General features: G+C 40.9%; 3 protein-coding genes across 8 annotated transcripts; 1 reads left to right on the top strand and 2 right to left on the bottom strand.

The window, feature by feature from the left end:
- Positions 1–7,228: 7,228 nt before the first annotated feature.
- On the bottom strand, positions 7,229–27,403 carry ccnj (cyclin J). Of its 3 annotated transcripts, none has more exons than XM_083774807.1 (6): positions 27,377–27,403; positions 21,023–21,102; positions 19,082–19,292; positions 18,419–18,718; positions 17,762–17,921; positions 7,229–10,074 (listed from the first exon to the last, which is right to left on the bottom strand). In XM_083774807.1, exons 2-6 carry the CDS (start codon positions 21,089–21,091, stop codon positions 9,711–9,713), a joined length of 1,104 nt encoding a protein of 367 aa, XP_083630933.1. In that variant the 5' UTR covers positions 21,092–21,102; positions 27,377–27,403; the 3' UTR covers positions 7,229–9,710. The 3 variants fall into 3 exon arrangements, with proteins under 3 accessions (XP_083630933.1, XP_083630932.1, XP_083630931.1); XM_083774806.1 differs by lacking the exon at positions 27,377–27,403 and adding an exon at positions 21,316–21,335; XM_083774805.1 differs by lacking the exon at positions 27,377–27,403 and having other exon boundaries at positions 21,023–21,140.
- Positions 27,404–28,982: 1,579 nt separating this feature from the next.
- Positions 28,983–36,721, top strand: znf518a (zinc finger protein 518A). Its single transcript, XM_083774866.1, has 3 exons — positions 28,983–29,038; positions 31,180–33,529; positions 34,127–36,721. Exons 2-3 carry the CDS (start codon positions 31,204–31,206, stop codon positions 34,846–34,848), a joined length of 3,048 nt encoding a protein of 1,015 aa, XP_083630992.1. The 5' UTR covers positions 28,983–29,038; positions 31,180–31,203; the 3' UTR covers positions 34,849–36,721.
- A 496-nt stretch (positions 36,722–37,217) lies between these two features.
- Positions 37,218–51,570, bottom strand: blnk (B cell linker). Of its 4 annotated transcripts, none has more exons than XM_083774862.1 (22): positions 51,449–51,570; positions 50,661–50,726; positions 49,535–49,584; positions 48,788–48,840; positions 48,553–48,661; positions 47,815–47,915; positions 46,872–46,938; positions 46,653–46,730; positions 45,722–45,747; positions 45,564–45,586; positions 45,409–45,471; positions 45,202–45,229; positions 45,054–45,102; positions 43,614–43,671; positions 43,099–43,126; positions 42,884–42,911; positions 42,682–42,757; positions 41,357–41,388; positions 40,476–40,528; positions 40,114–40,194; positions 39,546–39,701; positions 37,218–37,983 (listed from the first exon to the last, which is right to left on the bottom strand). In XM_083774862.1, the coding sequence occupies exons 1-22, from the start codon at positions 51,499–51,501 to the stop codon at positions 37,867–37,869; spliced, it is 1,395 nt and encodes a 464-aa protein (XP_083630988.1). In that variant the 5' UTR covers positions 51,502–51,570; the 3' UTR covers positions 37,218–37,866. The 4 variants fall into 4 exon arrangements, with proteins under 4 accessions (XP_083630988.1, XP_083630989.1, XP_083630990.1 ...); XM_083774863.1 differs by having other exon boundaries at positions 49,535–49,581; XM_083774864.1 differs by lacking the exon at positions 45,409–45,471.
- Between the last annotated feature and the right edge of the window lie 5,653 nt (positions 51,571–57,223).

The following is a 57,223-nucleotide window of genomic DNA, read 5'->3' as shown; positions in this document are numbered from 1 at the left end:
GCGTACTTAGAACTTGTTGTTGTCACATGCACTTACAATACTATGACCACAACATTGTAGACAGAGCCGATCCTCAATAGTGGAAAATCAAAGTAGTCATATGCAAAAAAGTACTGTGTGTGAATACACAGACCTGTGTGCGTGCAGTGTGTGACAGATGCTTGTCAAGGATAAATGTTGAGAGTGTGTGTGTGTGTGTGTGTGTGTGTGTGTACACATATATATATACACATATATATATACTGTAGAGAGAGAGAGAGAAAGAGAGAGAGACAGAGAGAGAGAGAGACAGAGACAGAGAGAGACAGAGACAGAGACAGAGACAGAGACAGAGACAGAGACAGAGACAGAGACAGAGACAGAGACAGAGACAGAGACAGAGACAGAGACAGAGACAGAGACAGAGACAGAGACAGAGAGAGAGAGAGAGAGACAGAGAGAGAGAGAGAGAGAGAGAGAGAGAGAGAGAGAGAGAGAGAGAGAGAGAGAGAGTCAGTCGGGGGGGTGGAAATCTAACTCCAAAATGTAACATTTTCAAGAAATTAAGAAAACCTTAGATCTTTTTAACACAATGCAGTTTGAGACCGTGTCCAATGGAGTTAAGAGGTTTTGTCCAGGGGAGATATTAGGATTTTGATCATCATTTACTTGATTTGGCCAAGCAATAATATGTGTTGCCTGAGGTGATAACAATTTTTTTTCCCTTTTTACCTTATTAGTCCCATGGGGACAATTTGTTTTCAGCTTTACCTACCTGATATAGATACTACTCCGGGGGAGTAATTAGGGAATATAGGGATTAGATTAGGGTCACTTCGACACATAGACCGGGGCCGGGAGGCGAACCAGACACCTTCTGATTACCAGATGGCCTCTAGCCACTAAGCTATGGCTGCCCTAGATAATTAATTCATACTCATTCTTGATTTATCATACATAGATTCATTCATATATTCACTGTCAATATATTTACAGTATAGCGATTTATGTATATGAATTCAATTCATATATTTAGTTATTTACCGTACATACATCCCTGCACTGTTCTAATAGTTTATATGTATATATAGTGTATACTTATTTTTATTTATTGATAATCAGACTCACTCTCGGAGATCTGGTCCATACATCTACGTAGGTCTAACAGCTTAGTATTTCACTTTTATTTGTATTCTTTATGTATCTTGGCTTGGTTTCTTCCATTACCAGTGCCTCTCCTGTTTCATTCTCACTGCTGTTGCTGCTGCTATAATCTGAGAACCCATTGTCAAAAAATAAAGGAAAGACAGCGCCCTAATGTCCTTTGAATATATATAATATTAATATTGATGCGAGTCAACAGTCTTTCTCGGGAGACAACAGCTGCTATGACACATTCATTTTCCACTGGGGGATCAAGGTTTTTCTAATTGTCAAGTCACAAAGAGGTTGCAGTCACTATAGTCAGTAGTGGTTGTAAAGTGATCACTTCAGTGCAGTATGATACTAAACGTTTAGAAATACTGTGCATGCATTGCATACTGCAATACTGTGGCATACATATGTGGTGTGCCAGTCAGTGCAATGGTGTCTGGAAATTACTGGCCATATAGTAGTCGTCACTGTCGTGGATAGAAACTGTGCCTGATCCTGCTGCATTGGCCCCTGATGATCATTCATACATCCCGAGACGTTCCAAGGCCAGTGAGTCGATGTGTTTCCTCCAACTGCGGCTTGGTCTGCCCCGGGGTCTCCTCCCAGTGGGACGTGCCTCGAGGACCTCCCTATAGGGAGATGCCCGAGAGGCATCCTAACCAGATGCCCGAAACACCTAAGCTGGCTCCTTTCCAGGCGAAGAAGCAGCGAGTCTACTCAGAGTCTCTCCCGCGTGACTGAACTTCTTCTCCTCCTGATGATCATGTCAGATTGTAACAGAGTGAAACAGTCCATAGCTAGGATGGAGCATCGTCTGTACCAGTCTGTGATACATAATGCAGCCAGTCAGGACTCTCTATGGTGCACCTATAGAAGTTGCACTGTATATCCTGGGGTCTATGCTGAACCAAATTCGGTCTGTGGTGGAAGAGATTGGCTGTAATCTGTAAATCGCTCTGGATTAAGAGCGTCTGCTAAATGCCTAAATTGTAAATTGTTGTCTCACTCTCGTCGCCTCGACGACATTGCCCACGTGGGTGTGACCAGTTCTGGCTGATGTGTGAGGATCTTGAAGCCACTCACTCTACTCCACTGCAAGCCCTGTTGTTGTGAACTTGTGAAGCCCTGGATTTAGTCTGGAGTCTGGACTAGAATGGGATGTGAAGCCCTAGACTTAGTCTGGACTAGAATGGGATGTGAAGCCCTAGACTTAGTCTGGAGTCTGGACTAGAATGGGATGTGAAGCCCTAGACTTAGTCTGGACTAGAATGGGATGTGAAGCCCTAGACTTAGTCTGGAGTCTGGACTAGAATGGGATGTGAAGCCCTAGACTTAGTCTGGAGTCTGGACTAGAATGGGATGTGAAGCCCTAGACTTAGTCTGGAGTCTGGACTAGAATGGGATGTGAAGCCCTAGACTTAGTCTGGAGTCTGGACTAGAATGGGATGTGAAGCCCTAGACTTAGTCTGGAGTCTGGACTAGAATCTTCTCTGGGTTCATTCAAACGGTTTCATATCCCATTTGACACGTTAATACATGATCGTTAATACATGATCACTGAATGAAATAATGTATTATATTTGTGTTCGCCTTTCTTTCTCACACACACTCATATATATATATATACTGTATATATTTGGGCCAAATACAACGAGACTGGGCGTTGGGGGTGCGTCAGCTAGGTCAGGAGGGGTGCAGCAGGCAGTGCACGGCAAAAACGTTTGGGAGCCGCTGAACTAGAGAATTGTGAGCAGTGCAACAGAGAAGCTGCTTACAGTCTTTCACCTTCATACCCTGGTGGAGTTTGAACTGAACAGCTTGGAGTTCCTGAGAATCTGAGACCACTGTGTTGAACAATTTGGTAAAGATTTTATCTGGCTCAGGCTGCAGTGAAAGGTTTCCATATAGTTGTTTAGGCTAACTCCAGTTTCAAGTCTTCATATTGAATAAAGGCCACATTTGCATGTTATGCAAGGACTGGTTATTCAATAGTGCTGTTTTTCACCGTCTTTGTCCATCATCTCCATCCGTTGCATGTGAATACCAGAGCATTAGGTCAGCTCTGGTAGACCAGACGGCAGACAGTGCATGGTTGGGCTCAGTCACCTCAATTAACTGTCAACTCTCAATTAACCGTCAACAACAGTGATGTGCATCACTTTATGTCCACAACTTCAGTTATGATATTTAGCGTGATGCACATCAGACCAGAGAGGAACAGGCACTGTCAGATCAGTTACGCATGGCGCTTTAATCACAGAAGAGCTCAACTTGGGTGTTTCCAATAAATGGACATCAATGCTTTGATTGTTCTGGGCACAGGTCTCCACCAGGAGGATAGGAGTGTGTGATGTTTGGCAAAATGTTTAGGAGTAATTTAAACATGTTTGTTTGGGTTTGGGTTTGTGTGTGTGTGTGTGTGTGTGTGTGTGTGTGTGTGTGTGTGTGTGACACTCCTAAACATTTTGCCAAACATCACACACTCCTATCCTCCTGGTGGAGACCTGTGCCCAGAAGGGCACTTTTTCTAGTTAATTTCTGCATCTCTTAGGGCCCATCTAACCAATGCATTTGGATGGCAAAATTTTTCCAGCATAGGACCGTTGCACAGTGAAGTATAAACAAGGCTTTAGGATTTATAAGTCGTTTTTAGAATCCTCCTCCTCAGGAGCATAGGCCTATCCACGGATATCCCAAGCCGTGCATATCGAGTCTCAGTAAGTCTGATAAATTCACATATTTAAAGTCATTCTTAAGTGGCACAGCGGCTATGTAGTCGCGGGATTGGCTTTATCAGACCAGAATTATGACAATGCCATTAAAATGCTTACCAGTCGTTTTGGGCGCAAATATCTAATAATTAATGCCCACATGAACAAACTGTTCAATCTGACTCCATGCAGTTAAAAGGGCCACAAGATGTGATTGCATTGCGCAAACTGTATGATGACATTTAGATACAAGTAAGAAGCCTAGATTCAATGGGAGTTGTATCCGACATACGTATGGAAACGTATTGTGCCCAATTCTCATGAAAATGATACCTGAGGAAATCACATTAGGGTTCACTCGTCAAACTGGCGGTGATGAGGATGGTGATGGAAAGAACAATACGTTCAGAGTAAAAAACCTAATGTAATTTGTACAAAAAAAAGTGGAGAGCCGTGAGAGAACGGCCAATCTTACGCAAGGAACGCATGACCCCCCCCAAAGAGAGAATCAAGAGAGCGCTCAGAGCGCAACTGGGAGAAAATAACGAAAAAAATGGAAAAATATCGGCACGCGGCCCTTGGGGGACATTTTGGGGGCCTTTACAGTAATTTCACATGAGAAATGTACCATCTGATGTTATTTATATTATTAACTTCTTCCCTCCATTAACACAAGACACACAACATAGTTGTGCTGCAGCAACACTGCCTGAATTGAATTGAAATTGACTGTGGCTGGCCTGGCCTGAGCTTAGGAGAGATTTCTTTTTTGCTGGCCTGACCTGATGCAAAAAAAAATATATATATATATATTTTTTTTTGGACAGCCAGGCCACTAGGAGGCAGGCCACCGGGAATCGTCCCGGTGCTCCCGATGGCCACACCGGGCCTGGCCTACAGTAGCCTATTACTGCAGACAGCTACCATTTGGATAGATGCACCAACGCAAAGCCAAGTAGCCAGGTGCCTATTAGATGGGGGTAGCACCCGCAGTTTCATTAAAGAGGATATTTCCAGAGCACTTAACCTGCCAGTTATAGGTAAAGAAACGTTGAATATGTATGTGTTTGGTTCCAAAACACCCCAGAGAATTACCTGCAGGAAAGTGAAGGCTCGTTTGAGAAATATTATAAGAACAATCAAAGCATTGATGTCCATAAGTCCATTTATTGGAAAGTTGAGCTCCAAACGGAAAGATAAGGAGGGACTTGGAACTTGGAAGCAAAAGGAATGCCCATAGCAGATGTACCCATCATAGGGATGGATGCAGTGGAATTAGGAGTCCTAATTGGCGGAGACCAATATTGGAAAATGGTCACAGGAAAAATGGAGAGACTGAATGAAGGACTAGTTGCACTGGAAAGTGTATTTGGATGGCTGGTGCAAGGAGAAATCACCACGCTAAATATCATAACTGAAGTTTTGGACATTGAATGTGGACCATGAATTTGAGTGGCAGTGTCGAGTGGTTGGAAGGAGGAAGAAGCAGCCATGTCATAATCACAGCTGTCTACACTGAAGGGCCACAGTCAGCACATGCCACCAGCTTACTTCAGACCACTTCTTCCTCCACAGGAAGTTCTGACTGCAGGACATAGGCTACTCCCAAGAAGAGTATGGATCGACCACATTGTTATATCAAGCAATCAGATGTGCACGTCAGGTTTCCTGGCCAGTATTGTTTCAGTAGATTGAAGGTTTCGTCAGCGACCGACCACATTGTTATATGAAAGAGGTCGACCTTAATCAGTATACATTTAACGCTGCTTGAGGTTTCCTGACCTGAACACATTGCCAGTTTTTCATTCATCAGTGCTTAAAAACAGAAAAGGAAAAACCTGATGCACTTGTGAATGACTATGACTAAAAATTAAACCCTAGAGGTGGGAAGCACCATCAAGAGTGGCATGTACTGCCCTCTACAGACTATTTGCTGCTTTGTCTGTTCCCCAAAGAGTCCTTCACACATTATATTGTATTACAGATATGAGTTGTATTCATAAAAAGAAAAACTAATGTATTTTTTAAATTATGAACCAGACCTGAGGACGATTCTACAAATGTCTTGTCCTGACAGTTTTCTGAAAAACCCATGTTTCTATATCTATGTCAGTTGTTCTCAAACATCTGAAAATAGGTTGTTCCAGGGACACCCCAGAAGCAATGATTTTAGTTAAAAACTTTGGCTCTGAAAGAATATATATTCACGATTATTATTTTTTTAGCAGATCTACAAACTCATAGCGCGGTTTGTAGATCTGCTATTTTTCAACCGCTAAACGTATAACATAATGCTTAAAACACGAAAAGGGGTTCCCGCCCAAAATGGGTTAAAAGACACCAAGGTATGGGTATTTCCCAGTCAATTGACTACTAGATTGTCAGATAGGCCTACGCCCTACGGGATCCTTAAAGTTCTTATTCCACACAGGTACTTTAGTCTGACTCATCTGTTTCTGCAGTGGTAGCAAACATACTCAGAATCCTAATTTAATGATCCTATCGTCAACTTGCATGGAGCTCTTAAATCAACTTCAAATGAGGCATATTTCCAATATATCAAATGGGACATGATTAATGTCTCTTCCTCAGAACTGGGTTCAAACTCATGATGCCTAGCCGAATGAATCAAGCCTCTCCACTTGCTTCTACCATATTTGTAGCCTTATTCTGCATACATACACAGGCATGCAAGCCACGCATACACTTACAGTATGCACACTCATGCACCCACAGTGTATTTGTCGTTTGTCATACGTTATTTTGTCTAACTTACTATTCATTTATTTTAGGTGAGAAGCATATATATATTTTCTCACCCGCACTTTTAATCCTGTGTCTGTTAATAATGTTACCTTTTTGTACCGTTTTTATTGTGCAAATAAATAAAGAATAAAAAAGGTTCTGAAGGAGACGGAGGAAGTTTTAGTTTGTCATCCGGATTGTCCGTCTGTTATCAACCTCAAAAGGAACAGCTGCATAGGAAGACCTCTAGAATGTTTTTTTGGTGAATAATTGGGACACACTAGATTGTTTTAAATTAGTGTTTGAGGACAAGGTCATCTGTCAGAAGAAGTACATTTTCCACATAGACCCATATCTTGCCCTGAAACTTACTTGCCATTTTTTACTATTTTAAAACATTTCAAAATAGTTCAAATAGCTGATCTACAAGCTCACGTGTCGATGTAGATTGGCTAGTTGAACTATTTTAAAATGTTTTAAAATAGTAAAATGGCAAACTACTTGAAACAAGTTAACCCTAATGCAACATTCTTTCATAAATAGAGTTCTTTCATAAATAGACAATAGATTCATTTTGCGGAAATTTTGAAAAACGTTTTAATGTTGACACTTGAGAGAATTTTCACAACATGCCTTAAAGTCGTTAAAAGAGGGATTTAGTGTCATACTCTTTCCTATTCATGACTTACCAGGGAAAATATCCATGAGATCACCAGAACAGTGCGTCAGTCTACAATCATCTCTAGCCTGATATGAGAGAGAGCATGGTCATTCATGGTCGAGCGACCATGTTTATGAGAAAGCAACCGTGAGTTGGACTAGTAGTAGCACAGACCGATGCATCGTATAAAAGAAAGAATTAAACATTTAAAAACACACTGCATCACCTCGCATGAATTACCTTAAACCCCTATCAGATTCATATTTAGATCTTAGTTGGAAAACTGCCATATAATCAGAGTTCAAACACTTGAGAGTTGGAACACTTCTCCATGTTAATGAAAACGGTGCACACGGCACCAAAATCAAATACAGTATGCAGACACATTGCCTGCAAATCTTGTATGTATCTGAACTGGGCTTTAGATGTCACTGTTGTACGGATTATGGCTAATCACCTCTTCCCCCATACAGCCACATCCTGTCCATGTGGCTCTTCCATTGTGGCCAAACATCAGCATGGGCTCTGTGTTATGTTCTAGCTGCACTGGAGAACAAAAACACTGCTATTTATACTCTAGTCTACACTGTAGAGCACAACCGTTTCACTCAACAAAAAACAGATTCACAAGATACTTACCTTGTTCTTTTTTTTGGAGCTAGCTAAAATACTAGTTTTAGCTACCTGAGACTGGGAGGTCGGGGTTAGATCCTCAGCCGGGTCATACCAAAGACCCTGAATATTGGGGACCCAGTGCCTCCCTGCTTGGCACTCAGCATCAAGGGTTGGATTGGGGGCACGTCCCTGCGACATACTAGAGTCATGTCCAGGGGGTGTACTTGTACATCAAGCTGCCTCACGCTACACAAACAGGAGATAGGCTCCTGCCCTCATGAAAATTAACTGAGCAACACAAAGCTTTAAAAAAAAAAGCTAGCTACAAAATAGTACAAACTGCTTAGTAAAAGTAACTAGTAAGGTGCCTTGCACCTAATTCAACTGAAATGCAAGCTACAAATTCACAAACCTCATCTGTGGTGCTATATTATGTTGATGTGCCACTGAAAATGTTAGCCTTGTAGCTTTTGCTACAAATAGCTCTACTTAGAAAGTAGATTGTAATTCAGTTCTCAACGGCAAGCGATACTGTAGAAAACACGCCTAATTTCAGGCTGGTCATTGCTGCACATCTGTTTGTCTCCCACAGCAGAGAAAGAATGTTGAGTCAAATGGAATGTTGACTTCGACACCCAGATGTTTAGCACGGCTACAACAACAATGATACACTAGACAAAGGTTTGTGTACAACAGCATTGTGAGGTACATTTAATCTCACAACTGGGGTCTTGAAAGCAATAAACTTTGGACTGTTTATCTTGGTACAATCAACATGTAGGATTTTACTTAAAAAGTACCATCATATAAGTGCACAGCACTCATTGCTAAAGGTGTAACCATTTTCTCTGCCAAATAAACTGTGAAACCTACAACACTAATAATAAAGTACAAATAATAGTCCTAAAAAAAGCAAAGTGTTCGAGGTACACCTAACAACCGTGCTCACTTATCTTAAGTGTCCACCACATCTTCATATAAATCCTTTCATTTTACTAATGCTACATGTTTCACCTTCATCCATAAACTGGTTACAGGAAACAAGGAAATATACATTCAATAAGTCTGAGGTAGTTCGTCATAAACAAATGCAGGACTACCTTTGGCCTGTAGCACAGGTAAATTATCAAGTAACATTAGTGGTTATAGTGGTACAAAAACCTACCATCCACCCACTTTACAATACTCACATCTGGTAAATAACTCAATCATTCAATCAGCTTTTGAAAGAAAGAAAAAAAGAAAGAAAGAAAAAGAAACCTTTGCAGGTTGTCAACAGAATTACGCAACAGAGTGGTCGTATTGCACATTGTGTAAACATTTGGGTCAAAGTGCTGTGCTAATCTCGGCTAGTCCCTTGGAAATTAAAAGCGTGGGTTTTCATTCAATCTAATCCTGCACAGTCCTGCCTTCTCTGTCTGAGAGAGAGAAAAACAGATGACACTGAGCATTCCTCCCAATTTCTCCTTACAACACTGAAACCTCCACTAATTGTGGAAATTTGCGTCAAGATTCCTCCACAATGCCTCCAGCTTTGGCTGGGAGCTCCAACGAAAGCCAGCCGGGGATCGAGGCTATCTGTCACTGCACTAGCGACTCTACCGGGAGTGGAGCAGGGAGGGATACAGTGTACCTCTGTGTGCATTACACCCTCCCGGTGAAACTCCTCACTGTCAGGTGACTCCATATGTATTGGAGGAAACGTGGTCATCTACCCTACGGCCTACACCACCCCACAAGACCAATAGTGGTTGGCAGTGACTATATACATGGGGGTGAATTTGGCAACAACTGAATTAGGGAGTCAAAAAATGAAAAAGAAAATAAACTCTACTGAGAACACTTCAACGGTCAAAGCAGGGTGCAGCGCATGTGTAGTGCATGCTAACTTGGTAGGCCCTGTTTTGAACATTAGCCTTTGGGTCTAGCGTGGCTGAGATGGTCTGAGTATGGCTATGCTGGGGACCACTAGGAGCCTGCAGACTGGCAGCAGAGTGGTTGAGGTAGGTGGTAGATCTGTGGGCTGGGCCTATGATGGACTGCAGAGTCTGCTGGGGATATGGCTGCATGCTTGGTCGGTGTATGTATTGGGCCACAGCAGTCGTCTGGCCTGAGCTGTGGTATAGCGTCTGGCCCGGCTGCTGCTGCTGTTGGCTAGTCTTCTGGCACTTCTGCTTATTGGCCTCCTTGACATCACCGTCATGTGCACTGAGGAAAAAGAAGAAGAAGAAAAGAGAAAAGGCTGCACTGTTAATCATTTAAAAGACTGCTGTAAGAATATAGCCAGTATCTTTATTCTTTAGCCCCCCCCCCCCCACACACACACACACACACACACACACACACACACACACACAATAAAAATAAATAATTCATTGCACAACTGCAATACTTCATATTGTTTTAATATTGATGATTATGGCGTACAGCTCATGGAAATCAAAAGATCCTGTCCCAGTGAATTAGAATATTTTACGAGACCACTAAAATCACATCAATGGAGGTGATCAGCCTGTGGCACTGTTGAGGTGTTATGGAAGCCCACGTTTGCTTTGATAACAGCCGTAAATTAATTTGTATTGTTCATTGTCTTATGTCTCACACCTTCCTCTTGACAATAGAGAGCATGCACATGCATGATTTTCCCATCAGGACACGCCCCCTGGGGGAGATTATTAGATTATTTAAATGTTTATGTTGTATGTAATATTAACAGGCCTCACTAAAAGCTAAAATCAAATCATGGAATCAGTAAATATTTATTAAAGTAGAAAAAATAAAGTACACAGAGGCATCTTTCTCCCACGCGTGCATGCTCGTGCATGCACTCTCTCTCCCCCCCCCCCCCTCTCTCTCTCTCTCTCCCCCTCTCTCTCTCTCTCTCTCCCCCCCTCTCTTTCCCCCCCCCCCTTCTCTCTCTCTCTCTCTCTCTCTCACTCACTCTCTCTCTCTCTCTCGTCCCCCTAAGCAGGTTAAACTGACCTCTGGACTATACAAATAAAGGGCAGGGGAGGCACACATGTGGGTGCAGGGTACACACACACACACACACACACACACACACTAGTCTTATTAAAATACACACATACGGTAAAATATAATGACTGGCACGTTTAATTGAACACATCATATTAGGGGGGCAGAGTCCGGAAGAAAAACACCAACGCGACACTTCAAAGAGGAGGACCCCTGAAGAAAATAAACTCTCTATTCTGATTGGTTACTATTCACAAACTTGGGAATGTTAAATATCTCTGTCGGCCCATGGACTCGTTACTCTCTCACTTTCGGGCCGTTGGAGGGAGTCCAGAAGTCTTCGGACTTCTGTGTGGTAAACGGTATCATTGATTGTATCTCCATATTTGATTCATTATGATTGTAATAGGCTCAAAATTATACTGTTGTAGCTATAGGACCAAACATAACTGTATATTAGTTAATAGGGCTTTGATTATTAAAACTTATAGATAATTATTATAACTCCTTTGTTGTCTGCATTCATTCCAGAGGTGTTGGTACAAGTTGTGTATATACATAATCATGAAAAAGAACACGCGCATTGATCTCTGGTTTTTCTGTCTGTATACCTCCTTGGAGGTTAAACGGTGAAGGGCCAGAGGTTAAGATCTTCCCTAGTTGGTGACCTTGCTGACGTGATTATGGCGTGATTTGGACCGGAACCTCTGGAAGGCAGCAACAGACCAAAGAGGGTGGAGTGGACGTCTGGGAAACTCCGCCAGGTCGACGGTGTTCTTTTTTCCTGCAGACTAACTCAGAGCCTGGGGCCCGGGCATACATAAGGTAAGCAGATATGCTATTTTTCTATCTGCTTATCATAATTGGATTTTTTGCTAAATTAATCTGAGTGAATCTGAGGGAAAACACACTACCGTTTTTCCAAAAGCATAGATGGCTAAAATAAGTACCATGCATACAAAAAGTCTGCAATTGGATATACTAAATTCTATCTGAGTTGCAATCAATCAACTCCGGTTTACCAAAAGATTACCGTTTAAATTCTAAAAGAACAAATATGGATGACTAATATTCTGGTTAGATCAAAAGTAGTCATTAGCCAGATTAATTTCACAAAGAGTAACAGAGAGTAACAAAGGGTAACAGAAACACCATGGGGGTGTCAAAAATCAAGAGTAACAAAGGGTAACAGAAACACCATGGGGGTGTCAAAAATCAAGAGTAAAAAAGGTCAAAGCCATACGGGGGGGATGGTGATTATATTAGAAACATGGTTTTACAGGTTATCTAGTATATGGTTTAAAAATATCCTACACTTGGGGAGTGTGGGTGCTCATGTTAATAAAATCGGCTGAAGGCAGCCCAAAAATAAAAAACGTGAGTGGGTATATGAGATCTATTCAGCCTAGCTAAACTGTCTAAGGCTCTCGTGATGAGCCCAAAAGTTGACTGATACTCACTTGGAAAGAGCCAAGAATTAGAAAAGATAAAAGTAAAGGTATATTTAAGAAATGTAATATTGGCTTTGTTGTCATTACATGGAGAAACACTAAAAACTCTGGTGTGGCGGAAAATTGCCGTCATCTATGTTGGTAACAGCGTATGTGACTATAGTGGACTGACTATCATTTAAAACTGTAAGTCATTTACCACTATAGTTCAGAGGACAAGAATGGACCACTAAACTCTGGTGTGGCGGAAAATTGCCGTCATCAATGTTGGTAACAGCATATGTGACTATGTAAATAGGATATTTATCCTCTATGTAGTTCAGAGGTCAAGAATGGAACCCCAAAACTCTGGTGTGGCGGAAAATTGCCGTCATCTATGTTGGTAACAGCATATGTGACTATGTAAATAGGATATTTATCCTCTATGTAGTTCAGAGGTCAAGAATGGACCATTAAACTCTGGTGTGGCGGAAAATTGCCGTCATCAATGTTGGTAACAGCATATGTGACTATGTAAATAGGATATTTATCCTCTATGTAGTTCAGAGGTCAAGAATGGAACCCCAACTCTGGTGTGACGGATAGATTGCCGTCATCTATGTGGATCGCCAGCCTGGGCCACCCTTGGAGGACTGTCTAAGTCTGATAGTTTGGCGTAGGTTTGGTGTACCTCGTAAGTGGCTATATATATATGTAGGGTTTGACTATATGTTAAAACTGTCAAATATAGTTCAGAGATAAGAATTGTAAAAGCGGTCTCTAGTGTGACGTTGAATTAGTAACGTCATTATGTTCTAAACAAGCCACCGGTGGTTGTGCCCGTGGTGAACGTAGTGGTTATTTTGAGTGGTGCATTTCTTTCTGGACATGTAGTGTCGGCCTGGAGCGTTGAGCCACGGTGCAGGGAATAAAATAGTACAGTTTTATTATGTGCTGGGTTTCCCTTGTTACAATCATTGCTCCGACCGGACACTGGGTTCAGAAATTGTTGACACGGCTTAGATAATTTAGAGAATAGTGAGGCGAAATTACAGATATTTCTGGTGTGACGGTTTGATTCGCCGTCATCTATGCTGTACGCTGTTAAGGCGTGCCCCATAAGTGGCTTTGTGTAAGGGTATTTTTTCACCACACTTAGTTCAGAGATACACCCATAAAATACCATAACCATCTCTGGTGTGACGGTTTGATTCGCCGTCATCTATGCTGTACGCTGTTAAGGCGTGCCCCATAAGTGGCTTTGTGTAAGGGTATTTTTTCACCACACTTAGTTCAGAGATACACCCATAAAATACCATATTCATCTCTGGTGTGAACTGTGTCCGGAGAAAAATTGAGAAACAAAGTATCATTGTTAATTAAATAATTAAAACTAAAGTAGGAGTAAAAGTGTGATTGTGGAGTGTTTATCTAGCTGCTGTACTCAAAAGTAAAGTAGGAGTAAAAGTATGATTGAGGATTTAGAGAACAGTGTAGTTTAGCTGGCTTTTTATTGGACAGCATACAGTGAGGAGCAAAAAATAAAAAATCAGGATGTAGGATTTAGGTTTCAGGATTAAAAATACAAATAAAATGCAACTCTCTCTCTCTCTCTCTCTCTCTCAGTGTCTGGTGCAGGACCAGTGGGAGAGGGGGCCAGAGCGACAGGTAGCGGGAAGAAGGAATATTTGTTTAAAAAAAAATATCAATAGTACTTTGAAATACTTATAGGTTAATACGGCACCACGGATACTTTTACTCAAGTATTTTTGGAAAGAATTGGTTTTAAGAGAAAAAAAAAAAGGTATTTACCGGCTCAAAATAGTAAAGTTAGGGTTTAGATATTAACTATTGGACAAATTTAAAGTTGATGGACTAAAATAAATCAGATTCTCTATAGATAATTATTATGAAATAAATGTATAAATGTATTTAAACTAAGGTCTAACTCTAGAATAAATTGTGTGACAATATCTAATTATCCCTACTACCATTACTAATATAAGGCATTGTGCCCTCTACCATTTACAAAAATACAGTATATCTATATAGTCTGTGTCAAAAGCACAATAAATGTCTCATATACAAATTGACTAATAAAAATAACAGGATCTTTCATTTAACCCATTGGATGCTTTACTATAACGGTTTTAAGAAATAAAAATACTAACCTAGGTACCCTTATTCAAAAAGTAGGTCTCCCCAGGTAAAGTGAATTGTTACACGTGCTTAATTATATATTAAAATAAGTGTAAAGAAAAATAGCCAATCTACAATCACTCATGTGTATAATGTTTATATATAGGCTAAGTAACCAGGTCCAGGCACTAGGGTTGCCTCCAGACAGTAAAAGACAAAAGTGTATACATAAAACTGTGTGTCCATATTGTAAATCTGTGATTATCATCTGTAAACTGCACCAACAATTCCTTTAAAAGTGTCCACAGGCCTGATTATAAAGGTATGTGCACTGTTTCAGATAACCAATTTGACATCTGACAGGTCAGATTAGCCTTGAGCCACAATGATTTCAACAATCTAAAACAGATAGACCCGCAAGAGGGTACACATGAAAAGTTCAAAAGTAAATATTTAGGAAAAACTGCCACTACTAAAGTACAAAGTATAGTAATATCTCTCGCTCACATGATATTACATCCAAAAAGGCTGAATCTTTAACAACTCAGTTTTCAGTTGGCCTATAAAAGTCAACTTGCAAAACGGCACAATGGAAAGTGAAAGGACTATGGTGGAGCAAACACATGAACTCTGGTGACATGAACTTTGTGGGGACAAACTTTGGGGGGCATGTGTCAACAACAAAGATGAACATTGTACTTTTTCATCCTTCTCAGCAACCAAGGAGTATCTTTCATCAAGTGACTTCAAGGCGTATCGGACCAGCCAACCACGGCCCAGTATACGCGGATGTTGAGATGTGAACGTCAAATATTGCTGTTATCTGACCCTTTTTTAGGAAAAAATTGGAAATCTGGCAGTTTTACACATCAGCCCCATACACATTAAATGTGCGCACGAGTGTGTGCACTCAGTAAACAGTAGATTAGCCATTTCTAGCTCAGTGACACTTAGAAGCTAGTAGTAAGTAAGGAAAGAGAAATTCATTTTTAGCGTGGTTTGTTGGTGCAATTTTGTGATGCTTTTTAACCAGGTGTGAACCAACCAACCGGGAACTCCAAAACTCAACAAAATATATCTCTTGGTATAAGCAAGAGACTAATATTAACAATAAAAATAATTCTATTGTGTGTGTGTGATCAATTTAAAGTAAGGCTGTGTATAATCCACAGACAGGAACAATTTTACAGTATCTCTCCCTCATCCCTGGCCATTAGATAAGTAGGTAAACAGAATGATGTTACATTTGCATGTTAAAAAATAAATATGTGTTGCTATTTGAAAGTTAAGGTAGAACAGACTTTTTACGTAGTGTCATTACTCACATGAGCTATTATGCTAACATGCCAAGGGCAAAGGTCAATGCTGCTTTGATAGAATAAATAACAAGTGATAAGGACTTTTAAAAAAAAATTCTCCCGGTAGCCCTATTCAGGTAATGCCATTATTCAGGTCAGGGGAAGAACCCCGTGTAATCTAATATACAATATATTATATATATATACAATAATATACAATTTAAGACAGTCTGGGACTAAAAACTCTAACAAATTAATAAAATAGAACAAATGCTACAGAAAAAATAAAAACTGGAAAGTTCACCTATAAGAGTGTGCACATAAAATGCCTTAGACGATCAATATAGTCCAACTATTTAACTATTTAATAAAAGTAAATTTTAAAAAATCTTGGGAGGGACTGGAGGCTTTTTATGCTTTTTATGAGATTATTAAAAAGTTTATGTTTATTTAATATTAACAGGCATCACTAAAAGCTAAAATTCAAATTAGTAAATATTAGAAAATAAAGTACACAGAGGCATCTTTCTCCCACGCGTGCATGCTCGTGCATGCACTCTCTCTTTCTCCCTCTCTCTCCCCCCCCCCTCTCTCTGTCTGTCTGTCTGTCTGTCTGTCTGTCTGTCTGTCTGTCTGTCTGTCTGTCTGTCTGTCTGTCTGTCTGTCTGTCTGTCTGTCTGTCTGTCTGTCTGTCTGTCTGTCTGTGTCTGTGTCTGTGTCTGTGTCTCTGTCTCTGTCTCTGTCTCTGTCTCTGTCTCTGTCTCTGTCTCTGTCTCTCTCTCTCTCTCTCTCTCCCACCCTCTCGGGTCGCCAACGCAGGTCAACGCAACTCGACTGTGTAAACAAGGGGCAGTGGCAAGGGGAGGCACACATACAGGGTACACACACACACACACTAGTAAGAGTACATACTGACCGGCTTATTTAATGCACACACATACGGTAAAGATGATCTCATAATGACTGGCACATTTAATTGAAAACATCGACACATACACCCACACACACCCAGGGGGCAGAGTCCGGAAGAAGGGACCAACGCGACACTCCAAATGAGGGGATGGCCAAGCGCGCCCCTGAAGAAATGAACTCTGATTGGCTATATTGACAACTTGTAAATATTATATATATCTCTGTCGGCCCATGAAATGGTCACTCTTCTCACCAACCTTGCCGTAGCAGAGGGTCCAGGGGTCTCCTGGTGTCTAATCGGGAGACTTCTGTCGGTAAACGGTATCATTGATTGTTTACATCCATATTTGATTCATTATGATTGTATTAGGCTCAAATTATACTGTTGTAGCTATAGGACCAAACATAATTGTACATTAGTTTATAGGGCTTTGATTATTAAAACTTATAGATATTTATTATAACTCATTGGTTCTGTGTGTGTATTCATTCCAGAGGTGTTTTGGTACGAATCTTGTCATAATCATGAAAATGAACGCGTATTAATCTCTGGTTTTTCTGTCTGTACCTCCTGGAGGTTGAAGGTGAAGGGCCAGAGTTTAAAATCTTCCCTACCCCCTCATCTAGAGTGGCAAAACATTGAGCAGCATGGAGTGTTGGAGTTTGGAAGCACTCGTTGGAAATAGTAGCCCAGACCAAGTAGTAACTGCATACATTAATATACTTTTCAGATGGTCTCCATTTCTCGTTTAAAAAAAAAAAAGAAATTTAGTGGTCTCGTAAAATATTCTAATTCACTGGGATAGGATTATTTTATTTTCATGAGCTGTACGCCATAATCCTCAATATTAAAACAATAAAAGGCTTGAATTGTTTCAGTTGTGTAATGAATCTAATATATATGAAAGTTTATTTATTTTTATTAAATTATGGCAAATAATGAACTTTTTCAGATTCTAATTAGTTGGGATGGACCTGTAGTATATTCCATGAGTCTCCTTACATGCACAGTCTCATTAATAATACATTGCCAATGTGATCCTGCATCATTGTCATCAAGACAAATTCCTCTCCGTGTTTATGGACTAATTAAACTCACACACACATTAAAAACGATAGTGTGTCTTGACAGGCACTCACATGAGTAGCTTCTCAGCGCAGGGGACCAGGTTGTCCCAGGAGTAGCCAGACAGGCACTGTAGACGGGAGGGCCATGCAGGAGACAGGTGTAGGACGAGGCGGGAGGCGGCCACACAAGCAGCAGCCACCAGCGATGGAGCAAAACACAGGAACACATGATCTAAGAAAACAACAAGAGCCTGTCACCACCTGCAGGAGCAATTATCCTCTTTAATTAACACGTACTATAAATGCCGTCTGGTTTACAAATTGGATGGGGAGCCATAAGTGTGGATGTGGGTCAGAAAAAATATTTAATAGAGAAATATCACAGTTTAATACAAGGTTTTTCAACCCTTTTAACTTTTAAGGCCCATTTGCTTTCGGCAAACATTGATCAAAGTAACAATTCTTCTACATTCTCTAATTGTGTAGACTTCTTGTAAATTAAGCAATGCAGATAATAATGTAACTCTTGAGTGTAAAATGAAACCAAATGGACCCACATGGGTTTCTACGCTCTCAAGAGTTAAAGATCTATAATGGTCCATTTGGTTACCAACTCTCCATCATTTAGCTGGGGACCACCTGGAACGGCCTCAAGGACCACTGGTTGAATGAAAACAACAACATTACATCACAGATCATACTCAATAAAAATAAAAAAACGCCGCTTGCCTTGCAAGGAAACCTCCAGGAAGTAGTCGGCGTACTTGGTCATATACAGCTTGGTCTTCTCCAGACAGGTCATGGGCAGGCCGTCGTGGAGGTCAGCGTCGTGGACGGCGATGGACAGGTAGTACTCGATGAAGTGGGCCGCCGTGGGAAGGCAGATGTTCCAATGGAAGGTCTCTAGCAGCAGCAGCTCGGTGTGTAACAAGCCCTGCTTGGTCAGCACCAGGTTCATGGAGCTCATGCAGCCCAGGCTGTTCAACGTCTCCAGCTTGGGCACCCGGTCTTCCCTCTCCTCAAATTTACCTACGTAGGAAGAGGAGTGACAATTACATTGTTGTGCCATTAGTCTCGCGTTACCAGACGGTTGACTCTTGCAATTTCCAAATGCTTCATCATACAGTCTGGACCAATGGAAGAGCAATCATGAAAAATCATGAAAACGTACGCAAATCTTTTAATATATATTATTTCACAGCGAACGCTTTTAACTCATATCTTTGCTTCTGGGGAGGTCCCTGGAACGACACATTTTCAGATGTGGGGGTCAGCGGCCAATTACATTAAATAGTTTGAGAACCACTGACATAGAAACACGATTTAGATTAAGACATTTGTCAAACTGGGTCTCAGGTCTCAATATTAAAACACAGTCAGTTGTACACTTACTGGCCAAGAGAAGACAGGAGAGCGAGACCATGTGAAGTTGTTGTACAGTGATGTCGTAGCGGTCCATGAACAGGTCGAGCAGGTAGACGGCGAGGTGTCTGGCTGAAGGGCACAGCTGGAAGCGGTTGCTGACGATGGCGATCAGGTCCGCAAAGTACCTCCTGAAGTTGAGCTGAGGGGATTGTCCTTTGTAGGAAGGCAACTTCAGCTCCTGGTAATGATTGATTGAATACTTTAGTCAACAAAATGTAAACAGCACACGGTACAGTCAGACATTAAGGCCAAAGGGGGACTCCTTTCCATTGTGTTGTGTATTCAATTCATCAACATAGCAAAGAAATAACACAATAATACAAGAAAAGGGAAAACTAAAAACTAATTTGCATTTATCTCCTCTGGTGGGAAAATCATCCATGCCTAGATAGTTTTTCAGAACCAGTGATTTATGCCCTGGTGTCAGGGAGGGCATTCCACATTTTGGATGGTCAAAATCTCTCACTCATTTTACATCTCATGATCTTCATATCAATTGGTCTGCACTAAATACTCATTAAGATGGCACCATATCAGTCTTCTCTCTCTGCATCTCAGAGTAGCCACAATTTTCAACACTAGATTTTGTTTTTAATATAATGGATTGATTCTAGAGTTGCAACACCAGCCACTGACAGCCCATACAACACCAGCCACTGACAGCCCGTACAACACCAGCCACTGACAGCCCATACAACACCAGCCACTGACAGCCCGTACAACACCAGCCACTGACAGCCCATACAACACCAGCCACTGACAGCCCGTACAACACCAGCCACTGACAGCCCATACAACACCAGCCACTGACAGCCCATACAACACCAGCCACTGACAGGCAGCCCATACAAGACCAGCCACTGACAGCACATACAACACCTGCCACTGACAGCACATACAACACCAGCCACTGACAGCCCATACAACACCAGCCACTGACAGCCCATACAACACCAGCCACTGACAGGCAGCCCATACAAGACCAGCCACTGACAGCACATACAACACCTGCCACTGACAGCCCATACAACACCAGTCACTGACAGCACATACATCCAAACAGAAAAGTTCTATAAACTTACCAACTTTGCAGATGTACGAAAAGCTTGAATTATCCTCTATATCTGCGAAGTGTTATATGTTATGAACTGCTTTCTGTGACAATAAATTCCCTGCTGGTGATTATTTTTTTGATTAGTGCTGGAGTTTGGAAGCACTTGTTTTCAATAAAGCAACATCCTGCTGCCTCCTGCATTATGTGCAATTAAAAATGTAAAAAAGGAAAACAGATGGTCCACAGGACCGTACAGCTGCAATTTTGGTGAGTTTAACGTTGTTTAATACAATACTGAATACAATGTATGAGCCGTCAATGGCGTGTTGCAACTCTAGATTCAACAGATTAGGGGGGAAAAAAGCTAGTGTTGCAATTTGCAGCTAATCTCATTAGTGGAATGTGGACAGTTTAGAAACCTAACTACCGATCATCATGGGGGTTCCAAACTCAGCCTCTCACTTCCTGGAAAGTTAACTTAAATATACTCTTACAATTGTAATTGTAAAAATAAAGCTTCTTATTCTGTAATGTCCACAGTCCACCTCTGACATGCAGAAATGGTGCCATCTTATAATGAGCAAATTGAGCTGCTTGTGAAGATGAGGTTGAAAATGGGTGTAGTACTCCTTTTAAGTTCATCAGTCACACAGCCAAATGATAGCTTATATCCTTGATTGATTGGATTGATTGATTGATTTATTGATTGAAGTATGTATTAACAGTTTGCAGAATTACAGTACATTTCCAGCACAACTCAATACAAAAACTTGTGGACGACACCATAAAAAGCATTACACTTGTTTACAATAGGGTCCACCATTTTCAATTCATTCCTATTATCCTATACTTACTTTGTAGCGCAGGGCTTGGTATATATCTGCAGCAAGCTGTCCCTTCCACCACTGGTCCTCAAGCTCCATGCTATGGAATCCTTTGGAACAATCAGTCATGTTTTCGCATTAATACAGATGACCGCAGGGCGCAGCAGCACACTCTTGACAACTTCACAAAATCGGCAAACTTCTTTGCTAGTAAACAGCACGCACCCGGTGTAGTTTTGCCATATGTTCAATCAATGACATCGCCATCACATGAATCTGACTGTCAACTATTGAGACAAACGCTCAAACAAACTTGGACTCACCTCCTGTTCGCACATGTAGCGTAACGATGGTCTCGCAGACAGACAGCAGGCTGTCTCACCGAAGTAAACCTATTTGAATTAAATGTGTGCTGCTACTGCTAGGAAAACATTGTTTCATTCATTGTTGTGTAGCTAGCGAAGGCTACTAGAGTTAGCACGAGTTCAGACAGCACACACAACCATCACTGTCTGACTGGCTGGCTGCACTCACTGAAAGAATAGAAGAGCACACCACACAGACAGGACTGTCTGCTGCCAATTAAAAGTGAGCTTACAAACCCAGAGCCACCCAATCACCGGAGGGGATTCATCCTTTAGAGCAGTTTATGCTGTCATGTTTTGAGAAGATATTCATCAACATCACATCACTACTTGACACTACTCACATGAGCAGAACAAACTAATAAAGTTAATTTCTCCTTATTGCGGACCACCTGTTAATTTCTGACCGATAAGCTACTTCCCTGTATAAAAATGTGCCCAAATAATAGTCCATATAACTCAATAACTCAATAATGTATTTATTAAAGATATTAAATAAATGTAATACAAAAATAATAAATAAATAAAGTGCTCTAATTAAATGTATTGGCTTTTAATTAGTCATATATATTATGTACACCTTTTGAAGAAGCATGAATAAGTGTAGAATTGTGTTTCCCAACGTGGGCTCCGGGCCCCAATGTTCAGATGAAGCCTTCCCCTGTATGTCTGTCTGTATATTTAATTCTTGATGTGATATCAGTTCAAAAACATGTCATATAGAAAAATGTGTTGTTGTTGTTTTCTTTATAAATAGCTAAAATAGCATGTCGACTACTATGTTGTGAGCTTAACGATTGTATTTTATCGTACAGTAAGTACAGTATAGGGTCTCTTAAGTGGTCAACATGCCTAAAACAAGGACAAGAACACCTTCCTGTCTTTTTCTTCACCCATCTGTCATAATAATATGCATAATTTTCTTTGAAGCAGGACTCAATCAGCTAGCAGCAGACGGCAGTGCAGTCAGATCATTTCTGCATGTCCTTGAAAATGGAACAGGGACACAACTGGGATATACAGTACATAGGTCATTCAATCATTCAATAAGTAGGCTGGTCTCTAAATTGTTTCAGGAAAACAGAGAATGAAGCTACATATACTGTAGGCCTACACCTAACAGTCCCGATAATAATAAGTATTGTTCGATCTATTTGTCATAATAGATACTGTATAGCTAAACAGCAGGAGTCTCAAGTGAATTTGATGTAAAATCCCACGGATGACCCCAGCATTCCATCGAAAAAAGTCAACTCCAAATAATGATACCCCATGGAATATTATGGGACTACCTAGCCTTCAGAACTCATATTGTATACTCCGTTTGTGGACTACTGTACTGAAATGCAGTTAAGAGGCATGCACATGTGTCAATATCCTTGCCTGTAAGCATGCATGGGTGCCTTTGTTGATATTTATTTGTAGCTTTTTATTTAAAATTTGGAATGCAGAACCCTGCCAGGCCGGGTTGCCTATACTCAGGGCTGTGTCAGTCAGCCGTGAGATGCAGCCATCAGGAGATGAGGAAGCTGTGGGGGGCAGTCAGTTTGTTGCGACTGTAGGTCGCAGTTTACTATGAAAACCTGCATTTCATGTCAGTAAAGGTTCATACATAGTCTGGATTTTCGGTGGTTAGGTGACCACCGAACTACAACATGACGTCACGTGAAGAGCAAACCACCGCCACCATACCAGCCCTTCTCTCTGTTTCTACTCACCACCGCGCAACGTTATTTCCGCTCCGGTGGTCAGCTCACCACCGGAGAGGTGGTCACCTCACCACCGAAAATCCAGACTATGAATGAGCCTTCAGTCTGTCTGTCACGCCTTGTGACATGCTCCATATGTGGCCATCTCCATATATGAAGATCACGACACTGACCTCATCAAACCCTGGAAAGCCATACACGGAGAAGACTGGATCATCACCTGATCTGAATATGGAGTCGGCCAGCAACTCAACATCTGGCCTCATGGACACCATGTTGATCTGACCTCATCAAACCCTAAGATCTCCATATATGGACCTGTTCTCTCATTGTCTCCACCAGGCCGAAGGCATGGGGAGAGAATATGTTTTGCACTCCGTTCGTCAGTGCGTCAGTGCGTCCGTCAATCTGTCCGTGCGTCCGTGCGTCCTTCCGTCCGTCCGTCCGTCCATCTGTCCGTCCGTCTGTGTACAGCTAATCTCCGGCACCGTTCGTTAACCCGGTCGATGCCAAACTTTGCACACACACTCCCTGGATGCCAACAATGAACCTCTGCCCCAAATTCTAGCCTGTTATAGCGCCACCAGGAGGCCGACTTTTGTAAAACATATATTTTTATATTACTCCTCAAGATTTTGTCCAAAGATCCCGCAAATCGTTGCACAGTATCTCTATAATCGTGCTCAAGACGGATCTGTCCGATATTTCATATTCCATCCTAATTGGCTAACATTGGTTTTCAAAGTTTGCAGGATTGGCCTGTTTTGAACAAAAAGCCTCAAATCATGAACGCAGCGTGCAATTTATGTGAAATCTTTCACGCATTTTCCTACTAGGCTGAGGAATATATCCCACCATTTTCACATTGGCCTGTTATAGCGCCACCAAAAGGTGGATTTTTGCAAAACACATTTTGAAACAACAAATCATGCAATTGCCATCAAAGGCGTAAGAACAAATGGCACTCTTTTCACATTAGCCTATTATAGTGCGATATATGTTGATCCTCCCCACCCTTCGATGTCTCCTTTTTGACTGATACCTGTCCATTCAAACTCTGCTCCAAAGTCATAAGTGCAGCCATGGCCGGCAGCCGGCATCAAAAACTAGAGTTCTCAACAGGCCCAAAAATTTAGGTCCGGCCCTACTTGGAAGTGCGGTCAACAGAAGCCCCTCATGTGATTCCAATTTGGGGTTTATTGGATGTCGCAATGAATATATAATGACATTTTTGTAAGAAATTTGATTTACAATTTTGTGAATCTAATTACAGTATGACCTACGGTTCAAGGGTTATAGGCCAAAATGTAGAGGCCGAAACTTTTGTTTTTATTGCTCTGTTATTAAATTATTTTGGGAGCATTAAGACGGTGTGCAGACCTTCTCTATTTATTTACAGTATTATCTTTTTTGATCCAGCACTGTTTGGATGTGCGTGCACCTCTTGACTTGCAAAGTTTCATGCCAATCGAACGCTTAGTTCATGATTTGTTGTGGCATTTCTTGCGAAACAGACCCTCCAGCAAGCTTTGAGTCAATTTAGTCAATTGGAAAGGAATCTGACATAGATCTCAAACACATACCTAGTACCTACAGAGATAAATATGTAGCCTACAGTTTGGGACAAAACATGTGTGAAAAAGTGTGTATTGAAGAAAACGCGAATTGGCTGAAAATCTTGTCAGGCGGAAATGGGAAAGGCTGTGTGAGGAAATGCATCATGAGCCAATGAATCTGGGGTATTTCTTTATTTTCTTTTTTCTTTTTTTTAAAGATGTAAAAAGTACAAATATGATGTAAATACTGTAAATACAACCAGCAGGTGGAAAATGGTGCAGGAATAACTTGCTCCATTTTTCCAGGAAGTTGGGGACTTGAAGGAATTGGGTGAATAATTTTATTGCAGATTTTTTGCAGCTAATGTAAATGTAAAACTCCTGAGCATCCATTTCAAGAAGACTTTTTGCTATTTCCGCCTATAATGAGGCCTATAATATAAAAGAGTGCTGATTCACGGTAGAAGCAAATATTGGCATCCTGGCCGCTTAGGGCTGAGCCCGATTGGCAGGGCTGTTACGGGCTGGGTCTTGGCTGGGGGCTACACAAGTATGATGTAACAAGAAATTATTATATAGTAATATTTGTCAGGTCAAAGAAGCGCTGTTTCCGTTGTGTTCTTGTCTCCGTTGTGTCCCCCGTCCCCCCCTACCCATATTAGTATTGTTATTATTTTAGTAATGTTGTATGTTTTTGTGTCACAACCTCACGGCCGTTGTTTGCATTCAATCAGGCTATATAGGCTGTCAGTATGACTAGGGTGTCGATCTTGTCGTCTACATTTCATGATTGTGCTTTGATTAGTCAGGTTTCACCTGACAATAAACAACTAACAGGTAACACATTACAAAGGATTCACTTTGAACTTTCTCAGTGTAGCTTTTTTTCTTGTGTGGTACATGAAGGGGAAATTTTAAACATATGACACAAAAAACAAATTTTGTTCTACCCCGGGTAGGAGTACACCCTAATTCTGGGGGTTTGATTCCTGCAACTGTGCAACAATAGATGTGGTGGTAGGTGGGTTTGGTCCATAAAGTGCAGAAACATTAATTATATTGGCAGCAACCCACTGTATCTGCACTCAGTGTGCTACATTGACATGACCAATTGGCAGACATGGATACAGCTCTTTGATAACACCAAGGAGCTGATCGTGGACTTTAGAATGCCAATCTCATGAATGGTTTTGCAGTGGAGAAGGCCGGTGATTTCATGTTCCTTGGAATACACATTTCGAGGGGCCTAGTGGGCCACACATACCATGAAGAAGTTCAGACTTCAGAGTGAGCCCTCGCATCCTAAGAGCGCTCTACAGTAGCAGCATCGAGAGTGTCCTGACCGCCTGGTTTGGCAAATGTACCACCCCTGAACGCAAAGCACAATAGAGTGGTGAAAACAGCACATCGTGAGCTTCCCCCTCTCCAGATCTGACTATAGTTATGATATGAGTTAAGTTGATCTGGCCTCTCTGATTCATCCAGGGACGTCCGTCTTAGTGGGCAAAATTGTTGGTTGAAATCAAGTGATATTCCGGACCAGATCTGATTAGTCTTGGTTTGACTTGATTTGGCCCCAATAGAGACGTCACTAATTTCGTACAAAGGTGCTTGCTGAGGTGGTTATGGCCGAAAGTATATCATCAGGGACATTTATTTACCACGTCCCAGCCATGGTCTGTTCAAACCACTGTGGCACCACGGCCAGACAAACAATACAGGAGCATCACGAACAATACCACAAGACTACTGGACAGTTTATAAGAGCTAAGCCTGTGGCCACTGCACACCGAACTGAAATGTGTTTTAAATTGACTCTCCTTTACATCCATCCATGACTCTTAAATTAGTATGCACATTAGCCACTTTATTCTACTTCTATGCACTCTTCCTTGGTCTATTCTTTAACAGCATTGATGGGCCTGCACAGTTGAGAATGTCATTCATGTTACTTGTAATGTGATGTGACAATAAAGTTTGATTCTGATTCTGATTCTGTATCTTACAATATCAATTTTAAGCTGTTTATGAGCATTTTGCCAGCTACCAGCTGCACTTTCAAGTCTCAAGTGTAATGAGAGTTTCATGTAGCTCCGAAGTCCGAAGAGTGTGACCAATGGATGAGTCCCCCGGCTCCTCTGAATTTAATTTACTAACTATATGCACTATAGCTGGTTAAAGACTAGATTGTAAATATTAAAGTAAATTCTATTTAATAAGGGACATTCAAGCTCATATAGGCCTACTCGTGAAAGTTAGAACTAGTCTACGTGAAACATTAGATTGAATAAACAAACTTATAGTAGGCTAATAAGAATAGAATAAATAAATAATGAACATATAGATAATAAATGTAGAACCCTGTAGTTGTAGTAGTAGTAGTATACACCGGTTAAAAATAATAGATAATATTATTATATAATAGATAATACTATAAACCCTATAGCCTGAGCTAACGTGTTAGGTTTCTGGTCTAGAGGGGCGGGTCGCGGCTGAGATTTATGCACGCCCTGATTGGATTTCACCGATCTGTCCGTCAGCCCCCTGGCCCCTCCAATTTTTGCGCAGACGAAAATGAAAGCTTGGGTACCAAGGCTACCCAAACCTGGCTTAATGGACCTCTGAAATTGGTTCTGATCCGAGTGGAGCCGACATAAAAAAAAATAAAAAGAAAGAGGCACCAGCAGCATAATAAGCAGCACAATAAATCGCATGTTTTCACCTCGATGAATAAAGTAATTCATGATCATTCACACCATTGAGTCCATGGAGGTTTGATGCATTTTGTGCGTGTGTGTTCTCTCGGCTTTCACTTGAACTGACGGGAAAATACGTTTGTTCCCCCATATATTTCGCTGCAGAAATCTGATCTGATGCCTACAATTTACAATTTAGGCATTTAGCAGACGCTCTTAATCCAGAGCGATTTACATTAAGCAAGAACAAAAAGCATGGCAATACATCACATACATATAAAGTAGTTATCATGAAAAATGTGTACGCTAAGAACGTAACAGTGGAATATCTATATAATGAAACTATACTACCGGTAGCCTATACATAAAGTGTTGTGACTACATACAATGCAATTCTAGTGCTGTTAAACATGCTGAAGCTATAAGTCTGTATCAAATGCTATATCTAAGTCTACAAAGGTGCTATCTAAGGGGGTAGGGAAGTGCTACGGGCCATGATGGAGTGTGAAAAGGTGGGTTGTCTACAGCGGAAGATTGGGAGTGAGGCTGCAGTTCTGATTGTAATGGGTAGGGACGGTAGTGCATTGATTCCATATAGTTTTGGAGACAGAAGGGAGAAGAGTTTGAGACGTGCCTGGTCACAGACAGTGGTCAGCCAGTCACAGTATAGCACTTTCTATAGCAGCCCGAGCCCCTGCTGTTTTCACACCTAGGCTACTACTAGCCAACACACAAAGAACGTGTGTATTAGCTTGTCTGACACCAGAAACTGCAGAATGGTTGTTGCAGCGAGAGGCAAGCATGCATCCGATACAACGACAATTGCGCAACAAAATGGGAATGGTGTTGACAAAAAAAATACAGATACAAAATAACTAACTTATAGTTATCAGGGACATACATCCCCCTCCCCCCCCCCCCCCCCCCCCCGGCACTTTCTGATGTTTAATTTCCAATTTTATACCGTAGATAGTTCTTTTGACATTAGAATCGTCAAATGAGACAAATATAGGCTATGTGTTAAGACCTTAGAATATATACTCTAAGGCAAGAAAGCTCTAAGGTTAAGACATATCCTAAAGGCAGCCATCTTTAAAATTGGCGGCCATTTTGAAATTCACGTGGCTAATGGGATTTTTCTAAAGAATGACAGGTTACACATACACAAATGTTGGTGTTTCTTTCCAGAACTGAAGTAGGCCTATTGTTCTGCTAAACTGACAGACAGACAGACAGACAGACAGACAGACAGACAGACAGACAGACAGGGACGTAAACATAATCTCTGGCATTCTGCCCTGGCCTGGGAGATAGAAGTTTAAGGCCTATATTTGACAGACAGACAGACAGACAGACAGACAGACAGACACGTGTTATTCCTTTTGTTTTAATACCTGGCTGCAAAATAAAGACTTGGACCGTGCTGTGCTTTGCTTTTCCTCTGGGGTGGTGGTGGAAAGCCTGGTGAGGCGAGGATAGTGCTTTGCAAACCGACCGACTAGGACTAGGCCCACATAACGTAAAATCAAACTGCGAGGACTATAGTCTGGTCTGCGTGTGTGTACGTGTGTGCGCGCGTGCGTGCGTTGAGTATGCGCGCGTGCACCCCAACGGAGCAACTACATTAAAAGAGCTCCCATAGCCTGGCGTAATCCCCGGATGATGAAAAAACCATCATGGCTGCCACTCGCTGAGCTGTCAAGCTCTCTACAAAAGAAAGGTAAAAACCGAGAGAAGTCATTAAATAACACAATTCTGCCGTCGATCTAGTCGGAAATCCGCCGTTTTCCTGCAGTAAGCGACGTAATGCAAGCGAAACGAACCCGATGGAAACCTTCGAGCCACGCTTTCTATTTAAGTTATTTCGTCTACTATATAAGCTCTTGCGTGTAAACGATAATTCAAATCACTCGTCCAAGTAACGTTGATCGGTTAGATAGTTACACTTCCACTAATAACAACGGTGTTAGTTTTTGCAGCGAATTGACGTCGGTGTGTTTACATTATAGCAACACGCGGTACATTAAACTTTTCGAATTAATTCGAAGGCATTTGTTGAGCCCAGGCAGTCTCATCACTTTGTTGTGGTCAAGCCAAATTGCACAATGGCCGCACATGATGCGCTGATCAGTGTGCTCCTGGCTGCAAAACTTTAATTAAAGATACTCAAGTTGCGCGTTTTTGTTATTTTGGTTTTGTAACTGCTTTGTAACTGAGTTCGTAGCTTATTACTTAGTTTTTTAAATCGATTAAGTGAATGCTTTACTAACAAACAGGTGTGTTTTGTGTTCAAACAACATTTCCTCATGCCTAACACCACCGTTGTTTATTTAGCGTCTTCAGAATCGTAAAAACAAAACAAAGAATCTTTCTCAGCAACAGGTGGACTGGATGCGAATTGGCATTTCAATATTTAATGTGTATTAATGCAGGAAGAAACTAATGTTCTTGCAACCAGACTGTGTAAATATTCATGTTGTTAATGTGATCATATAGATTTGTCTCATTAGGAAAGGAGACATACTTTTGGTTTGAATATATAACTAATACTATTGTATCTAATAGTGTCACATAGTAACAACTAGGCTATTACACATGCATGCCAAATGCTAAATTGAATATATCTGTCACAGCCATCGAAAAGCCAGGACAACTAAGTCTTGTCTTGGTCTCCATCTATTTTTCCATTACGCCAAATCTCTGCTGAAAATTGCCGATATACAAGCTCACGCATATGTTGTGAGCTCAATGTAGAAGTGCCTAGTAGGACTGCGCAATTATGAGATCTAATTTCTAAATTTGAGCAAGAATCGTGCAGTACTAGTTGGCTATCCAATTATTTTTGCTACAAGAGAGAGAGACTTCAAGAGAGGTTTAAGTCAAGCTTTGATGTTGTCTGTTTAAAGCCACAGTTAGTTGGCCACATTTTGAATGTAGTAATGTTCAGCAACTACAGAGTCAGACTAAATGGGGGAAAAAAATAATCATGATCTCAATTCTTGTAGAGGAAAATCGAGATCCAAATGTGATCAAGAATCGTGCAGCACTACTGCCTAGTACGAATGACAATTGATGGGGATTCCAACTTCCAAGATATTAGAAACGACAGCCTTTCTCTCCCTGGAAAGTTGGCACGTTGAAATTGAAAGCCATTGATTTTGCATTAAGAACATGCTTTTCCTCCCCCTGGCCAGCCGGGGCGCTTGATGGAGGGGAAAGGAACTGGTTGGAATAACGTGTTCCTTTTATTTAGACTTTTATGTCTGGTTTGAAATGACCAAACTACCAGGTTTCTGTCCACAGCTGTCTTCTGAGACACAGATTGAGTAGACCAAAATGTCACATCTTATAATAATGAACCAGTGAGGACCAATTATTATGAAGATGGGCTGAAAATGGGTGAAGTGGTCCTCCAATCCATTTTTGGCGGGAACCCCTTTTGGTGTTTTACGCATTGTTATACTTTAGCTATTGAAAAATAGCAGATCCACAAGCTCGTAGCGCGGCACCGAGTGCCGTGCTATGAGCTTGTAGGCACCGAGTGCCGTGCTATGAGCTTGTAGGTCTGCTATTTTTAAAAAATCGTGAATGTGGCGCACATCTTTGAATATATATTCTTTCAGAGCGAAAATTTTAACTCAAATATTTGCTTCTGGGGGGTCCCTGGAACTACATATTTTCAGATGGGGGTCCACGGCCAAATACAGATCATTCTGGGGGTCCTTGACATGAAATATTGAGAACCACTGATATAGAAACATAGGTATTTCCGAAAATTGTCAGGATTTAGAAGACATTTTTCTTGTTCACTGTATGTTTTCCAGTTTCCTGAACCCTTTTTTCCCCCTTCACTTTTCACAGAGAAACTGTCCTGCCTGAATAGACATGGATACTGTCGACGTTGGTGCAGCGGAGGTCTCTAGTGGAGAAAGTCGACAGGTTGTCAATAAGAAGAATCAAGACTGGCACAAACGTCTCCGCCTCAGGAAGGCTGCCGTTCAGCCACCAGCTATGCAAAGTCAAGATAAGCACGGACCAAAGAAGATAACGGAGGAGTGCGAGCAAAATGCAGAGTGCCCTTCATCAGAGCAGAAGCCCCCCCATAAAGCTCAGCCGAGTCAACGCGGGACAAATGACAGTGGAAATATACTCAGGTTCAGATGCTCTCAATGCAAGGACAATTTGGAATTTGTTCCCGGCGAGCTAGTGAGACACTTTAAGGAAACTCACAAAGCCCATTTGCCGGTTTTTCCTTGTCACGTGTGCAACTTCTCCGCACACGAATTCTCCTACCTTCAGGTTCATCTGTTAAGCCACAAGGACACTTTCTCAGGCTGCAGCATTTGTAATGACAATGTCCAGCGCACACTTGCGGAATTTAGCACACACCTAACCATGCATCACAGCCAAAATGGCAAATACTCATGCAAAACGTGTCAGAAATTCTCCACGGGGGATGTAAGCGTGTTTTTAGAGCACAGCTGTTTGCATAGCTTGACCCTCGAACAAGGTGGTGAGGTTGATCACGCCGGTCGTAAGTTCCGTTGTCAGCACTGTGGCTACGAAGACCGTCAAAAAAAGCTGATTACAAAGCACATCAACACCGTCCATGCTGACCAGAGTGGCGAAAAGAGAACAAAGGAGGTTCACTCTTTGACGGTCAGACCCAACGACAATGTCTCAAAAAGGAACCACAGGTTGACGAGGAATACTGCCAGGTGGCTCTCACAAGACTGTCTCTCACTGCCAGGGAGAGAGTTCCTGGACAAGTACTGCAGTCTGTCCGATCCAGCAAAGACTTTGGAGGAGACGCAGCAGTTTCTGGTGACGTCCACGGTCGGGGAAACGGGAGGTCAGAAATGGACCAAAGCTCTGCAGACCGTAGTGTCAAACGTGCCCCAAGACGCGAGTCCTCACCTTAGTCACCTAAACTCCGAAAACTGTATAACTAATTCTGGATTTCCAAACAGCAGCCAAGACTTTACTGTCCTCACAGTCAAGAACAAGATAACGGTACCTCAGAATGGTGCTTATGCAAAAGGGTTCAGAATGATGCCGGCGTCGGACAAGCAAGAGGCCGTTCACTCTGAAAGTGCCGATATTGATAGCCAACGCACCCCTGACACAAATGGTTGCCAGTCAAACTTAAACGACCAGCCCCACTGTGCAGGGATTCAAATTGCTCTGAATGACGATGCTTCAGTCACAGTCCAAAATGAGCCGTCGCAGTGCAGTCAACTCCACGAGAACAGAGAGAATCGGGTCATGGCGGTCGACCAGGCCACCGAAGAGCACAGGAAAAAACGTGAAGAGCCCCAGAATGTAAATCCATGTGAAGATCAAATAAATGTTTCTAGCGAGCCGAAACCGATGAACGAGAGAGGAGATAAGAAATCTGTTTCTAAAGCTCGTCCTAAAAATAAGGGCAGAAAACGGATTAACCCATTTAAAAGAAAAAGCAGACCTAGGAAGGATAAGCGATCGCCAGGACTAGGCCTGAAAATACTCTTGAAGAAGAACCCAGTTAAGGAAACGCAATGGGTGTCTCAAAGCCCCCTGTCTCTCTTAGGTAGTGACTTGCTGGATAATGCCTACAGACTACCGCACCCTCACACGACTTTGGAGGAGACGCAGCAGTTTCTCCAGAGTCTGTCTGCAGAAAATGGCCTGAAACAGTGGATCAAAACTCCCACAGCTCAGCAGCTCCCCTCTGAACCTGCAGCACCTACGTCGCACGTCAAATCAGAAGACCCCCTCGTGGAACCACGCGAGAACTTTGGCACAAGCCAACGTTTGGCCAAAAACAAAGTTTCAGTTCCCCCCGGTTGCACTACACAGCCCATTGGGTTCAAGATGGTGGATGGAAAGAAGCTGCTAGTACTTAAAATGATACCATCGGCAAAGCCGGGGATGAGTGGTGAAACGATGCAGCCGTCACGATTCATTGAAATAGAAATGGACAACAGCAGCTCAGCTGGTGGGACATGCCTGTCTGCTTCAGAGCATTCGTCGATCATGGCACCAAATGCATGCCCTGAAGATGTGCCCCCTCAAAACTCGGGTGTCAGTCAAGGACCCTCGGGAGGAAGCCAGGGTGGCATGGTATGCCAGGTGTCAGGCAGAGAAGAAAGTTCAGTTGTCGATGAGACGCTTGGTGGGAATTATGAAGCCAAGTCTTCCTCTGTTCTCGAACCTCCGATTCCACCACAGGGTAAGAACTAAGAAGCAAAACTAACTCATGATAACTCATGGTTTCTCAAGGCTGACGTGTACTGTCTGCGAGATTTAAAAATATTGACGAATGGCAATTAATACAAAGAAGCATTCTGTAGCACATTGGGGGTGAGAAATGTGGGTAACACTTTACAATAACGACCTGTTATAAAGCATTTATAAACATGTATAGATGTTTGTAGATGAGTAATAATCATGAACAATCATTGTTGACATCCGTAAATGTTTACCTAAACATTTATAACTATGTTTAAACATCATTTATACGTTATTAGTAAGGTATTAGTAAGTAGTAAACTATTCACATAGTTATAAATGTTTAGGTAAACATTTACGGATGTCAACAAACAGTCTGTTCATGATTATTACTCATCTACAAACTGCTTATTAATGTTTATAAATGCTTTATAACAGGTCGTTATTGTAAAGTGTTACCGAAATGGGTTACAAATCAAATATTATAACAGTAATAATTTATAAATATGATTTATTTTAATTATATGTAGATGTGATGATGTACATCCCATCATAATGTGACAATTAAAAATTATTTTTGTTTCCACATAATTTTCAGTGACTCCCTCCGAAGATCCAGACCTCACACTTCCTTCCTCAGAGCAGAGTGACCCGAATGGCCAAGGGAAGAGAAAGAGGGAGCCGTCTGCAGACTACTGTCCTGATCCCCTCAGGAAAGCCAACCGAGCCTCTAGCCAAACCAACCAAGAAGAGGAGCCCTCATCAGCCAGTGTGGATGACTGGCAGCCAGCCTCAAAAGGTGTGGAGAGGACCCTGACACTATTGCCCCTAAATCCAGCTCAGCTGATAAAGCGTCCGGTGGAAGAGCAGCCTGTGGTCGTGCTAAATCATCCAGACGCCGACCTGCCCGAGGTGACCAACATCATGGACGTCATCCACAGATACAAAGGAGAGATCCGGAAGGTTGTGCTGTCGCGTAAAACACTGAAAGCTCTCTCTGCGGCCACGGATGGTGAGACTACTGACCCGACGAATGCGGAAAACCCGTCCGCTGGACATGTGTGTGTGGAAAGCTCTGTGGAAAGCTCTGTGCAAGAGAGGTTCGTCTTGAAATTGAGACTTCGAAGAGTGAGTCTGAGAAAGTACCAAGTGGTCAGCACGGCATCTCACAGCAGCGATGTTCCAGTGAGATTTCGCTGTTGGTTCTGTGGCAGGGTGTTTGCGAGTCAGGAGGTATGGATGCGCCATCGGCAACGGCATTTGATAGAGAGTGAAAGTCCAAACTGTGAAAAAATCTTAAACGTCGCCCACACTGGATAATAAAATGACAACAAAAAAGTTATTTTTGCAATATGACGAAAGAATAATGGAAAAAGTAATGGTCACAGTCTCCTTATGTTTTAATGTCTTAAGAATGGTTAATTATGAGATGAATACAGAGAAAACCATTGTTAGGATTCCTGGAGAGTTCAAATACTCAGGGTAATTTCAAACATTTTTCTTCTGTTCATCTTCCAGTCCCACTAGCTTCACACAAACTTTCTTGAGTAGTTAAGATTTAAAATGTCTGTGATGTGGGATTGTCGTCTTCATTCTTTGTATTCTTTTATATATGTTGTCTAAGGAATAGCTTTGTTATTTAAGTTGAATTGAGTACACTGTCATACAGAATCTTTAATTGAACACTGTAATATGTATATTTGCCATACCATCTTGGGTTTTTATGAAACCGTTTATATACGGGTAGGCTATACAGTGTGGTAGCTAGATATTTATGTTTTTGGAATGGGACACCAAGGCCCCCCACGTTACTCGGATATACCAAAATTGTGTGTTAAGGACACCTATAAGCTGTTTTGAGGTTTATTTATGATTTTTCAGGTCTAGCATTTGCATTCTTTCTCCATGATTGGCCATTAGAAGAGTCATAAGTGTTTGTCAAATTTTGTATGAACCCCAAAATATATAGTATTAATTTTTTATGGCATATTTTCCAGACATGAGTTTGGTGGAAATAGATAGTCCAAAAGGATAGAGTTTATTTTTAAGCTAATCTGTGGTATGTGATGTCGTTGAATGACGAGTATAAAATGTGTACATTTTGTAAATCAGTTTTTTTGTTTTTTAAACACAAATAGGCTTAGATGATTTGAGCGCAGTCTTCTCAACGATCCTCCTCTCGTTTGACTTGAAATGCTAATCCTGTTTTTTTTTTTAATTTTGCACTATGAAAGGAGGATTTCTATTTCCCATTACCTCACCTTATCAGGCCTAAAGCCTTCTGACAATCTCAGCCTGTGTCCTACACTGCTGCTACACATCTCCTTAAGCCTGAGTTATACTTGGTTGTTGTGCACACGTGTAACTGTAACATATTGTAAAGCAGTGGTTCTCAAACGTTTTCCATGTCAAGGATCCCCAAATTGACACTTATTACCACCATTTGAAAAGATATGCCAGGGACCCCCATGAGAGAAGATTTTCCCACGGCTCTAGCAGTGATTCTCAACTGTTTTAATTTCAGGCACACCCCAGTGTGACCTCCATTAGTCTACGGACCTCCCATTTAATGGCAATTCTATCTCTGGGACCCCAATTTATATTGTAAAATCAATGTCAATTTAACTCTGAGAGTGTATGGTTCCATTTGTACACTCACACTGAGTTACAGACCTATAAGGATCCATTTGATTCCTAACTATCATTTAGCTGGGGACCCCCTGGAACTCCCCGGACCCCATTTTGAGAACTACTGCTGTAAAGAACCGATCTGGACCCAGCATCCATGACGCAGAACTGTTGTTTTTTTGGGCACGTGACATTGGTGCGCAACCAGGTATAACTTAAGCATCACGTAGCCATGACCCATACTGTAGGTATCCAGACAGGGCAAGGGAATTCTGGCCTGTGTATGTCAGTCTAGGACCATTGGACAAACAACCAAATCATGCGGATGTAACCCAATTTTCTGAGTGCACACGTCGGCATAGACAAATAACTGTGTATATATTTTTCAGTTAAGATAAATATATATAGTATATTGTATTGTACAGTCTTTAACTAGAGGTACTGTAAAATATCCTGAGAATTCTTTTTGTCCACCAAGTGCCTAGTCATTTTTTTGTTATGCAACGACTGCATGATTATGATAGCATTACCTGTTGAAAAAGATAATAAATGTATTTAGTTTGTCCATTTTGTGTTGTGAATTGTCTGATCATTGAACAAGGGTGATATAGCGCCATTCAAGTGATTCAACACAAAGACAACCTTTATTAACAGAATAAAACATGTTTTGTTCAGGTTAAATAGTTCTATGGAAACTACAATCTACTGTACAGGCTTCCTGCGCTTTGCTGCAGCATTGTTATTTCTTGGATTTGGTTTAATACAGTTTTCTCCTGAGGTGGGGCATTTTTTTCAAAATGTCAACGGTGAACGAGTTGAGTTTAGAGCAGTGGTTGTTTGTTGTTTGAGCCACAGAACACCATTTGACAAGATTTAGCCTCAGACCCAAAACTAAAGAATATTTTGTTGTCGTTGGACAAGATTTTGTCCACAATTCCATGCTGTATTGATGTTTGTACCATAGGAAAGATAACAGGCAAACATTGAATTGTGTAGACTTCTTGTAAAATAAGTAATGCAGATGTTAAACAATAATTTAACTCTTGAGAGCGTCCTTAAAGAGCTACAGTGTAAGGTTCCATTTGGTTGGTTACCAACTCCATCATTTAGCTGGGGACCACCTGTAACCCCCTCAAGGACCACTGGTGGTCCCCGGACCACTGGTTCTTGTAGCTTGTTCACCATACACAGTACTGTGTACAGTAATACAAAAATGGACTTTTTAACTTTAAGTGCCCGGATCGTCTCTCTTTTTTCTTAATACAAAAATGGTCTTGGGGAAATAGCGGGGAATAGTGGTCTGGCACTAGCCTAGCTAGGTTGCATCTTGGACCATGTTGATTTTGTTCGACTAATACTATGACGAAAATTGTTCGTCGACTGACAAACTACACGGAAACAAACTAAAACTAAGACTAAATATATTGACAACTACACTAAACTAGTGGACAAGAGATCCAGTATAAATAAAAGTAATTTTACACTTGGTTGCATGCTGAAAATAGCAGATCTATACAAGCTCACAACACGTCGCGCTGCGTCGCGTTGTGAGCTAGACTTAACATAAAACATTCCAGGTGACTGAAATGTGACCGAAACTAATTGAAAACTATTCAAGAGAACTATGACTAAAACAAAAATCAACATTTGCTGTCAAAATCAACACTGGTTGCTTCTGGGACGGGCATCTGCTTCGTCTTGGCTCCCTCATTATGGCCTCACAGCATACAACAGTTTGGTGGAGTCCTTGTTGTGACTCTGGGTGTCAATCAGTACTAGAGGATTCCTCTGATGGCTCTCAATCATGTGGGAAACACTGCTGAAAAGCTGAGAAGAGGAGGGGGACACATAGTTCAGATCATTTTCGATCATCATTCAGTTCCATTCAGGACGGGAACCCCTTTTGGTGTTTTAAGCATTATATTATACTTTAGCTATTTTTGAAAAATCATGAAAATGTGGCGCAAATCTTTGAATATAGATTCTTTCAGAGAGGGGGGGGGGGGATTAGCAGATCTACAAGCTCACAACTCAGTGTGACGCGCTGTGAGCTTGTAGATCGGCTATTTTCAGCATGCCACCAATGTAAACTTCACTTACACTGGATCTCTTGTCCACTAGTCCCTTCTTAACATTTTAGTAGTAGTTTGTATTTGATGACGAAATTGTCAATATATTTAGTCTTAGTTTTAGTCATCATAGTTTAGTTTGAAAAAAAGAAGTGAAAAAAGATAGTCGTAGTATTAGTCGACGGACATGTTTTGTCATAGTATTAGTCGACGGAATCAACACTGATGTGTAGTAGGAGGTTGCAAAGCCGCACTGGAATGAGACCCGGACAGATGTTGGAGCCTAAACCTAAATATACCCCAGGCATAAAATTACAGAGAAAAACTCTGCTAGATCACAACTCCCACCCTCGAGTGACAAAAATATACGGCCCCTTTAAAATAGGAGGCTTTTTTGGACATGAGCCAAAACCCAGATAGCACCCCCATGCACGTACATGCTTCCTCTTGCTGTCAGGAGAATGAAGTCAAGCTATTACAAGCTATATTCTCCCCACTCAGCGTGTATGGTGTTGCTAGTTTGCTACAGAACTGGTTCCAAAAACAGTGGGGTCCCGGACACAATTTCATGGGACCCTTTATTTGTTGTTTACTACATTTAGACATTCAAGACATTGCTATAAATGAAATGAAAAAACATAATTCAAAGATTTTTTTAGTTTTCAGTAATTTCATGAAGAAATTAAAGAAAAGTCCATGTCATGAAATGTGAAAATAGCTGATCTATAAGCTTGTAGATCTGTTTTTGTTTTCTCTCACTAGTTTGGGTCCCGGGGAGACATCAAATGTCTCTTTTGGGTCACGGGCTAAAGAGTTTTGGAACCACTGGTGTAAGGCAGTGGTTCTCACCTTTTCATGTCAAGGACCCCCAGATTGACACTAATTAGCCTGCGGACCCCCATTTGAAAAAGATATAAGAGAAGATTTTTTACGGCTCTAACATTGATTCTGAACCATTTTCATTTCAAAGACCCCCAGTTTGATATATGCAATAGGCTACGGACCCCCATTTAATGGCAATTCTCTCTCTGGGACCACAATTTATATGGTAAAATGTGTGTGTGTGTGTGTGTGTGTGTGTGTGTGTGTGTGTGTGTGTGTGTGTGTGTGTGTGTGTGTGTGTGTGTGTGTGTGTGTGTGCGTGCGTGCGCGCATGTACAAATGGAACCAATGTAGCTCTATTTGGCTCCAAACTATCATTTAGGTGGAGCCCCCGGCCCCCTGTAACTAACTTGTTGTCCCCGGACCCCACTTTGAGAACGACTGGTGTACAGTACAGTACAGTACTGTAATTCTAGTTCAAAACACCAAGACCCATACCTCTTCTCCTTTCTTCTCCCTTCCGAGCGCATACTGCAGAGTGGCTGGAATGAAGCGCACCGGTATGTTGTACACCCGGTCATTGTATAACACCACCAGGGTGTAGGGCTGCTGGATGTCTTGACCAGAACTCTGCCTGACCAGAAACGAGCCATCCTGATATACAGTACAAGAACAAAAAGCTCAAATAAACAACATCAGATAGACTTGGTCACATACATACAAACATACTATTACATACCATATCTGCTTTTATAAAATGGGAAACGACAAACCATGCAGTATAATAATACACTGTCACACAATTTACAATTACAATTTTAGGCATTTAGCAGACGCTCTTAATCCAGAGCGATTTACAGTAAGCAACACACGCACACACACACACACACACACACACACACACACACACACACACACACACACACACACACACACACACACACACACACACACACACACACACACACACACACACACACACACACAGATTACCTGTACACCTGCCACGAACCAAGATATGAATTGCATAATGCCCATGGTTTTTAATTTAATTTAAATATTTTACCTTATTTGACCAAATCAACGCATCCTCTGCAGTCTTGCGGTCGCAGTCGCCAGCATACCAGGGTTTCCTGTACAAATCCTCCTGAAAACAAAATTATTATTATTATTATTATAAGACTTTACATTCTAAAACAATGCCTCTGCTCATGCTGTGTGTACAGTAGTGTATACACATTACACAGCGTATAGACACTGATAAATGCTGTGGTGGAAAATGTGCTCACATGTTTTACGTAAGTGAAAACTATCAATACAGAACTATACTCCGTTACAAGTAAAAGTGTACTGTGTAAGATGTACTGTGACCTATCAATAAAAGGCAAAAAATCCCCAAAAATATTGTAAAACATTAACTGGACATACCTTTTCTGTGTCTATGGACTCATTGGACACGCTGCTTACTTTGTCAGGTGGTCCTGGAACGACATGGAGAATAAAGTCACTTGATGTAAACTAAAGAATATTTTGTTGTCATTGGATATGGTTTTTGCCACCACATGCTGTAATGGTCTCTCTAGGTCGTCCTCAGACGAGCCCTCCATCGTTGCTTCCAGTCATCTCGGTTCTCCATACATCTGGCCAGCTCGTTGGTGCTCGTGTGTTGGTTCCCACAGCACTAGTTTGCTGGCTGGCAGTTCTTGGTGTCTTTGGCAGTGTCCTGCTATAGTCTCATTCTCCTGGCTGCTATTTTCTGGCTCACCTTGGCATTCCAACCATACAGATTTGTGTTGGTAACATGTGTGCTCTTACTGATGTTGAGTAATGATGTTGGTACCATATGAGAGACAACAGGCAAACGATCAAAATAACAAGAATTTACATTTACATTGTTTAATTGTGTACGCTTCTTGAAAATGAAGTAAAACAAATAAAATGTAACTCTTGAGAGCGTAAAATGAAATTTGGCTTAATTTGACCCTCTCAAGAGTTAAATATCTAATAAGGGTCCATTTGGTTACCAACTCTCCATCATTTAGCTGCATGGGGACCACCCCTGGAACTCCCTCAAGGACCACTGGTTGTAAATGTGGAATAATTCAGGATGATGAAGCCTATAATAGTAGGCTATCATCATGTCTGTTTACACTGCATTCAATATTAATGCATGGCATAAGTAATTCATGAAAGAATTCCATGTCTATGATTTGTCACGGATATATTACAATGTAAAAAACCTTAATGCCTATAGGTTATCCACCTGCCGCTGTAGCTAAGTCAGCATGAGACACAATATTGATACTTACTGTTTGGGGACCGAAAATGTGGTATGGGAATCCTGCAAGGGGAGATTATAAACAAATCAAACACAGTACACACAGTATCCTCAGTGTGAATTTAGGTCTGAGAGTGTACACATAGATAACATATAGATAAATGAACACCGGCCGGGGGTTTTGACTGTGCAGCCTACTGTTGATGTGCTGGGAAATGCAAATATCTGTGTTCAAGGTTCAAGGGTTTAAGCCAGGAGTTCTATTGTCATTCCATACAAGTACTCCCCCCTGATATTAGAAACATGGACTCAATCACCATTATTCCAAACCCACCTCAAAACCTATACCTGTTTAAGCAGGCATAATGCTGACCTTTGTGTCTATCTGCTGCAAGCTGTAGGCCTACTATACTTTTTTAGCTTTTGCTTTTAACTGTGTTTTGTACTATTAACTGTTTTTAACTTGTTGTACGGCGACCTTGAGTGCCCCGAAAGGCACCTTATAAATAAAATGTATGATTATTATTACTATTATTATATTACAACAAAATGTTAAAAGTTCATAACAATTCATAAAATATAAAACCTAAAAGTGTTATATTACCCACGTTGCCAATAAAAAAGCAGCAGCACTAAAACAGCATTAAAAAAAGAAAATGTTCATGTGTCACATGCAGCTCAAGTTCATAATGCAGAGGTCATGTGAAGTCTCACATCACTAGTGTGAAGGTCACAGTTCATTGAGTTCAAGGTCTAGAGCCTGGTTGTGCTGGCCTTAAAGATGGAGTGCCGTTATTTCATGATAATCAGGTATTATTATTATATAAGGAGGAAGAATGATTTTCAAAAAAGTGTAGGCTACAGTATTTGTTAAAGGTTGTTTTTATGTGGACACGCCCACCAGTTCATTAAGTATGCCTGGTTTGCCTGGTGGGTGGTGATGGTTGGTGATCCACCTGAACTGAAGCCGAACCCACAGCTGTTGTTGTATGATAAAAGGGGAGGGGTTAGGGGGAACGGATGATATTGTGATGTCACAATATCACTGTTTTTTCATTGGCACGTTTGAAACCCTAAATACAAAGGGAAGACATCATTGCACATAACAACCACACCAAGGGGTCTAATGAAGTACTATCACCGCATAAACACATGAAAAACTGGAAAAAAATCACTGCACTCCATCTTTAATAGTACGCAGCCGCCTGCCTGAAGGGAGGGGGACGAACAGATCGTGTGCAAGGTGGGCGGCATCCTTCATGATGCTGGCAGCCTTATTCCTACTGATGAATGTTGGAACAACATTCAAATATACATTGATAACCAACACACAGGGCCTGTACGTGCATTTCTTACTTTGGCCGTTTGAAGTCAGTTATACTCGGTTTGGCAGGGAGTTTGGGGTTGTCGTTCCACGTGGGTAGTAATGGACCTGAGGCAATGAGACTCGTGTGGTTAGGAAGTCCATTGTTTTGTTAATTTATTAAAATGTATACACACAAATAGACTGTATGTTTGTAATGTGTTATACATGTATGAATATAAAAACCTACAGTACCATCCTCTCTGTCCATCAACTCTGGTTTCTGCAACAATAATCTCATTAATGATCATACACAGCAACAGGCACTTATATTTAAAAAGACAGACAGACACATTTACGGTTGGTTGAAACCATGCAAAACCAATGAAAGTAACAAATTAATGTAAATTATGAATGGTAGGCTAATAATATACTGCAATGAGGTTCTATTTATAAAATAATATACATACTGCTCTGAAAGCTGGTTTTGGCGGCAAACTGCAAAGAAAAATAAAAGAAAGAAGAAAAAACAATGTTACATTGCATTCAATAAACCACTGCTGTGATAATGGGTAACAGCTTTGAAAGTTTAAAGGTTTCATGACTTTTCTTTTGTATGACCTCAATTACACCCACACAACCTGAACCTTGAACATTCAGTGGATTTTCTGTGGTCTGGGGTGTGTTCTGAAGCCTTTTGAGCTGCAATGAGCGGCAAAATCCCTCAACAGTGACATCTGCTGGCATATTCTTACGTCATATATTCTGGAATTTTGTGGACTCTAACCTCACAGTTCACAGGCAAATCAGAGCACTTGTTTGAGCCAGAAAATCCCAGACCACAGAAAATCTACTGAATGTTAAAAGTTCAGGTTTTTTGGATGCAATTGAGCTCAGAAACCTAAAAACAAATGAAGAAAGAAATGTCACGATCCCTTTAAACAGTACCTATAAAGCCAGAACTACTTTACCACGCAAAACTTACTCTCTGCTGGGCTTTAGTGCAAAGGGTGGAAGGTCCTTAACAGGCCTTAAACTTGGCCCTGCAGAAGTAAACAGCATGGTTACAAATCTGAACTATGACTTTTTTTTAATGTTTCACCTTTATTTTATATTTTCTTATAGAGGGACAGACAGGCTTAGACAGGAAATGGGGAGAGAGATCAGGGATGGAGGGGGGGGGGGGGGGGTGACGTGCAGTAAAGGCCGTCGGGATCGGGAGTCGAACCAGACTGGATTACCAGCCAAGGTGCCTGGACCGCTGAGCCACGGCCCAGGCCGAGATTTTTGAACTATGACCTTAATTCTACATTCTAGGGTATGTAAAGTAACATTTACTTAATTACTGTACTTAAGTACAATTTTGAGGTATTTGTACTTTACTTGAGTATAATATGTAATTTTTTTATTTGATTTCAGAGGCAAATATTGTAGGACTTTTACGCCACTACAATAATTTGAAAACTTCAGTTACTAGTTACTTTGTGCATTTTGATTATTATTACAAAGCATGTACAGTAAGCACTTCAGCCCTACACATTTCGGGCCATTTGAAAATAGCTGATCTTCAAGCTCACAATGCGTGAGCTTGAAGATTAGCTATTTTCAAAAATATTTGTATACATTTGAAAACTTGAAATGGGACATATTTTGTACTTTTGGTACTTTACTTACATTTTGATGCCGATACTTTTTAACTTTTACTCAAGTAAATTTTGAATTCCGGACTTTTACTTATGTAACGGAGTATTTCTACTACGCTGCAGTAAAACCACTGACCTATCTATTTTACATACACATAACTGCTGTCTGTCACACACATGTAATTTCACTGTCCATCCACTAGATGGAGCAAACAACTGTCATTCGATGTAAAGTAACAGTTTTACACAAACTAAAGGAATAGTATTAGTGTTCACCCACAAAATGAACCCCCGGAATTCAAAATGTACTTGAGTGAAAGTACAAAAGTATATTGGCATCAAAATGTACTTAAAGTACCAAAAGTAAAAAGTACTCATTATGCAGAATGTCAGATTTCAGAATTTCAACTGTCATAGGCGATCTAGATCGGCTATTTTCAAATGGCCGAAATACTATGTAGGGCTGAAGTGTTTAATGTATGTTTTGTAACTAGTAACTATAATGTTTTCAAATAAATGTCGTGGAGTAAAAGTACAATATTTGGATCTGAGATGTAGTGGCGTAGAAGTAAAAGTATTGGAACTTGGAAATAGTACAAATACCTAAACATTTTACTTTACATCAAATCATTGGCTTAGGAATGTGACAAAACAAAACCATCTCCATGAATTCAAGGCTTCATGGGGTGAGTTATTGATAGAAAATAAGTCATTTTCATCCCTTTAACACACAAGATTGAAACATAAATTGTTACCGGGTCATTTCTGCCTTTGATACTTACTATCATTTGTGTCACATACTTCATATTCAACATCCAAGGGCTCATGGACCTGAACAATTACAAAATGGATCAAGTCATAAGCTGTATAACAGTTCTACATCCATTTTAGGAAACTATACTATACTGTTAAAGAACAGAAATGACTTACTGGAAGAGGCGATTGCCTAATGTCCATTCTGAAAAATAAAAAGAATGTGCTTTTATAGTGACTTATGTTGACTGACATTATATCCACAGACTTATAATGCAGTAGGTGTTTATAATGCATTAAAGAAAAACAAACACCCGAATATCAATATAACAAATTAGGTTGAGAACATAATGCAATGTTGATATTCCTATATAGCAGCCTTACCTGGGATTTTGAATACGTGGCAAAGGACGTGAAGGTTTTGGTGGGAGTCGGACTGGAGGCATTCTGCAGTATAAATGAAACAAAACAATTCCATACAAAATTGGCACTCTATTGGAAGAAGTTGGATTTTTTTTTAATGTATGAGTTAAACTGACCTGTTTTCTAGAGATGAGCTCTCCTTAAAAACAAAACAAAAAAGAAAAACAGGGGGAAAGAATATTTCCATATGTCAAAGATTATTATACACTACTGTATATTAGACAGAACAAATTAGATTCAGTAGAAGATAGTAGAGTCATTAGACTATATCTACCTCTTGGTCAGGAACTTCATATACATCTGAAACATAACCAAGATCAAAGTTAGGGATAGAAGGATATGCTCATTATCAAAAGCATACTGTAGATGTGTCTATAATGCACTATAAGCAAACATATAGAGCATTATAATCTGCTTATATCACTGTAGGAGCACAGTGTAGTTGTAATACATTGCTTCAATTCCTTCATAATATTTCACTCACCATTGCATTGCAATATAGTGTAATTAATTATACATGTAAGTCACTGTAAAGGTCAATAGGTGCTTAAAGTAATGACATTTCTGAAAGGGTACGCAGAAATGTTTTGTGTAATTGTATGTGTGTGTATGTATGTGTGTGTGTGTGTGTGTGTGTGTGTGTGTGCGTGTGTGTGCGCGCGTGTGTGTGTGCGACGTGTGCATAGAATCAATGCAATGTTTGCCCCACTTTGCTTAAAACACTCAATGACCATTTCAATGACTTATAATCACAATATAATGCATCATAATAGTCATTAAAATGCATTATACAATTGTTATTATAATGCATTACAAGTGAGGAAATGAGAGAATGACACTACGATCCTGGCCAAAAGAAAGTCTCTGAGTGACCAGTAATCATGAAGTACCATGATATACTTGACCTTATAAGTCGCTATAAAAGGCGTTATGTAATGTGTCGTGATTGAATTATACTATAATGTCCTTGTGCTTATAACAGCATTTATACAGTGTCATAAGCAGATTACAATGCATTTATACTTGACCGTATAAATCATTATGTGTTCGGATTATTGTGATGAAGCATTATTTGTATTTATGAGTTATTGTAACAATAAATATACCGTTTTACAAGCAGATTAAAATGCCTTATAAGTCAATGTCAATAAGGAAGTGTCACCATGCAGGAAAAAACACTTTGTGTTGCTGTGGTTTCAGCCTACCAGGGCTAGGTGGGCGTTCAGGTGCAGGTTTTGACACAAAGGTTAGCGCTGCTCTGTTTGTGTGACGTATGAGAGGATCTGTGAAGCAGAAGCATAATTATCATTGTATTATTATTATTATTATTATTATTAGTAGTAGTAGTAGTAGTAGTAGTAGTAGTAGTAGTAGTAATACTGCCCATGTCATATTTCTTTCTATTGATGATTAGAATATCTTACTGGATAGGGATTTCTCAGTAGGGTTTATGTAGTCATCATTACCGCCCTCTGGATTGATATAGTCCTCCTAAAAGTTAACAATGATTAGGTACAGTATTGCAAAAAAGAGGCTACATTGCATATTCACCAATACGTACAATCTGGTATTTATAAATCTCCCATGTGTCCCGAACTAGGCCAGCCTGATTTAGCCTACATACATGCACAGCAAAATCCTGTGTTCATTCAACTCTGAACCTTACCGGTTCATTTTTAAACATTCAGCACTAAAGACATACAGATACATTGCAGTGCAGAGACTTGGCTTTGATGTGGAGTACTGTAACAGCATATATTTGTAATTTGTTTGGGTGACATAGCAGATAGTACAGCCATCGACCTTAGACAGGAAACAGGCTGGCACTGGAGATAAATTCTCCCTCTCAGGTTGTACTATAATGACGACTCGGACCCAAATCACCCATTCCGTCACCCTGACAGGGGTTGACAATAAGGTCTCAGAGGACCTTGCCCGTCAGGCAAGTACAGGTCATGTTCTAATGGCCCAAAGGTCATGGCCACTTATAATCATAATGATAGGTACAATTTGTGCTTGTAGAATAAAATAATGTTAAATCCAATCGTTAACTACTGAGTGGCGACAGTCATTTTGAAAAGCCTGCTATAAAGTTGTAAAAAGCCTAAAGGTAGCATTGTTCTTCATAAATAGCCAATCATATTTAATAAAGACGGAATGCACTTGCCCACCGGGCAACCTGAAATAAAACTGTACTTGCCCGAACATTTTATCTACTTGCCATGGGCAGTCGGGCAACTATTAATGTCAATCCCTGCTTGAGACAACATGCAACACAGCTCATGTGGCACCATGCAGGTACAATATGAAATAGAACAAAGTATGAAAGACATCCATCTTCGTTTTAACTGCGGTAAGTTGTATTACTTCATCAGACATCTGGCTGGGTGCGGGTGGTAGTGGTTTGGTGTTTTTGGCTGGGCGGAGGGGCTTCCTGGGTGGCTGGTCAGGCCTGTCACAGAGGCTGTCTGAAAAAAGAGATGCAGACAGAGGAAAAAAAGGGACATCAGACGCAATGACTGTGGCTAATTTACACGTCTTTGTATAACCATGTCGCTTCCCACAGGAAAAAAAAGTGAAATCAGAGATAGTGACAAATGGTGTAATAGTAAGAAATACAGCTAAAGCGATAATAAAAAGTAAATTCTTCATTGCATTTTTGTTATCAATTAATTGTCATGGTTTGGTTGACTGGGTAGGTGGGCCTGCACATTCAGGCTATGTAGGTCAGTATTGGGGTGTGACGCTGAATTAAGATTGATTTTAATTTTGCTGCATGCTGGAGTCACGTGCCAAAAATCTACAAATCTACAAGCTCACAAAGTGTTGTATCGCTACTGTTTGTGAGCTTGAATATCGTCCATTTGTGGCACACAGTACCGTCATACAACATTACCATCACACACGTTTGTGTGCCTTGCCACCATTTCGATATTCGTTATCATAAAGACATTTGCATCTAAATTGGTTGTCTCAATTATAGAGGAAAAGTCAGAGAGAGTGCAAGTTTTGCCCATTTTAACAGACTTCTTTCTGGAGTGAGGATTTGTGGCTTTTTTATTCTGTAAGAAAGAAAGAAAGAAAGAAAGAACAAACTATACTGACCGACATACTCTCCTCTGTGGTAGGAGGCAGAAGGTGGTGGGGTGAAGACTCTGTGACTATTCGGGGGTGGCTCATAGTCATCACCGTCTTCCAGGTCTTCATATGTGTCCTGAAAATATATGTAATATATAATATATATAATATATATATATGGTCAAAGATAAATACGTGTATAATATAGTAGCCTACACATACTGTAGTCTTGAGCGTTCTCAAAATGCTTGTTTTTACTTACGAATTCAGCCTCCGACCATTGTTCATCGCCATCAACATCAGAACCCGATAGGCCTTTATAAAGATAAGCACAGGTTTATATAGGTTTATTATAGCCTAATGAGTAAGTAAGCCTTGCCGAGCCATGAGGCTCATATATTAGGAGCCTCATGTTTCTGTAGCGTGAGGCAGCTTGATGTACAAGTACACCCCCTGGACATGACGTACAAGTACACCCCCTGGACATGACGTACAAGTACACCCCCTGGACATGACGTACAAGTACACCCCCTGGACATGACGTACAAGTACACCCCCTGGACATGACGTACAAGTACACCCCCTGGACATGACCCGGCCTATAGTATGTCGCAGGGACTTAGCCCCAATCCAACCAGCTGAGCTGGGTTGGATGCCGAATGCCAAGCAGGGAGGCATTGGTCCAATTTTTCAGAGCCTTTGGTATGACCCTGCCGGGGATCAAACCCCCGACCTCCCAGTCTCAGGGCGGACACGCTGTTTTTTTTTTTTTATAGCCTAATACCATGCATGAAACATTTTTTATTTTGAAGCGCGAAGACTGGACATGAATGTATAGATATTCTGCTGTCACAGACGGATGCGTGACTAAAGGGTGAGGTCGCTTCTCGCCCTCAGGCGTCTTACTGGTATACCTGTATATGATATTATATATTATTAATATAACATGATCTAGTCTAAACTGTTGACTCCATTCAATATGCATGCGCATACCCTCTATAGATATTACCTTGGTAGTCTCTGGCAGGAAGTTTAGGAGTAGACTTGCTTGTGAATCTGCTATGTGGAGAGATTTGAGGAAGAAGCATTGCAAAAGGGTTGACATGATTTGAGGGTACAAACATGTCTTCAAACGTGTTATACAGCATTGGTTCCCAAATGGTGCATTTATATAGCGCCTTTATCCAAAGCGCTTTACATAGATTGTGCATTACATTCACCCACACATTCATACACCAATGGCAGCAGAAACCATGTAAGGCACCAAACAGCACATCAGGAGCAATTAGGAGTTCAGCGTCTTGCTCAAGGACACTTCGACACTAGCTCAGGGGGAGCTCGGGATCGAACTGACAACCTTGTGATTACCATCCGGCCACTCTACCCCTGAGCCACTGCCGCCAATGACGCTGCTCTGACAAAACTCAGTCTAATCACTAATCACTAAACTGATGAGTGATGATATTTCTAATGTGATTAATCCGTTCTAAAAATCTTCTATTAACGGCTAGTTGTGCTGTCATGCTCATTTCAGCACGACTGGATGGCCAATTTCAACTAATTGCTTGGTCAGAAGAACTACCTGCAGTAATATAAATATTTCATTCCACTTTTGTCATTTTTCTCCTTTTTTGGGCGACTCCTCTGTGTATCATGAGAGGGGAGCTCAAGTACCCCCAGTGGTTGGGAACCCCTGTTATACAGGATATAAATAAAGATTATAACAGCTTGAGTAATTATATCTTTATTGCAACTTTATTTTCACATAATGCCAAACAGTTTCTGTCAAAGTGTTAACAGCACATGTTCGCATTGCCCTGGTTGGTTGATGACTAGAACTACTTACAGTTACAAGTAAGGTCAATAGTTTCATCCCAGTAAACGAAAGTGAGAAATCAGCCATCTGTTAGTGTATTTCAGTCACCATCTATATTTTGTTTGTAGTCTAGTCTGGTCTGTGTGTGTGTGTGTGTGTGTTGAGAAAAGGGAATTGAGATGTTCTACTGCTACGTGTGTGCGTCTCCAACACTTACAGTGCTATTTCTGTCAGAGTTTTGTCTTCTGTGGGCTATTGTGCAAAAAGTTAATCCTTATACTTTGTATACTACAAGTGAATACATCACTTACAAACGAACCTTTTTAGTTTATCCAGCAAGCTGCCATCATTTTTCTTGATGTCCTGAACCACCTTCTGAAGCTGCCTGGAAAACACATTATTCTGCATTATTTCTTTGGTGCCACATCCTGAGGGATTCTTAGCAGTTTGAAAGCAAGACTTGTGAATTTGACAGTATCATGAGTTGAACATAGCGCTGGACAAGTAATGTCTGTCACCAGTACACTCCACACTTACTGTATAATAAGCAAAGATACACTCAGGCTTGCAGAGGCTCTGTACTATGCAATTACAGTGTGAGAGAAGTTGAGGGAGACATGTTTGAGACATGTAATTATACCCAAACAGTAACATTACACTATCTCACAATAAGTCTCTAGTCTATAATATGCACATTTTCCTTCTTCACTTTTATGGCATGGTTTGCACTTTGCACTTATCTGTGGATTCATGTATATGCCACAGAAGGTTGAAATAGTTTTACATAACCTTTTTCGTAACATATACGGTATGTGATGAAACGATGACTTGTGACTTCTTGTTTTTTTTATCCTATATCTTGCGCCGTTTGCCCTCTTACAGAGTAGCACAAGTCATATCCAATTATCCATAACAAAAGGTGGACTGAGTTTTGATAATTTTAGAAAGCATTAGCCTATAGTATGTCACTGATCGTTCTTCAAAATCCCTGCAATAGGAAGATTATTAATATTTTAGTAGTTTAGTAGTTAGTATAGTTTTCTACAGTTGTCAATTCTATATATTGGACAAAGAAGGACAACAAACAACATCATAACAAGTGCTTACCGAAATTTTGTAGTGGCTGGAGCAGTTAGTTTACTGAACGTCTCCATATTCATATTTGATCCAAAACGTAAATGTTTTAGTCATCATTCCTCTAATCTAATACACTGACCGTACTCCTGTGGACTGTAATGATTGTAAACGGAATCTGTGTGTGTGTGTGTGTGTGCATGCAACAACCAGTCACTCATCATGTTGTCACAGATGGGAGGGAAGTCATTATGGATGATCACTTCTCTTTTTCATCCCCACTGCCCCTGTGCATGCGCACACATGCCCATGCACGCACGCACGCACGCACGTACGCACGCACGCACGCACGCACGCACGCACGCACGCACGCAGAGAGTGGATATTTCACTCATGCTATTACAGCAACTGCATTTAGAAGTCCTATACTCATCCGTAGGCCAGCACTTAAAGGCCCCTCCAGTAAAAATAAATTACAACAACAACAACAATCAAGCGGTAACAATCAATCCATTCAGTTTATGAAGTGTTATGGATTAGTGAACACCTGAACTTCCAGTCACTGGAAGTTTAATTTATTTAAAATGCACTTAAAAGAGAATATTATTGGGGGGGGGGGGGGAGGTTTAGCTCCCCTAAGCCCCCCTCCAAACAAGCCCAATTGAACCAAGATGCATTAGCACCCCCCTCTAAATAACCAGCACCCCCATAGCACCCCCAGTCACAATTTTCTGTAGCCGTTGCTGCTAGGTACAGACTCAGTGAACACAGCCTAATTGGCCGCCACAGACAGACCCCGCTCCCAAGGGAAGACAGACTATGCAACCACTGCACACAAAATGTGGTGGAAACAAGAGCTACACTTTATAACCACCTGCCCACTATACCAACCAAGACACCAGAGACATACTTTTTATTATTTTTGTATTATTATTATTATTATTATGCATTTGATCTGTACTGTATATTAACATATTAACTGTAACTCATGCTGTACCGTAGGTGGGTGTTTTCAGCTTCAGAAATAGTGTAGGAGTGAGGTCATTACGATGAGCCATTTGGAAAGTACTGTGGCATGATAATCCTAACTTTTTTCCCCTGCTGCTAAACTTTGACAAGTGCTAAGAATAAAAATGATGACCGTGTAGTTTTGCACGCCCCCATACACACTCACTCTGTGAGAGTCTCAGAAGCACGGCGGTGCTCTACGTTCTTGTGACAGGCATTTTACTAAGATAAAATGTTCTCTGAAAAAGGTGGAAAAGACAAGGACACAGGATTGAACCAAGGATAAACAAAAGGATGAAAGGAAAGATACATCACTTTCTTGGCCCAACAATTCTAGTTTGCTGATTTGTCAGCAGGTCACCAGAAGTTTGATGGAATGCAATGAATGAAGTCAATCAGAGCTGGGTAACAAGCTTATGAATAAACACCAACTTCAAATGATTGCGAGCTTTGTTTAATAAATCGGCACAGGAAAATAAAAGAAGACATATTCCACTTTGTTGTCTGGTGTCTTAATTGTTTTTCAATATGCACACTATAGGCTATAAAATCATCGAGCTATCTAAACAGGACCACAAGTTGTCAGAGTGAATATTGCCCAGTCAGAAATAGTGTGCATAGATAAACAATAGATCAGAATACAACGTCATTAATCTTCTTTTATTTTCCTGAACTGATACAAATATTGTTGATTCATAAGCTGTTGTAGGCTATTCTGCAATGCATTCCATCATTGAACTTCCGGCTCCAGTTTGCATCCCAGTGCAAACTGTGCAATCTATGGTATTTACTACAGAACGCCTGTCTTCTCCTTGGGAGGAACTTGGGAGGAACCAGGAACCTGCATAAGAACTGTATTTTTGATTGGTGCAGCCACTCCAATGCACAGCAATGTGTCAGTGTGTCCCGGGCTGGCTGGTAGGGAGTAGGGATTGTCTCCTGGCTGGCTGGGTCTGTCGCTGTGTCTGTCTGTCTGAGCACGGAATTAGTGTTATAGGTTATAGCATTTGTTCACCACCAAGTGTCACTGTTGCGCAGCCTAAAGCCCTAACCACACCAAAGTCAAGAGTTGTCCCTGCAGTGTGATATATGTCTTGTTGCACGTTGACCCACGTTGACCCTAGTGATTCAATCATGGAATTCAATGCCTCAAACCACACCAAAGGGTCGAGACGGTTTTAGCGTTAACTCCTTGCAACCGTTTGGACACAAGTTGCATGGTGACCCTTTGGTGTGGTTAGGGCTTCACACACACACACACACACACACACACACACACACACACACACACACACACACACACACACACACACACACACACACACACACACACACACACACACACACACACACACACACACACACCAGGGTTGAGGGCTTGTACAGTACAGTACAGTACAGTACAGTACAGTACAGTACAGTACAGTACAGTACAGTACAGTACAGTACAGTACAGTACCCCTCACTTACTTCAGACGGTTCTGATTTAAAAATAAAAGACAGTTTGTTTGTTGCCATTGGGAAGACATTTGCCCTCTGTCATTCACCATCAATGGAAGAGAACAAGTCTGAACAGGAGAGTGTGTGCTCTGCTGAATGTGTTCAAAACTCAATCACCTGCAGGGAAGTAGCTCATAACATATCTATTTTTATGAAACAAACATGATATAAAGAAAGCTTTTCATACAGCTGCAATGTTGATGAGTTTAACATGGTTTACAATCAGATAGGACTTTTCTGTTTGGATGTATGGGCTGTCAATGGGAAGATGGCCACGGTGTCGTCGGTGTACATATGGTCATTTCTGATTCTCTACGAGGCGGTGCATCAGCGAGGAACCACTGATGGAGGACAGTGGATATATGTGTCAATGTCAAACATTTTAACAAAGGAATAGGTGTTGGACAAACGTCAAACGATGATCAACAGTAACAATAAAAATAGCCTAAACTCTCTAAACTGTTCTCAATGTTTCAATCTTACTCAATCTTCTTCATCAGGAATTTAAGTTGAAAAGCTTACATTAGAGTATCTAGATCGAAATGCTAAGGACACGGTTAGTGGATCGAGTTGAGAACCAGTGTGCAGATTAAAGCTTTTATGTCAAACATTAATTTGCCTTAATTGTTTCTGGCTCTGGGAGGCGGTATAGGGATGTTTACTGAAGCCGATCTTGCTTTTCTTGGGCATAACAAGCAAGACAAGACAATTTTAAAGCTACAAACTATGTGCTGCAACTAGTTTTGAAATATGAAACCTACTAATTAGTAATACAAATTGCCTAGCTACATTCCCACATGGTCTCTGATTATAAAGCCCCTGTTTTGAAATTTCAGTCAGTTTTAAATGTTCCAGTGTGTCTTCTCTCTACTTTTCTGTCTGGCGTTTTAACCACTTATTTCAAACATGATGTTACAAAAAAGTAGCAGACAGTCAAATAATTTCTAATAGGATCCTATAGGATTTCGAAAATCCTATTAGAATATAGGATTTTCCAAAGTTCAACCGGAATTCTATGATTCTATTGAATTTAGCTGGAGACCCCTTGAAACACCTTAAGGATCACTGGGGGTCCCCGGACCCCGCATTAAGAACCAGTGCTAAACATGGACATCATCTAAAGTTTTCATACAATAGGCCTACACGCATACACATTATGAAATTCCAAATAATTCATTAGTAGGCCTGTATGTGGTAAACAAGAACTACTTCCTCCGGCGGAGGTCTAATAATGAGGACTGATACACATCACACAGACAGTACTGAGACAACGGTGTGACCAGAGAACTCCCCTGATCAGGTGGCACACTTTTCATTTTGTCCTGATTGAGTCAAATGACTAACAGCTGTCATCTGTGAACACCGTCGCCAACTAACCTGTAAGTTTATCCTTTTCAGCGTCGTCAAGAGGTGGGTTTCTGTACTTGTCTTCCTATATTTACAGTTGATAACAGTAGGCAGCCAGTAATATTCATCTTTTGTTTTTATTATGTTAAGGTTTTTGCAAGATGTCAGCCCCCAAGTAAGGCGTGAATATCTGCCACTGGTGAGTGAGTGGTGTGTGTGTGTGTGTGTGCGCGCGTTAGTATAGTTTTCTACAGTTGTCAATTCTATATATTGGACAAAGAAGGACAACAAACAACATCATAACAAGTGCTTACCGAAATTTTGTAGTGGCTGGAGCAGTTAGTTTACTGAACGTCTCCATATTCATATTTGATCCAAAACGATAATTTTTCTAGTCATCGTTCCTCTAATACACTGACCGTACTCCACGCAAACTCTCACAACTGGCCAATAAAAATAAGGTTCTGTTCAGAATACTATAATACATATTCATGGTAGCATTATTTAGTGAGTGGGCAGACTTTATATTTTCCTGTCTTTCATAAGTTCATGACTAACCACTTGAAAAGAAGAACTCACTAGAATGACAACACACAGACATGACCACTGGGGGGGAAAAAAGTATGTCTTCCTCCTTCTCTCTCTCTCTCTCACACACACACACACACACACACACACACACACACACACACACACACACACACACACACACACACACACACACACACACACTCTGTGAGCGTTCTCTCCTTTCTCTATGCTGCATAAACTGTGCTGACATATGATGCACACATCCTGCTGAAACTGTACAAATTGACCACTGTTCGTTTTGATTTTTTTGTGCAAAAATGTGCCTCCTGGTGGTGCTAATAGGGAAATGTTGGCATTGTTCTTGGGTTAATTTATCCATGTAACTCTGAGGAAAAAATATTTGTACACTGAGGACACGTGTACAACTCTTTACAAGTACAGCAGCCTACCAAAACTTCATTGAGCCCATCCTTAGTTAACAGGTCCAATCTGGATTTGTTCGTCATCACTGCAAGCCGTTAACCACATGCATAGTGTTCCTATATGGTGGTGAACATTTGTCGAAAATAGCAGATCTACAAGCTCACAATGGGTCACGCTGTGACGAGATTTGGTGTCGAGAGAAAAAAGGTAACGGAGCTATAGAGCTCTGGGGGACCCCAGTTAACTAAGTACTGTATATAGGTTTCACCCCGATTCTACAAATGTCTTCTAAATCCTGAGTTTTCTGAAAAACCTATATTTCTATCAGTGGTTCTCAAACCCTTTCATGTCATGGACCCACAGAATCATCAGTATTTGGCCGTGGATCCCCATCTGGAAATATGTTGTTCCCCCCCCCCCCCCCCCCACACACACATTTGCGACACATTTTCATGATTTCTCTAAAATAGCAGATCTACAAGCTTGTAGCGTGCCACACTATGAGCTTGTAGATCTTCTATTTTTCAACAGATAAAAGTTTAAAATAATGGTTCAAGTGGTTAAAAGCTATGAGGTGATTTATGCGTCCTCAGGTCTAAATGGGTTAAGTGATAATATATGGTACAGTAAAAAAATAGAATAGAAATAAACAGTAATTTACTTACGGCTGGCAGGGGCCAAATCTGTAGTTAATGCCATGCTCAGACAGGTTCTATAGGATGATAAACACAAAGCACAGAAAACAACAGTGGTGTCAGCTCTGTCAGATCATGTGATAATAGAATATCATTTATGATCATTTATCACATAGATAATTATTAGGTATAATACAATGACATCAGACAGTGCATTTTTGCACTCCTCTAAAACACAACATAACATAATAACTTTCATAATTTGGAAATTGGTTATTTATGGCAACGCTGTCGCAAAGCAGACCTCTGCTGCACTGCATCACCTCTTACCTAAACACTAGATGGCACCATGTTACAAAGGACA

The sequence above is a fragment of the Protomyctophum parallelum genome (assembly GCF_964188405.1).
Source record: "Protomyctophum parallelum genome assembly, chromosome: 10".
NCBI classification, from domain to species: Eukaryota; Metazoa; Chordata; class Actinopteri; order Myctophiformes; family Myctophidae; genus Protomyctophum; species Protomyctophum parallelum.
Note: the sequence above shows the minus strand (reverse complement) of the source record. Positions and strands in the feature narration are given on the sequence as shown.

Bases quoted from the DNA above. Each gene is read 5' to 3' on its own strand.
- ccnj (XM_083774805.1), bottom strand. From the start codon at position 21,121: ATGACTGATTGTTCCAAAGGATTCCATAGCATGGAGCTTGAGGACCAG. The intron at 18,719-19,081 runs GTAAGTGTACAA...CTTCCTACGTAG, and splicing joins CTCCTGTCTTCTCTTGGCCA to GTAAATTTGAGGAGAGGGAA. The intron at 10,075-17,761 runs GTGAGTGCCTGT...CTTTTTCCTCAG, and splicing joins TGCGCTGAGAAGCTACTCAT to TGCACATGACGGTGATGTCA.
- znf518a (XM_083774866.1), top strand. From the start codon at position 31,204: ATGGATACTGTCGACGTTGGTGCAGCGGAGGTCTCTAGTGGAGAAAGT. The intron at 33,530-34,126 runs GTAAGAACTAAG...CATAATTTTCAG, and splicing joins ACCTCCGATTCCACCACAGG to TGACTCCCTCCGAAGATCCA.
- blnk (XM_083774862.1), bottom strand. From the start codon at position 51,501: ATGAATATGGAGACGTTCAGTAAACTAACTGCTCCAGCCACTACAAAA. The intron at 48,841-49,534 runs GTAATATCTATA...ATCTTTATAAAG, and splicing joins TCCTGCCAGAGACTACCAAG to GCCTATCGGGTTCTGATGTT. The intron at 43,127-43,613 runs GTAAGTTTTGCG...TTTTCTTTGCAG, and splicing joins GCACTAAAGCCCAGCAGAGA to TTTGCCGCCAAAACCAGCTT.